The 72,089-nt window shown below is 41.0% G+C and overlaps 2 protein-coding genes across 2 annotated transcripts; one reads left to right on the top strand and one right to left on the bottom strand.

Moving 5' to 3' along the window:
- The first annotated feature begins 36,944 nt into the window (after positions 1-36,944).
- On the top strand, positions 36,945-38,423 carry HTR1F (5-hydroxytryptamine receptor 1F). Its single transcript, XM_062511479.1, has one exon. The coding sequence runs from the start codon at positions 36,945-36,947 to the stop codon at positions 38,046-38,048; it is 1,104 nt and encodes a 367-aa protein (XP_062367463.1). The 3' UTR covers positions 38,049-38,423.
- A 23,446-nt stretch (positions 38,424-61,869) lies between these two features.
- LOC134055264 (cell surface glycoprotein CD200 receptor 1-B-like) lies at positions 61,870-67,525 on the bottom strand. The gene is made up of 6 exons (XM_062511464.1): positions 67,455-67,525; positions 66,377-66,685; positions 65,234-65,482; positions 64,100-64,195; positions 63,285-63,322; positions 61,870-61,986 (listed from the first exon to the last, which is right to left on the bottom strand). Exons 1-6 carry the CDS (start codon positions 67,513-67,515, stop codon positions 61,870-61,872), a joined length of 870 nt encoding a protein of 289 aa, XP_062367448.1. The 5' UTR covers positions 67,516-67,525.
- Between the last annotated feature and the right edge of the window lie 4,564 nt (positions 67,526-72,089).

The following is a 72,089-nucleotide window of genomic DNA, read 5'->3' as shown; positions in this document are numbered from 1 at the left end:
TACAGGCATTTGTCATTTTAGGTGTGGGATGGTTTTTCAATATATTCAGCAACACTTTAAAATATTTGCCTAAATTAGACTTTTTACCTTCTGTTGTGCAAATCTAGATTCTTTTCATCCATGCAGGGACATTCCAGCTAAAAGGAGGCTGTTATCAACACTAACAGAAATATTTTACAGGAAATAGAAATCCCTATGAAAACGAACAGGATGCAGAAGGAAGGTGTTATATTCTGTAGCATGTACACTAATAGGGATGCCAGTTTTACCAGATGTTTATTATTAACTAAGGAACAGCCAGACTACTACAAATACTGTACTGCTCCCTGTGCTGTACAGAAATGTGCACATTCACAACTAAAATACTCTGTCCATCCATTCCTTTTGAGCACAAGACTTAATTAGCAGTACAGGTAACAGAACTGATGGGATACCTCCCCAAAAAAAGGTTTATAGACTCATGTTAAAGTTTATCTTGTACTTGGAAGGCAGTAGTCTGCAACCCAGATAATGTTGTTATTTTCATGTCTTGCTCCAACTGCTTCTAACAATGCTCAGGACACATTTTGAAGAAATACTAATCTAGAATATTATGTATGCATCACTTTTCCCTGCTCAAAGCAGCTGGAATAACTTCAGTATCTCTAAAATATTTCCAGGTTAGTTGTTACAAGTGACTTCATAGCTCAGACATGGCAACTGCTGGTAGAGAGGGGGAATGATTCCAAAAGTAATTTTGGAAGTGAAGGAATTGAAGATTCTGTTGTATATTTGTTAACCATGCTCATTAGCTAAGTCAGAATTTGGTAAAATTAATTAGATTTGAATTTAGTTGAATCACCTACCAAACAAAGTTAAGTGCTTCCTTAACTTTTTGCATAGTTTACTTTTTTTTTTTTCCCCTCAGTGCGTTGCCATTAACCCTTGGTGTGGAACCAGCCTGTCTATACTTAATTTATTTGAAACTTTCCATGACTTGTAGAAATGAGAAAAGATGCTACTTAAAGACACTAGGCAACAAACGTGACTTTTAAAACTATATACTCATTTTTTTCTCTAGAATAGTCCTTCTTTTTTTTTTTTTTAATTTTAATCTTCCCTGAAGGCCTATGGTATTAATATCTCCTGAGTGGCAAGTCTTCTTCTAGAGCAACTGTTCAGACACAGATAATTGCCTTTTTCTGCTAAAATGTGTCATTGATTGTGGCCCAACTCTGACACCTCAGTCGTAAATCAAGAACATCTGTGGGCAAGCTGGAGGAACAGCCCATTTAAAAAGAGACAGCCATTTATTGTCCATAGTGAATTCCAAACCACTAAATTGAGTTAGGAATAATCACCTGTACAAAGCAGGGCTGTGAGGGACTCTGCAGGGAAGGATTTAAGGGATCACAAACAACGCCATGCTATTGGAGAAGGGGAAAAAAAATCACGAAATATTACAGTGTAATACATAAAACATCACTCCAGACAGGTGTGTTCTTTTTTGACCACTTTAGGGGGATCAGGGTCATACTGGAAAGCACACAGGAAAGAACAAGGAAAAAAGAATTCAAATAAGTAGAAAATATGGACTAAGAGGAAATATTAAAAAAATCAAGTTCTTTAGTCTAAACAAGGGAAGCACATTTGGAAGCCTAAAGGCTGGTGCAGTGAGGGAGAGACAAAAACAGCCTTCATGCCCACCCAGAGCCCAGCATGCCTGCAATGAGGAAGGTTTAGCTCCAAATTTTTCCTGTGTTGGAAGATGGTGCCTAGGAATTGTTTATTTCTTTTGCTGGAGTGCCTTAAACAAGGGAAACGTAAACATTTGTCAGATGTGACAGTAACACTGGCATGGTGAAACACTCAAGATTACTGCTCAAAACCAGTTTTCCAGCAGATTATATTTCTGCCTTGTATATATACTATTTTCACAAAGTGAGTTTTGCCTTCACAGATTAAAATTGGGACTGGCATAACTGGGTGTTTGGCTAGTGTAAATAAAAGTCTTCAAGGGGTAATGACTCCTTGAACTTTATTTTTGTCAACAGCACAGAGACTCTGGCAAAACATCAAAACCCAAACTTGCAGTCCTAGGAAGTCTTTCATTGCTCATTTCTGGCAAACTCCACAACTACTCAGACTTTCATATGAGCTTTTATTCTAGCTTTTATTTCAAAAATACTTACCAAGCATAGCTACACCCCTATTTGTTTTACATACTTCATGTCTTCCTTTTGATCCCCTCTCTGACACTTCACATTCAACACACTGGGGACAAAAAGTTCTCTGCAGTTTACCAAAGCTTAGGTACCTACATGTCAGAAGAATGCTCATGCTGGAAGCAGGGGATGTTTTACAATCAGGGCTGGTTATTGGGTTTCAGAGAACATAACTGCACACTTGGGAGGCAGTAACTTCTTAATTACAGTGTTCTGGGGAGTGGGAGGAATCAAAGCAGTGGCATGTCTGAAAGGGACTTGACACAAGTAGCCAAAGTGGCCTAATCCCATCAGAGGAGAAAGCACTAGATCTGTGCTCCAGCAAGCACCCAGCCTTCTTCAGGCACTCTATAATTAAGTACTTAAAATTGCTCCCCTCAGTGCACTTCTCTGCTTCTGCTCTTCTATCAGCTTCATCCCTGAAATCCCCAGCCTGGTTAACCAGCCCTGATTTCTGCTTCCTGCCCCCTGCACTCTCCAGTTTCAGTGGCTGGGGGTGGGACTGTGGCTAAGGCACTGGGCTGGGGGTCAGCTCTCAGCTCCTGCATGACCCATATCACACACACTCTGAGTTTTGGGTGTCTGTCATGAGGCATGCCAGCTGAATGCCCACGGCAATTCTGAATGCATGAAATTATCCTAGAAATTATCACTTTTTTAAAAGTTAGGACCTGGACTTTGGAAAGAATTCATGCTTGAGAACGGTATTGGAGCACATGCTAGTTTTATTTATTTCAAAGTATCATCTGAGTTTAAAAAGAACTAAACCACATTGCTGGATCAGGACATGTGACTGACTAAAAAAAGGGAATATCCACACCACTTCTAAAGTGTGTCATTTAAAAAGGAATGCAATTATTCATTCTTCAACCAGCAGCCACCCTGCAGCTCGTGGCAGTTAGGAACAAGCACTTTCTCTAGGCATGCCTTTTCCATGCATCCATTTCATGCACTTTCCTGCTTATTGTCCAGCCCTAGTGCCAAACAAAATCAGGATCTTGGAGTTGAAAGAGAAGACACTATTAAAATCAAAGGTGGCTTCCCTTACAAAGCAGTGTGAAACAGGCACTTACTTTAGCTGAGGAGCAGAGTGGTGCCCAGCCCTGCAACCACCACCAATCCAGAGACCATTCTGAACTGTTTCAGGTCATTTTTCCTGCAAACTCCACGCTTCACAGTGGGAAATAATGTAAGAAAAATTCAGGGTTGTTATCTGTACGTTCTCTTCCTGGGAATACAGCAAACCATCAAATCCATGAAAACTAGGTACCATTAACCCTACCAGGGATGTCCTCTGATGTGGGTAAACTCATCCACAGCTAAAACAGGGTGGAAGACAATGAAATTGCAAGCACTTAACATCTCTTCATATAAAATGGGTAAATTTTTAATGCTACGACCAAGAAAGGAAAAAATGAGTGAAGGAATCTTTTTGTAAAAAATCATAACCTGCAGAAAACTAAGCATTTTCAGACATTTTTACCAATCTTAAACTTTGGCACCAGAACGACATACTCCACAGGACTGGTGCCTCATTAATAAAGACTCTGCGCTGCAATCCATGAAGGAAGAAATGGGGGAGGAGAACTGTGCTAATTTAGCTCCGAGCTCCACAGAAGAGAATGTCACACTCACTCCCCCTCAGCAGTGGGCTTTTCATATGGCTACATCCAGGATGGCTGGTGGCTGAAAAGAGAAATTGCTACTGCTGAGAGAGAGAGTAAGTCAGTCACTCATCAGCCCAGTGCCTTTTTCTGCTGTCCTTAACAAAAGTAAGTCTTGCCCTGTTAAAATACTGTCCCTCTTACCTAGTCCAGGTCTGGGTTGAGATAGAACAGTATGAGGCATGTTGATTTCATGTTGTACATTTTTGCAGGAGACATCTATCAAAGTGAAAGTCTATCAAAGTGTTTCTCAAAAACAGATTTTGTTTATTAGCCCTTTATCCTTTAGTGAACAAAGGGAGGCAAATATGTGTTTTGCTGTGAATCCTGTTGGCAATATCAGCCAGATACATATTATATGTACTTATCCCATGTGACTTCCTCTACTGTAAGCTACAGCCTAAGATTATTCCTTTTCTATTTTCCCATCACACAAAACAAAATGGTTGTTTTCATCTTGGGGTCTATAAACCTTTATATGAACAGCTTCTAAGAGATCCACTCAAAATAATTAGGCAAGAAACAAACGCACCACACTACTACTGTTTGACGTCAGTTATCACACGTGGACCTCCATTTCTACTGAAAGGTTTTTAGTAATCTGCAACTTGGCTGACAAAAAAAAAATAGTATAAAACCACTGCAGACGCTAAATACACCTAAATAATACCTGCATGGTCAATAGCAGAAGGCAGATAACCCTTGAGAGAGACTACAAAAATTAAAAGAATATGCACAGAAACATATACATGGGGGTCTTATTGTCTAAAACAAAGTGTCTAAAATAAAATAAAAGAGACAGCTGATGAAAATACAAGAAAAATGGGGAGTATCAGATGTTAATGGGAAGAGTAAAAGGAAATCCCACCATGGGTTAACTGGTCACAAGTTGCCCTGTTTACAAATAATGGAGCCTTGACAGAAGAGAATAGGTAGCAAGGCAAGCCATCATTTTATGCCAAACAATTATTAATGCACCGACAGGCTGAACATTAAGTTAAGGCTCCATAATGAGGCTAACAGTCTGTGGAGATGGTTCAGTCATAATACTGTTCTTGGCTTAATGGGTGCCATAACCATTAAAGATGAAACACAATATTTGGAAGGCAGAATAGATATAAAGCAGAAGAAAATCATAGCAAACAACAAAAAAAGCTCCTGTTCCATTCAGGCTTGCATCCTGCACAGCAGGATGAAAAGAAAACACAGTACTAGTTTCTCTGTATCTCCCACTGTTCTCACTTCTGGAAACTAAAGCTGAAGACACTCAAAAGCCAACCATAGCTTCAGGAATAAGTCTTCCATGGTTCCCTCTATAGTTAATGGATAGAGAAATCTTCCCCCAAAAGAATAAATCAGAGCAGAAACTTGCCTGTGACTTTTTGTATCCTGTAGGATAATAGATTAGAAGTTTCTGACATGACAAAAGACAGAGCTTCAACACAAAGGGAGCTGGCCATCAATCTGAGGACTGAGCAAACAAACACCATGAAGTTCAACATAACCAAGTGCAAAGCTGTGCACTCAGAGAAGAAAATGCTCAGGCACCTGCAAGGGCAGGAAACCAAATGGGCTGACTAAGATCTGCCAGAAGGGTCCTGAGATTACTGTGGATGCCAGATTAATATAAACCAACACTGCACTTGTGTCACAAACAAAGCAAATGACCTCATTAAAATAAGCATGTCCCGCAGGTCAAGAGGTTATTATCCCAGTCCAGTCAGCACTCATCAGGCCAGACTTGCAGTACTTCAGTTGCTTCTGGGAAGAAGGGTGAGATCAAGATGGATGTGGAGAAAATGAAGACAGTCCAGTCTATGAGATGGTCAGGGCTCAGGGCACATGGCTTGTGAGAGAATGTGAAGAACAGGGGTTGTTCCATCCTCAAAGAAGGGGTGATCCGTCAGACTAAAGAAAGGATGATCTAGTGCAAATACTATTAGGGAGGTTAAAGACCACAAGGCCAAACTGGTTTGAGGCAAGATAAAAAAGGATGACAATATTCACAAACACTGTCTTGATAGGTTCAGGTTGGACAGTAGGAAAAACTTCCTCACTGGTAGGACAGGGCAGTGCTGTTGTCCACAGAGTTTGTAACGTCTCAGTTATTGGGGATTTTCAAAACTCCTAAATACAAAGCCATGGCTGACCTGGTCTCTAACGTCAGCAAATCCCCAGCTACTGGTGGAGGCTGGAGGAGGCAATTTCCATCTCCCCCATCCAACCAAGACCTCTGTGATTCTGTGACTCCCCACAGGGTCCTCACTATTAATGGGTTTTGGAAGAGAAGTGTCCCCACACAGAATCAAGCTGTGTGAATGAACCTCTCTGAATCTGCAGGAGCAAGCCAAGCTTCAGATCTCTTCGGCCTTTCTATGGATTGTGTAAATTAGAAAGAAAAGCTTGCTGCTGTCTTTCCTGTTTCACCAAATTAACATTACAGACAGTGCTTCAAAGTGAGAATCTGTAGGATCAGCCTCACACCTTGCAACAGGAAAAAGAAAGCCTTTGAAAACATTATGGGACAGAATACAGGTATTCATCAGCTACATTTGGATTCTCTAGATAATAAGCAAGTTAATGGCAGCAGTAAATCTCAAGTTGGTTATTGCAGGCTGGGGAACAAACTAAGGATGGGGGATGGTTAGCAAAATAGACCCAGACATCACGTGACTGGTAACTGTAGGTCTCAAGTTTTTTGGCGATATTTTTCCAATTATTTTCAATTGTGGAGTACTGAATTTAAAAGAGATTGGACTTCAACCAGCGCTGCATGTCCACTATGGGAGGTGGAAACTGCATATTTAGTAGGAAAGAAATCTGAATATGTGCCCAGAACTAAAAAAACAAAAAAAAACAAAAAAAAAATACACACACACACAAAAAGGGGGTGGGGGGTGGGGGGTGGAGGGGAATTGTTTGAGGTTTTTTTGAACACATTCTAAGGTTTATTTTGCAGAATCCTCACAGAACTCTCCCATATTTCTGGTTGGGTTTTTTCTATTTCTGCATTGCTTGGATAACACCAGATCCAGGAATGTTGCAACACAGCAAGAGAAGGTATTTCAGGCTATTTGACTCATCTTAAAGCATGAACTATAATATTTGACATCCCAAAGAGAGCTTGTTCCTCAGAAAGTTTTGGAAGTTCACGCAACTTACCCAGTATTCATTTCATAAGCATCCGAAATTGCCAAGGCTCACCTTGGCACAAGGCTTTGTGACTAACACAGCACTGCCCACCCATGTCATGTCTAGATTCTGACTGAAGCATGGTGCAAACCACAGATTAAGTATTACATATCCATCTCTTTGCTTCTATGTCTCTCTCTTAGGACTAGTGTGGTATGAAAATTTTATCAGAAAAAATGCAGTAGCTTCAGAGGCAAAGACGAGAATGAGCTGTAAAAGCCATTCCCTACAAGCACGGGTAAAGCTCATTGTTAGCATCTCCAAAATTATCAGCCCTCATTTTTGAGATTCAGAACCTCCTTCTCCCCCAGAATTCACCCAGTTCTCCTAGGGTGTTCCTCACTAGAAGTGCTCTTGTTTTTAAGCACTGCGGGGTAGAATAGCTTTTCTGATCTCAGGAGATCACAGCAGGCTAACTCCTGCTCTGGGTTTCTGATCTGTACAGCTGTAGGGGATAAATGAAGTGGCAATTGGTTGCTTACTTGGATGTGCCAGTATGGGCAGTAATATGGGGATAAAATTGTTCTGTACTCACCAAATTAGAAATGAGTAGCTGAACGTACTTGAATTTATGCCAATATTCTCAGTGAGGTAGGGCAGAAACTGAGCAGTGACTTATGAGATCTGCCATCATCACCCAAGAGCTTGTTTTATAAATAATAGTTGATTGGCAGCAACTCAAAGAGTAAAAGACAGAAAGATTAATCCCCGGTTAAAGGATTTAGCAGCGTTGCTCCTTGTGGAAGAAAGGATAAATTACAAGTGACACGGTGCCTCTGCAGCACGCTGTTCTTGTTGTGCACACTTTGGAGAGGAAAGGGTTCTGGGGTGAGAAAGGCAACTCACACATTTTTACTGGGACAGGCTGGGAGAGGGAAGTGAGGGGGCTGTTCAGCCATAGGCACTGCACTGCACAGAAGCAGCAGCACACTAACCCAGAAGGGCTTTCTGCTGAGCCAACGTCAGCATTTCTCACACTGTCAGTGCAGACAAGTACTGTGAACAGTGAACAAATGCCCACAAAACACATACACTGGAGTTCTGGCTTACACACAGTAACATATAGGACAACACACACCTTTCTAAATAATTTCATGAGGTTCATCCAGAGCTGTAGCAAAATCCTGGTCTTTTATGGGGATACCACTGTAAGGAGAAAGAACCAAAAGGCCTGTGAAGAGAAGTTTCTAGGGACTGTGAAGTAAGTGCTTCAAAAGAAAGAAAGAAATCAGATTTCTCCATGTCTCTTTACCTAGTACACAGGAAAGTTGTACTTAAGTAATGCACTGAAAGATCAGGAAAAATACCTTGACTATTCTTCTGAGCCCTACAGCTGTCAGAGACGAAAACACTAATTTTGCCTTCACTAAATAAATCAGCACCTTAAATAATTCAATCAATTAACAAGACAAGCCTATAGCTAAAGATATCACCATCAACAACAGGTAGTAAAAATCAGGAGAATTCTCTTTTCTTCCCTCTGAAGGGCTCTGCTGTAAATGTCAGGTGGGAGGCATTATTGTATTATATGCAAATAGCTTTTCTCACTTAGAAAACGTGCTGATACAGACAATCAAATTCTAGCTACGACCAACCCACTTCTACACAGAGGGAAAGTCTCCCACAACAGGATCCCTCCAGCTACAAATTTTTATATCCTGTGATGAACAACAATGCTTTATATCCAGAGATCCCACACTTGATCTATCAGCATAAATACTGGTGTTATTTCTGAAAGGCCCAGCTGGCCTCTATGAAATTACATGGCTGCATTTCTGCTTAGCAGTGATGAACTACCAAGGGCATTGCAAAGACCTAAGTCTTAATAAAGTTCTGCAGTCTGCCTGTACTGATTTACTGAGCACGCAGGATCCCCAAGCAGCAGATGGGTGGTGTTTGATGAAAATTTTGCAGAAATCTGGCCCCTGCACAAGAGCAGAAGCTCAGCAATAGTTTAGCAAAGCATGCATAGCACGAAACCAATGCAGGATAAATAAACCACTGAGCTATCAGGCCCAAGAGCCCAAACTAACAATCTTAAAATTGCAAAAAAGTTCCATTTTCTTTTTGTCATACCCTAAGGCAGAATTCAGCATTCACCTCACCCACCTTCCAACAAAACTCAGGTCAGGTCTCTTTTCCCTTCTTGTGCCTTCTCTACCTGTGAAATTAGGATGAGCCATAGACAATCTGGGCTCCAGATCTTGCAGCAGAATGATGAAGCCCTACCTGGTACTAGAAACATTTTGCATGCTGGAAGACTTGTATCTGCCAGCCTGTCACGATCTCTTTTCTACCAAAACTATAATAAAGAATAGTTACGACACCAAAGGAGAAAAAAAGACAATTCTCTAAGTTATATGCCTGCTTATTTCAGTTTTGTTGCCTTTCAGGCTTTGTCACAACTTTGCCATTACTCTCAATTTTCTAGAATTGCCATAAAAAAAGTCAAAAGTTTCTGCTTTAAAAGAATATTTCAAGGTTAAATCAATATTCTAGAGTGAGACACTGCACCCTGTAGTGATGCCTGCGATCACCACTGACTCATTTTAAGGAGATGGTAAACTGGGGCTGAGAGCCATCAGCTGCAGTGGTCAAATGGCCTTTTACTCAGGGAGCTGCACTTGAAAGCAAAAAGGTACAGAAGGGCTGCACATCTACCTGTCCCTTTCCTCTTCCAATTCATTGAAATGTAGCTCCCTTGGGGCTTGTCCTTTGCAAGGCAGATTGTAAATCCATGCAGCAAGTAGCTACCCTGTGCCTTTAATGGTAAAGGACAAATAATCACTCATTATCACAAGTATGAATTTCATGAATACCATTAAAACCATTTATCTGCGGACTAACAGATGAATAGATATTTCAAGCAACCTCCTGTCCTGTTACTTTCTGATATTTAAAAGTAAAGAATCTCTAACTCAATTCTGCTAGTCTCCCACTCAGTATTCCCTCAAGACCGGGGCAATCCTCATAGGAACTTTTAGCCAGGGCAAAAGTATTCTTTGAAGAGAATAGATAATCCAAAAAGAGATGGAGATTTCCTCTATGCAAACACAAAGGGAAGGAGTAACTTCACAAACTGTGAAGTTATTTTGTGAAAGCAGTTTGTTTAATTTGTATTGAACATGAAATTAAATGCTCCAAGCAGCACTGAAAACAGTAATTATCTTCACATAATATCTGTGACATTTTTCACCACAGCATGCATGGTGTTGGGTCTTGAGCAAAATAAAAAGCAGCCAAGGGACTGGCTGAGAGGGAAAGGGGAGTTGTTTGATTTGGTTGGGTTTATTGGAGTGGTTTTTTCTAATACACAAAAATTTCAAACCCCATCACCCATCAGGAATTAATCTTTCTTGATACATTCTGGTTTGACTCAAGCAATTTAATTCAGAATGCTGATGCCCTTTGCTGTAACCAGGCTGGTAGCAGAGCCTTCCAAACCCATCACCAAGACATTAGAGTGATACTGCATGTGCTTCCCACCTGAGGTTTTGGAGACACCACTCACTCCAGCTGGAATATCAGTCTCTGTAAATTCAGACCTAGACACATCCACTTCAGGGACTGTGCCCTGCACTCTGCACAATCTGTGGCGTTCCCAGAAGAGGAATTTCTTACTGGAGGCATAGGTTGTCAGAGAACAAAACAACATTCAATGAGTTGGGAATAAGAAATCTTACAACATTATGCAAGTATTGTTTAGGATATTTTCAGTTCCAGTGACTTAGAGGCAGAGATATAAAGGTAACTGATTTACTTTAAAAAGTTTTAAAATCTACCAGACTTTCCAGAACACAGAAATTGAGCAATTTTTACTGCACTTTATCCTTCATTTCCAAAGGTTTTACAAGCCAAAAGACTTTCTCCTCTCCAAGAGAAGACTGTGACACAAAAAAGCACACAAAGCTGTGTGTTTTACAAGACTCAATAGATTACCCTGCCATGTTTTCCAGGAGATACCAGTGGTTTCAGTGTATCAGGCTGTCCTAGGCTGACAGAAGGACATACATCTGCTGTAGATTTACTGTCTCTCCCTCCAGGGAGAGGAGAAATCACCATTAAAAGAAAAGGTTCAAGCACAGAAAGGGGGAAATCTGTCCAAGCAGGTTCAAGTTCCAATATTCAGACAGTATGGGAAGGGAGGGATCCCTCTGGAGCTCCATCTCATAGCACAGGCAGTGGATTGCAGGAAGAACATGCTTGCAGCACCTCTGCAGCAAAATCCTTGTTATTTCCAGTGGTTTTGTTCCCAAGGGCAGTGACATCCTCATGCTGTGATGCACTTTCAACAGAGGTTGCATTTGTTTTGTCCAGGGGTGATTAGTACTACTGCCAGATCCACACACATAGTGGCAGAAGTTTCCTCCCTTTCAACAGAATGGAAGAAAATACATGTTTTTAAAGAGAAAAAAGTCACAGTGTGGGTAAAATCTGTCTCCTGCTGTGAAAGCAGAGAAGTAGAAAGAAGGTTCAGGATCACTGACAATAGATTGCCATTCATCAAAGCATAAATGTTTACAAACTGAAATTAATACTTTCGAAATGCTAGCAGCATCATGTAAATTAAGCTGCAGCTCTAAGAGCCCTCAAATTTGAAGCCTCACAGTAGGCTATTGCAGGATAGACAATATGGTTATTTCAAGCAATTGAATCCTGCCAAGATTAACGATATTCAACAAATCAGAGATGGAAAAGCAAGAACGGGATCAGTACTGATGTTGACAAAATAGTTTTGCAAATTCTTATACAATGATGAATAAGAGAACTGCTCCAAGTACAAAGCTGTCTGCAAGTCTAATGCTGAACAAGTACACGATGCTCTTAGCAGACAGCACATATTTGTTTACAGTAGCTGCAGGAAACAGAGTACTAAACCTCAACATGACTTCAGGCTTCTGGCAGTCAGTAGTGCCAAATTAAGTTTGTCCTATAAAGAACAAGAACTTGGCAAGTTCCCCAAAACACAAAGTGCTGAGCAATCATGTCCCTTCAGAAGGAATGACCACAGCCCTCATTCAGAGATCTATCTGCACCTTGAATTCCCTTGGATCCCAGTCGTTTTGGAACTCCATGTTCCCCAGGTTCCCAGTACAGGATCTGTAACCCACAGGGTGATGTACATTTCTGCTCATCAGTTCTAGCACAGGGAATCATTGACCATTCTCCCTGGGACTTGAGCAAGCTCTCCTTGAACCTCTGCTGCACAGCAAGAATTAATAACAAACAGAGCAAAGCCAGAGTGAATCAAAACCCAGCCAGCAGGACCTGGGGGAGGCAATGAGTCTGAGATAAAGGTTGTGATGCTCAACTGCTGGATCCACAGAGGCCTTGGAGCAAGACAAGTGCCAGATCACTGTGCCCTGAGGGTGGATTGGGTGCTGTCTTGCTGCTAAGCTCTTTCTTCCCCATCATAGTAGCTGTGATTTTTTTGGCAATTTGAAGTGTTGGACAGATACCATGGAAAGGAAGAGGGAACACTAAATCTCTGACCTAGACACTCTCATAGACTTATTCTTCCCATTAATTAATAAATTAGCCTGCAGCTATCCTACCCTCAATTTTTAAGATGTGTTGAGCCAGTGAGGTTCCTTTAGATTGGAAGGACAGTGCAGGAGAAGCAAGGTAACAATCCTCCAACTGCAGCTTTTAGTAAGAACTCTGTCTGTAGGTTACATAACACATTCACCTGAACAGATAAATTTTACAGGTAATTACTACAGGCATGTCTTTTTGCACACCCAAATTTAACTATCAGAAAAGCAAAGCCCCAAGTCTCTTTAAAAAAGTTAAGAGAGTCTCAGTTTTTAAATTACTATAAGGCTGTTTAAGGATGCTGTTCCAGTCCAGAAAGCACTGGGGAAAAGAAAATTAGTTGGCCCTATCTTCATTTGTATCAGAGTCTAGTCTTCCATAAAGGGATTTGCTCACACAAAATAATTTAATTTTCATATCTTTCTCATCTCAGAATAAAAGAAACAAATTCTTACAAGCCTCATGCCTGACCACAATAATTTTGTAAATAGCATGAGGTACTAAATGTACCCGTGAATTGCCTGTTTCATCTGCAAAATTCTTTCAGAGCCTTTGTTTTCTTACACATTGTTTTCATTGGCTGTTTGACACAGGCCATTCTTCCTCCCCTGAGGCAGCTCAGCTTTGACTGCTCTGATGAGTAACTTCTGCCCAAAGGAGTTTGCTTTCAACTGAGGCTGACAGAACAAAATAACCCAAAAAAGTAGACCAGAAGCTCATACTACATGCTCAGTCTGCTCCCCCCAGCTGCTGTTACCTCCTGCAGTATCTGAGCACACAACTAGGATAAGGATTATTGGCTGCAAAAACAACTAAGAATCCTCTTCCTTGCTAACTGACCTTTCATGATACACTTACTAGTTGTATTCATAATGGTTTTTGATATCCTAAACTATTTACAGCTGAAAACTGTTTCTTACTGAGCACTTTATTCTTACGGAGCATATTGCTTCAAACTGCCAAAATTGTCTTCTGAAACAAATGAATTTGTGTAGCTTTATAGTCTGATAGTAAATCAAGATAGTTGCAAGTTCTGGTCTATCAAAACAATCTTAAAAGATGCAAGTTAATTTCTTTCTGAAAAACATAATGCTGTTCCATGTTTACAGCAAAACCAAACTGCAGTTACATTCACTTTGCAGACCATGTGTAACAGCTGATGCCCTGCCCAGTCATATTCCCCTAAGTAAAAGCAAATCTTACAGCATCTGATCTATAAGGAAACACAAGGGTTTATTTCCCCTTATATTACTCTGAGATATTTAAATGCATGGAAAGCTGTTGGTGACAGCTGTCAATGGATTCCTGGAACTGGCACCCATTGTATCGAGCAGAGAAAGCATTTCTATGGCAACTGTCTCATCACATTTCAAAAAACGGACAAACAAGAAGCATTCATCACCATCTACATTTCCTATTTTCTTAGTAGCACCTTGTCTTCCCATTCTCCCAACTCTTTAGGGCCAAGATAGAAAGAACACTTTTCAGTCAAGCTCTATAGACATTTCTGCCTGCATGGCCATTTGGTCTTTAAAGCTCTGAGCAGATGCTTCCCAGAGATCTGTGGTGTTATTCCTGCCTCTCCTACTGACCCACAGCAAAGCACAGACAGCTATAACTTCAAGTATCCCCAGTGTCCTAGGACATAAGACTGCAAAGGATGTCCAGTTTATCTCTGCCAGAGGTAAACACAGCTAGTGCACCCTGGGCTGGCTTCTACCACCACCTGCATGGAGGGAGGAAGGCTGTGGTTCATCTTGTTTTTGTTTTTTTTTTTTTTTCCCCCAGAGGCTTCCAGAAAGGCATCTCTCATGTTTGCTCTGCTCTGCTAAACACTCATCCGTAATGCAGCTCATGTAACACTGAAGAAATTGCTGTGTCAGAAGTGCAGTCTGACAAGCAGGAGGGGCTGGGGAGGAAATACAGTACAGCAGCCTCCCCAGGGAGACTGGCCTTTGTGCTGCATATTTGCACCTGTGCTTGCTGAGACTGCAGTGAACTGAATGCAAGGCAAAGCTGCTCAAATTTTATAGTTTCTGAGGAAGAAATGTAATGGTTATTTTTAATAAGTACTTCCCTGAAATAGGAAGAGACCTAGAATTCTATCTTCTTTTTTTATCTCTGTTTCATCCCAAAATGGCCAGTTTAGTATCCCCAGAGGGAGAGAAGTATTTAAAGCATTATGTGCATATACTCCATTCCCCTTTGAAAAGGACTATAAACAGCTACATCTCGTTCTGCAGCTCAAACTGGCTATCATGGAAAAGACAGGCAAACAGCATGATTCAACCATTCTTACTTTCAAGGTCTTTTTTGAAAGATGTTCAAACTTCTACCATTTTCAAGACTGAAACCTGTCAGTCACAGCCCCCACATTTCTTTATGCTCTGTTCAAAGCGCGAGATATGTGATTTCTTCTGTTAAGGAACTTCTGCAAATTTTTTCAAAGAATGAGCAAGTTCTGTCTTATTTCACTCTTTTGTCCCAGTTCTGAATAGTATCAGTGTGCTCAGATTTAGAAACAATGCACAGACCTGCTCTAAACATAGACATGCATGGGATGGAATTTGGGTTTCCAAACTTGCTGTGTACTACATGAACTCTTTTAACAGCTTTGCATACTGTAATTGTACTTGACTTACTTGGCTTACTATTGAAAATGTCATTTAAAAATATTTGTTTTAAACATTTCCATTAGATACCTAATGGGTTGCCTAAACCATTAGTCCAGCAAATTAAAAAAAAAAATCATCAAGCCAGTAAAAAATGCTTCCTTAGCAAATTTCTCTCCTCATTTGTCTTTAAGGATCACTTACTTCGTATGTACACACAGAAAATCTTTCAAATAATCTCGCTTTCCCAAATCATTTAGCATTAGCTGTATGCAAGATTATATTCATTATATCAATGAAATTGTTCATCCTTTAGTAATTCCCACAAAAATTAAAGCAATAAGTGTTGTAATTGTAGCTTTAAAAATAGCCATATATTTATCACTTTAAAAAAGGCATTACTAAGAAAATGCGTAACATATTCATTGTTGTGCTGTTACAGCTTCATGCTGCAGTTTTGTGCTAATCAGCTTTCTTGTACAAATGAGGCTTATAGGATTTGAAATAGAGAGAATAAGATAATTAGAGAATTTGTATTCTATTAATGAACCAAAACCATTATTGCAGAACTAACATGATTATTGCAGAAACTGTTGCTCATCTACACTGCACTGTAGTATCCCAGATGGAAGTTCAGAGGACTGGACTAAGGAAAAGAATGTCTGGAGAGGGCCTTCATTAATTCTCAAAATCAGCAGGGAATTCACAGAAAGTTCAAGAGAAAAGATTTTATACATATATACATTCCTATATTTATATACATATATATGTGTATATATGTGTATATATATACACATACACACACATATGTATATATATACATATATATTTATATAAAGTAAGGGAAATTAACATCAATATTCCAGTGTTGGTTGAGAGAACTCACTTAATTGTTGGCTCCTGAGAGCAGGCAATTCTGGGAGCGTTTTGGAGGAACTAACCAGTTTGAGGAAAGCTAAGCAGAGGCTGCTGCTCAGGTACAGCAAGGTGGGCAGTGCTACTGTGAAATGTGAAACTTCCTCTGTTTCTGGGTGCACAGGTCTTAGAAATCCCTGAAAGCCATCCTTTCTAAACACAAAATAACTGTACAGCAACTCCCAAAGTTCTCTTACTCCATAACAGAAAGCTGCCATAGCAATGCAGGACCTTGAGGATATATAGAACAGCAATTTGAGGACTCTTATCAGATAGAAACATTAATTGCATTACTTGATAATGAAGAAAAGTCTTCTGCTTACAAATATTATCACAAGTCCTATGACTCAGGAAATATTTATCTCTCCTACTAAACGAATGCTTCCTACTAGCCTAGTACTTATAACCTTTAAATCCCAAACTCTAGGTCAAACAAATGAGCAGAAAATTGCAGTAAATTGTCAGGCAGCACAATTGAATAAACATGACAACAAGTATTCTGATGATGAGGGGGTAAAAATTTGATAAGCCTTTCAGAACAGATGTTTCTTCAACAACCCCATTATGCTGGTGAAACAGTTAACGTAATTTTGAACCTGGCAAGAAATTTTAACAACTCCATTGGACATTTCCTGCAGAGAAGTTTATTAAATACTTCTTTCTGAACTGAGGAATAAACTTATACAAGACATTGCTCGACTAAGCAAATTTTGCATTGTTTTAAGAAAATTATTAACTGATCTGAAACTACCAGGAAGCAGTCTGGTACTGCCAGTCTAGCAGCCTATATTACCAAAAGTAACTTTCTGTAATTGTTCAATTACAAAAAATGCTAGGAACAAACATGACTTCAAACACAGATTAAGTATCAAAGTCCCCTGAAGCCCATTGCAAGCACCAGCATATTGGATCAGCTGGGTCGTAAAGAGAGTACAAGACACTGTGTACCAGCTTCCCACAGAGGCATCACTCACAGCTGCCAGTTTAAAATAATGGCCTGAAGGAGCTTTTCCAAGTTTTTAATGGATCACTTAGGAGCAAGGATGTGATAGTTATTGGAAATTACTCCCAATGTTATTTGTGTGGGAAAGGTGAGGTTACCAAAACCCACATGCAGAGGATGGCTCTGAGCCTGCCCTGTAAGACTTCCCCAAAATGCTGGTGGGGGCAGCAGGGCAGAGGGAACAAGCACCTCACCTGGCCAGGGCAGGCTGAAATCCATGAGCTGGGAACACCAAGCCATGGTGTCCAAGAGGACCACAGAACAGCTGCTGGGAGGTTGCACTCCCCTCTATCCCCAACAGCTTTTGCTTCATCAAGGACCTAGTGCATGCCCTAGACTCTCAGAAGTCCCACAAGCAATGAAGGAGGCATGAAAGGGTGATCTTATTCAGGATTGCCAGCCCTGGGAATCAGGGGTCCCATCTTTGGATCCAGTTATCCCTTTCAAGCTGTGCTCTTTCCTCACAAATCCCTACAACAACTTCTGCTACCACCTCCCCTCCCACACACCAGAGCTACTCAGAAGGATCCTGTTTTTGGAGGGGGTTTTGTTGGGATTTTTTCGTGTGTATAAAAATCCCTATATATCTGTGTGTTTCTAGACATTTTTCAATGTTATGCACACAGAGCATTTGCACACAGACACATTCTTCAAAACTACTAAGCAAATGCTTCACAGTTAAAGTTTTCTGCCTTCAAATGCCAAGGTCTCCCCAGTGATCCCAAATACTCACACATCTGCTGCAATTTCCTTTGAGAGACATTTCTTTCATCCTGGAGGAAATTTATTAAAACGCTGACTTTTCATTTAGGACACTTTCTAATTAAGTACCAATCTTTAAAGCTTCAGCCTTCTAAGACTTATTGTTCTTTGCACAAGATGAGAAGGCAGTCACAATTCATTGTCTTTATAGAGACACATATTAGTTCAAAAAAAAAAATATATATTTAGCAGCTTGCAGTTCCATGTCCTTGAAGTTAGAAGTGCTTTTATAGTTTAATATAGAGAAATAGCCAACTTTTGCTGTTCTAGGCATAGGCCCTCAACACATCCATCGCTATGTCCATGGCACATTTTAAAAATATGTAAAGTGGCACCACATACAATTTTCCAGCTAGAAGAGAGGGAAAAGTAGAATTTTAATAACAGAAGTAATACAGAAAAGCACCTATCTTCTAAGAGCAATACAAACAGGCTGAAATGAGATGAAGCCTAAGTTCTCTTGCTTTTCCTCAGAGCTGCCTTTTACAAGGGTGTAAAGACAGCTGGTGAACCCCAATGGGATAAATTCCCCAGTAGAGATCATCTCAATGTTGACATTACTACAAACATCCTAAAAAATACTGCTTGCATGCCCTGCTCTGTTGATTGTCTTCACTGATGAAGCACTGCAGCTGTGAAATTTTCCTGCCATGTCTACAACCTTCTCTGGCCAGTGTATAACACCACAATGCACATGAAAAGTGTTCTGCTTGGAAATCTTATCTGTCGACTTTCTACTATTGATCTCTTGGGTAGGGTTCATCTCCTTTAGTTCTAGAGGGCCACACTGCACACTTCTATATCTGAGTCAGTATTCCCAGGCCCCCTTTACAATCAGTGGGGAGAAATAAACACCTCCAGGCATAATTCACCTGACTCAACTGAGACAGCTACTTCAGGCTGAAATAACTCTGCCCTAGAGATGACTGCTTTCCCTGTGTAGGGTGACAATTAAGGATTAGATGTCTGCATTTAGTCATTTAAATCCCACCATTTGTGATTTAAAATGTTACTTTTCCCCCAGTGCAAAGCATGACACACAGGTAATGAAATCTCACACGGTCATAAGTGGAGCCTGTACACAATAACCTGTGGGAGAGTTTTCCCTCTAAAGAGCTGATTTTCTTTTGAGAGTACAGACTCAACCTTTCCCAGCAGAAGAAAATCATCAGTTTGCTCTAATTAATGTGGCTGAACATGTGTACTAAAATGGACTTCCGCCATTTTTCACCCTTCTGCTCAACGATTTAACAGAATACTTCATGCTCTTAGGTGCCTATTTCAATCCAAAACACTCTCTGAATAGCACTTGTAGCTAATTGATTTGTCGTAATTTCCTTCCAGCTTGCTCTCTAATGCTCCAGCATGGTACTTTTTAAATTTTGAACACAGCAGAAAGCCCTCCTGGGAGAAAAGCTTCTCAGAGCTTTCCCCATGGGGTTTTCAAGCCGCAGTTCACAGATGAAGGAGCAATGGGAAGATAAACACCACTTCCAGCCATGCTAGAGGTGCATGAGGCAGCTGTCACTCCCACATACCTGAGTGATTGCTTTTCATCCTTTTGACCAGCACTGACAAGGAGACATGGTGCTCCCTGAAGCCTGTACCTTTGGAATTTATAATAGGGGTGGCTGCTGGGACCATTCATCCCCAGCTTATAAATGGCAGTTTCCCAGAGGGAACAGAGAGGTCACTTGGGAGCTGTCTGATTTTCCCAGTCCCCAAGTCCAGTGTCATCAATGCAAAGACAGACACAGACAGGTTTTATTTTGTCCATACACTCAATCAAGGTACCACAGTGTCAGAATAAACATCAGGTGTGGATCTTTCTCTGATACCAGGAGCTTAGATCTAGGGAAACCTTTCTCCAAGAGAAAAATAAAAAAATAAAAACCAAGCTATTACTTTTAATCCTTCATGTATCTTCTGCTAAGAAACACAAGATCACTCAGTGTAAAGCATGGGGGGAAACTCGGCCTAAGAGAGGAAGCTGACAATGTAAAATGTGCTTGGAGACAGTCTACCAACTACACAGATTACTCCAACTTTCCTTCCTGAACTTTATGTGCTTGCTTTGCTTCTTGACGTGCCAAGTACACTAAGGATAATGCCAGTTCCCTTTGTAACAAGGATAATCTACTCTAGGAACAACACTGGTGATGCCTCATCTGGAGCTAGGTCATCTGCCATCATTGGCAGAAAGGTGTTTTTTCTGGTCCCACTGCTTCCAAACAATACCTCTTGCCAAAAGCTGTGGGATTAAATATGTGCCACAGTTTAACTTCAGCCATGTGACATGGAAAAAGGGATCAACTTTCAAGTTAAGTACCAAGTTAATTTTAAAAGGAGGAGACTGTTGCCCCTTGAAGCACAGTTGTTATTATTATACCAGAGTTATTTTCAGCCACACTCTTTTTTCTGGGGGTGAAAAAATGTTTTCTTACTAGAGAGTATAAGACTTGGAAAGAATTTTTTAGAAAAACTGTCTTTCATTGATGCATCCTTGAGCTACACCTTTTTATATAAGAGATCTTCCACCTGTAGCTCTGCCTTGGCTAGAAGTAAACCCAAGAGCCTCCTTCTGTCTTGTTACCCTGAAGCACACTGAGGAGTACTTAGACAAAGAATATTGGCTTTACTTGGACAGAAGTTTACAGCTGCTGGCCAGCTAAATTGTCTTTAAGTTATTTATACTCAGCTCTCTTGTTCATGAGCAACTAAGGAAATTACTGCAACCTTATGAAAGTCATGGTGAACACGTTGATTTGCCATGCCTGAATCCCTGCTTTAGATGTTTAAGATGCTTGGATGGCTTCTCCTGGAAGGAAGCACCTTTTGGCAGGGGGACTGTGATGAATCAATTAACAGGATCAATCAGCATTTGATTTCAGCTCACCCTGTGCATCCATCAAGGCTCCCAAGGACTGGTGCAAAGTGCTTGCACCCTCAAAAACTCTCCTACACTACCGCATCTGGGTGAAACCATAATTGCTTCAAGGTAAAAAACCTTATGCAAAAAATGCTGCTGAAACCAGTGTGTCATTCTTAACTGTAAGCTCCTTGTCTTAGACACCTTTTCAGCATCCTAGACACACATTACATTTCCAAATTGCTCTCCAGGCTTAATAAATCACCCTGTGAAGTTCAAGCAAGAGCTCACAAAGTCCTCTGTAACCTCTCAGTTCACCTAGGCTGGATTTCTAGCTGATTGATCAGAAGCAGCAGACCCAAAAAGCAAATCTCCTCCCCAGGAGATGCATCAGGAAGGATTTGCTGCCAGGTTCTCCTGCTGCAGAACTAATGGACAGTGCTCGTGGCTTAGAATACTTGCAGACTGTGCAGAGACTGGCAGGGAAAATGCAACAAACTCACTGCTGCCAAGGGGTATGGATTGGGAAAGGCAACCAAATGGGAGCATTTGGTCAAATTGCACAGAAAGATACTCTAAAATCTCTATGAAACAGGGGACTGAGCTCAGATTTACTTCAAGATATTTTTGCCACTAGAGCAGAAGGAAAGTACTTATTCGACCTCTCCTGGGGCATTGAGTCTTCAATATTTTACATTTCTTTGCAGCTATAGCAAAAAGGTAAAAAATCTTGTCTTTAACTTCTCTAGGGTCTGTATTTCTAGTAGATGAGGAAGAAAATGGGGGGCCAGGAAATATTCACCTTCTCTCCCTACTCGTAGACACTCTACTGCTAATACTATCAAACATCTAAATGATTAATAAAATAAAGAAACTCAAAAATCTATTAAAGCGCCATAAGTTGTTGGCAATGCAGATGTCCAAAGCCAAAAAAACGTGTAATTAAATTTATATGTATGTGAATTTTCCATTGCCACTCATTATTAGTGTCATAATTCTATGTGCTGAAGGAAAGGTTACATGTCCTTAATAGAGAAGATTTATTTCATTAACTCCTTATATACAAGTAGGAAAATTGCTGTAGTGCCTAAAGGAGCAGGTGCACCATTAAGCCTAAGTATTAAAAAACAATTAAACAAATACAGTCCCTTTTTCTTATGTGTCCCCTCTATACTGTTTACAATATAGGAGAATAGGAAAATACTATTTAACTACATTTAATTCCTTTAAATCACTTCAGTTTTAGATACTTAACTATTACATTTCCTAAGGTTGAGGCTCATTTGATTTAAATATCTAGGCAAAATGAAATGTTCTTTAAAGGTATGCAGGAAGTCAGCTAGATGTTGAAAGGGTTTCTCAAGAAATTGATGCATGAGGTTTTTTATCCAGTTTCATGGAGAATACATCTTTACGAGCTTTTGGTCATAAACAGAGCTTTAGGAAAAGTAAGCAGCTGAATCTATGACTTTTGGCTAAAGTCAAAAAACATAGGCAGTATGGTTGTTGCCTTTTCAAAAACTCTTCTATATATGACTATAGCATTAGCACTAAAAGCTTCTTGATAGCCAATATAATGTAATTTCTAACCACACAAAACCAGATCCAGAATGAGGCATGTGGATTCCTACCAACTGAATTGTTAGTTCTCTAGAATCTGTATCATGCATGTAAGAATAAAATTCTACTGGTTGAACAGGACACAGGATTTGAGCACGACTTTAACATTCTGATCAAATGGCAGCAGTATTTTAAATGAAAGCAAAGGCTTGAAATTGCAAGAACTGCTCAGACTGACATTTTTACTGTAATCAGAAGAAAGTTCCTGTGCTCGTCAGTCTCTTGTTTTGATAGATAAATGATCCAAATAGTGCTCTCCCAGCAGTCCCAAGCAGCATTTATGACATTCTTAAAGGCAGTTACATTTCAGACTACCTGCTCTGAGACCACACAGATAAATACTTAATAGCACAGCTTATGAAAACTTTCCAAAGTCAATTGCCTTTCCTCTGACACACCTTTTGCTGGTTTTACATAACTGCTTTTAAAGTGCAAATGCAGTAACCATCATGCATGGTGAGCTGAGAATATAAAAAGACCTATTCCCACATAGAAGCCACTGCAATCTATAACACCACTTTTATTAGCAACCTGCAATGCAGCCAACACATGGAGATGAAGCCTGAAGAAGTAACTGCTGTTATTATTATTATTGTTCTTATGAGTCTCTCATACAGTGGCAGTCAAAAATCCAAATACTTCCTTCAGTTCCAGACTGGAAAATAACTTTGTCATGCCACAGAGTCAATTAAATGAAGAGCCCCCTGCCACCAATTTCCTAAACGGATGTCTCAGCAATTATTCTGTGGACTTCTGTTAGCACAATGCCATCACTGACGCAGCCCAGCTTCCTTCTCAGGCATACCCACCCTCACAAAAACTCAAGAAAGCACACTCCCAGCAGTTGAAAAAAAGGTCAAAAGCTCCTCTTCCCTACTCTTAAATGTGAGCAAAAGAAGAGCCATGATGACACCAACTTCTTGTAATTCAAAGACAGCTCAATATCCTGCTTCTGGGTATTCTGTAACAACTATCATGGCAATAAGATTTTTTAGTCATATTAGTCTGAAAAAATACATTATTAGGTAACAATAAAACAGTTCTTATCTTAAAACCTATTAAGGCTTACAGACCCTAAGCATTGATCTAGCAATTGTTCAGCCCAGACAAAGAAAAATGTATGTGAGACACTCAGTGGCACAGGGCAAGGAGCCCTGGCTGGAATGCATCTATTTTTCCAGCTGTAAAGGAATTGCTGGGGAAAAGGGACTGATAAACAATTGCCTTTGCGTTCAAAGCATCTGATGAACAAACCCCCTTACCATTGTGTTTCATTATGCAAATAGGAGGAGATGAGAGAAGAAGAAGGGAGGACCTGCTGTGTCCCTGAACACAGCACTGCTGAAGCAGCTCCCTGAGGCTTGAGCCATTCACTCTCACAGACCCAAACTTCTCACCATTGCTTGTCTTTGAAAAGGATACTTCGAGCAATGTGCAAGCATTTCACCATGCTGACACCTGCAAATACTGAGCATTATTATTTTTGAGTGGTTCTGCAGCATAACTTTCTGGGGTTCACTACTGGCACTCCACACCACAGCATCTGAGCAACCTTGGATGAAATTTAACAGATGTGATTAAAGTATTCTGCACTCAGACTGAAGGAGAAACAACTGGAAGCTGTAACAGATTATTTGAGCTGGATACTTTCTAGCCTAAATGCATTTTACATCTTAATTCAATCTTTCCATTCCAGTACCATCTGCAGAGCTGACAGTTTTCAATGTATTTATGAAGCACAAGCGCTAGATTGTCCATTTCACACTGAAGTCATTTACTCACCAAGTTCTCCTAGTACATCATGAAGTACGATTTCCTAGCAGTCACAATGGAACAGCAGGGATCTCACCACCCCGCTTGGCACCAGCTGCTGGACACTGCAGGGCATGTGGGATCCTGGGCATGCAGGGTGGATGCCAAGGCGGCGTGGATGTGCCCTGGTACAGAAGAGAGAAATCAGTTCAGGGAGGCTGGAAGGGACCAGCTTGATTTGTACTGTCCTGCTCCAGCATCCAACCCAGACCTTTCCAAAACAGTTTTGGCACCAATACCAACTTCTCCCAGCTGAATAACAACCTCTAGCATTTAAAGAGATACACGTTTCACAGGCCTGAAGAGGCACTTTTTGACACAGTTCTCTAAATCAGGCAGAGGCAAACCAAAAAGGGAAGCCAAGCTCTCTGAGTTGGGCAGATGCAGCTGCTTTTATCAAGGATTACTCACATGGACACCAGCTCCACCATTCCTGCTGCAACATCTACACAAAGAACATTATTCCTTCTTGCCACCCAAATTCAGCACTGCTCACTCTAGGAAAACTAATTATCTGTTAATCATCACAGAAGTCAGAAGCCAACATAAAAGCAGCAGTTGTATATATATATATTAAAAAAAACCAAAACCACAACAACAGACCATGTCAGGTATCCATTTATCTAAATTAAAATCTTTATCCGTTTCAACATAATAAGGAGCATAAACCTACTGATCCCATTAAATACAGCTGGAAAACATCTTACAGCAATGCTTTTCATCATAACAAAAGGTTAATCTAATGAGCCTGTGCCATATTTCATGGTTATAAGACATAGTCAAATTTTATTTTTGGGGGTTGGTTTGTTGTGGTAATTTTTTGTTATTTTCTGTTTGGTTGGTTTTTTCTTGGGCTTGGGGGGGGGGGTTGCTTCACTCTTCAGTGCTCCTCTGCATCTACTTTCCACAAAATATCTTATCTCCAACTGAGATAAGAGAAACTTTAATGGTATTTAAAGGTCTGCAGCATTTTTTCAACTACTAGCTGAGAATAATAGGGAAGCAAGGACTTCAGTGCATTGCATTTTTACCTCCTACAACACTACCTCAAATCACAGATTTTTCTGAAAGCTCCTTTGCTGTTTTTAATAGGGTTTTTTTCCAAACTAAAATCTGAATTTGTACTTTGAATACTTGACGAACGATTGGTTATGTCTTTGCAGTTTTCTTCCATACAGTGTTGCCTATTATCTAGTGAATAGAGGATATTGACAGTAAATACTGTGGTCAAACAAAATCATACTGCAGTAATCAAAAGAAAATGTGTAAGTGTATAATACAATGTTATTTCCCACAGCTGATTCTAAGATTTTAGGATAACGTTTGCTGCATGGCCTAAATTAGTGCCTAATGATTTTTTTTTTTTTTCATTAGGAGGTATTATCAGAAACAAAGAAAGGACAAAGATAGGACAAAGAAACTCAAACTCTTTGCAGGTGAAAAATACTGGGACTGCTTGCCTGGGTCTAAAACAATCCATTAGAATTATCAGAAAGGATAATAATCTTGCAGCAGAGGTCAGGAACTGCATCTTATGGTGTTAGAACTTTTCAACCTCAATCCCAGAGCTAAGCAAGTACAAACAGATGGAGCTTCCATGTAAAAATACATATAATTTCTTCAGATGCTGGCAACCACATCCATTTTTCCTGTTCCAACAGCTGGTGATTTGACTATTTCTCTTCAGTCTTACTTGAAGCCTTAGATATTCAGGTCAACTGTTTAGAGAAAGCATCCTCCTGATTTATGCATCTATAACCACCTGTGTCTTTTTGAGAAAGACTCTAACCCTTGGGAATAGAGGGGGAATAATTGGTATATATGAACTAGTCAAATCTAAAATATCGTGAATAAAGAAACAAAGAGGAAAAAGACTCACAGAATGTAGTGTCAGCATTTATTGGCTGAAAATGGGAAAACTTGAAATGAGGAAAAAAACCCCAAGGTATTATACAGAAGTGGGCACTTGCCTGAATCCGTTCATTGCTCCTTTCCAGAAGAGTTAACATTATAACATTCTTCAGCTTCAAAGAGCAAAGAAGCATTTTGAACACTAAGGAAATGTAGTTTTCAATGATGACTTCTTAAAATAGAAAACACAGAAATGATGGGGAAAAATATGATGCAATTTAAACACGTGTACCTACACAAGGGCAAACAACGTGAGAACCTGTACTACAGTTCTCATTGCTTGTCCACGGTACATTGATGTTAAAATGTTTAAAGCCTTTTTCCATAAATTTCAGTAGCTTCAGAGGTTAAAATTGAAAAAGCATTTTTGAGCAAACAGCTTTGAAGTTCCAATTTGGTCTTTCCCAATCTCCTAGTAGAAAAGCAGTTTTTCATGCTATAGTCCACAGGGAAATCCTCCAGCTTCCCAGTGTGACAGCTGGGCTGTAAGCAATCCAGGGAAAGAAATTCAGCATTTCCAGCAATGCTAAGCACGATGTTGTTTCTCCCATATATAACAAACAAGCCAGATAATGCAGAAACAAGTGCTCACCTTTGATTTTTCCAGTCTTCTTCCAGTCTCTGAAGATCAGCACTTTAACCATTTGCCTCTGTCCTTTACTCTTGTTTTTTATCATGTTATTATGTGAAAGTACATCTTACAGTCTTGATCTCTCTCAGAAACGACAGGGGCCACAGAAAGCCTGCAGTTGCTGAGAATCCACTGGAGGTTTTCTGAACTCTCCTGCAGCAGTTCAGAGCACCAATGTGCCTTCTGTGGATTTGGGCAATTAGACAGAGTCTGCTTAATGCTTCTTTTCACAACCAAACTAATATTTCATGTTATCCTGTGCAAGTATGGTCAAACAGCTTTTTTTGAACAGCTATCATGAAATATATTGAAATACACTGCAAGCTTGCACCAAGTTTTCAAAGAAACATTATCATGTAAAAACACAAATTTCATTTCTCAGCATACAACTTAACAGGAAATCAGCTGCTAGAATTAGTTCCTCTTTATGTTACGATTACAATCTAAATCTAAAAATTAGATTGCACAACCCTCTTTTGAATTTGCATAGGTTTTTCTTATTCACAACAAAGAGCTGAAGTGCTGCCTACAAGAATCCCTAGGACAAATTTTTACCTAAACCTCTATACAGTGCTGAAGGCTTTCATAATGACGAAGTTATGTTTTAAAAGATCTTGGAAAGCCAATATTGATAGATGCTCAAAGGAAAAAAAAAAATTAACAACAGGAAAACCAAGAACTTTGAAATGCTTCCTTAGTCTATCAAGATTCTTTAGCTTCTTTATCATTGAGAAATTTTGGGGATCAACTGGAGCTGGGTGATCTTCTTAGACAATGATCATCTGTACTGAATTCCTGGGACAACTATAAGGTTGGGTTTCATAATTAATTCTGAATCATCTGTTTAAATTTTAAGGAGCAATTCACAGTCATCTGTGCTGTGTGTCAAGTGTCACAACTACATCTGAATTATGCAAAGGAAAAAAGTTGTGTGTGACAGTCTCTTATTTTCCTGTCAGAAATGAGAATGTGGTCACAAAGTATTAGAGAGCTTAAGAGCTGATTTAGTAATCACAACATCTACAACAAGAGACCTGGCAGATCCAGGAAGCTCACTAAGATAAATCCTTCTTCCAGTGTTTGGACACTTTTTACACTGTCCTGCTGTTACAAGCTTTCCGGAAAGAGTTGTACCCCTAAAAATACATCCAAGGCTGAACATTTCCAGGAATTATTCAGGAAGCTTAGTTGGCAGCTGACTGTAGAGACAGTCATTCTCTGCCAAAATAGGATCTTGGGAGATTTTGCTGGGCTCCCAGTCCTGACCACGCACAAGTCATTTCCCGACCAGCTGCCAGTCAGGGCTGGCAGCAGCTGCTCCAGTTTGCCTTCCTCTAATCCTCACTGCTGCAGACACACACTGAGCCAAGGAAACCTGCCAGAAATCTCAGAAATCCCACACACTGACTTCCACTGCACCGTGCGGATGTGCCACTTGATGCATCTTAGCTCTTCAAGGAATTTGCTGTATTTGTATCATTTCAATGCAATTCAGCACCAGTGTGGGATACAGACACACACAAATACTAAGCACGGGTTACTTCACCAGCCATCCTTCCCAGCCATTCCACTTCCTCAAGTGCTCCTCACAGCTTTTGCACATGATCTACTTACTCTCCCCTGTCTCCATAGCTCTCCTCACCACACACTTCATTTCATGCAGGCTATCCTGGGACTTGTTCTGCCTTACACTGGTGCTTTTAAGGAGAAGAATATCGAAGTGCCACAAGAAACTGAAGTAAAGAGAAAGGCATGCTCAAGTGCTGCAGAGCAGTTGGAAACTGTGAAAAAAAGGAAAGCTAAAGCCCAATCTGCACTAGGGAAGTTTTGCCAGCGTAGCTGCATCCCAGATCTCAAGACACAGATGGTTTAAAAAACCCTGGAATTAATGGAGTTTCTGCCATTAGCATTTATGCCAATTCACTGAGTGAACATAATTCTTCGGGCTAAAATACTCAGTTGTGTCAATGCTAGGATTTGAATCCCTAAAAAAATTAGTAAAACCAAACAAACAAAAAAAAAAACCAAAACAAAACAAAAAAAAACTCCACACGATTGGAAAAGCACACAAAAGCAGCAAGTGAGGACTGCCTGGTTATCCTGTGGTGCTCATGGAAAGTCTGATCAGTTACCTGCCCACTTTAATTCTCTGCCTCCATGCAGGAGAAAGCAGGTCCAAGAATAGTCCTCTTGTCTTGTATCACCAGCATTGTGGCACCCCATGCAGACTTTAGCAAAAACCACATCCTGGTTTGTATAGATCTAAGTTTGAAGGAAGAGAATCTGAATTTTAGAAAGACAGCCCCCAACCTAAGTGTCACCAAGGCAAGTGGAAGTCATCCAGACAAGGCAGCCTGGCATTCTCTGGCAGAAAAGCATTGTCTGAAAGAAAACCCAAACATTTTTCCACAATAGAATCCTGTGCCATGGATGCATCACTTTGAGAAAGTTTTCCACAAATTCTTCCTGCTTTTCTGGCAGCTTTCCTCTAGGTCTTTCCTATGGAGACTGGGAAAAAGAACAAAACAAAACAAAACAAAAAATAAAAAATCTGAGTTCTACTTCCTCTAAAAGGTTGATGCTCTTAATATCCTTCCCTATTCCAAGATCATCAGCTTTAAGGACTGTTTTGTTTGTTTTGTTTGAAGTACTTCTTCACCAGGGCTACATGCACATCATTCAAGGGAAATAGCCTGACTTGACTCAGTCCTGATAAAGGAAATGTTAGAGAAGTGCTGTTTAGGGCAAACCCAATGCAGAGTTTACATCTGATAGGATTATCCCATGCCATATGGATAATAAGATCAAGGGGGAAAGACCTTCAGTCTCCAAGATGATAAGGTGAGGACTAGAACAAAGACAAATGACACAGTGAGAAGAAGCACAGAGAAATATACTGGGAAATAATGCAGTAAGACAAATACTATCTAAAACAGCATCAGTCTCCAAAAACTAGTCGGAGATGAGATTAAAGATTAAGTGAATTTTGCCATCTCTCCTAACTGTAAGTGATCAGCCACAGACTTGAGCTGTTCTTGTGTCACACAGAATCCTGCTGCAGAGGAGGAACACAGGGATGTGTCGCCTTCACTCCTCTTCCAACAAACTCTTTTGAGACCAATTCTTCCTCAAAGCTGTCCTGATGATCACACAGCAGAAAAATAATTCCCTAACTGTTGGACCAGGGTATAGTCTGAAAATTATGTTTTCTTACATTGTAGATTGAAATAGAGATCTTTTCCAGGCATACCTTTGAAAATATTGATTATTTTGTTACTGAACCTACTTCTTGTAGAAGAGTTTGCAAAAGAGGGAGGTCTGACAGTGAAGGAGGTTTGGGACTTGCAGCTGCGCACACAAGTGTTTCCAGAGGGCTGTCAAAAAACACATGGCTTCAGAGCATAAGGATGAGTGGGAAGTGGGAGAAACATGGCTGCATTTTATGACTGTTCAAGCAAACTAAAACTGCCTGTTAACCTTCTTGCTCCAGCACTGCTATGTGATTCCTACAGGTTTCAAGCCCTTACCTGAAAAGGCAGTTTTTTGGAACACAAGCAAAGCCATTCTGCATTTTCAATCCCCTGTACAAATTTAGGTGTTAACAATGAAAAGAGCCGCTCCTGTCTAGTAAAAAACTAGTTGTACAAATTAGATAAAAAATGGGTGATTAGTCACTTCTTTGATTCACTACCAATCAACAAAAAAAAAAAATTTAAAAAAAATTAAAAAAACCAAAAAGCACAAACAGGAACCTTTGCTTTTCTTCACCATGACTAAACTAAAAATGTTAAATTTTCTCTTAATACAGAAAATTTTTTGATTGAATGGAACATTTCGGGCATGTTTGATCCAAACTAAACAAAGGATGAATGCCAAAGGGTAGGGATGGGAAATGAGTAGCCCACTAATGTTACGGAGGGTTCAAGTTCAGATCCCAACTCCAAGTCCAAGGAGATATGTGCCTCTAAGGAAAGGGTGGTGGCCACATGGTTGCATGGGATTTTGTCTTTATAGAACATTTGCCATCATGAATGTGCCATCCTGCTCACTGTGGAGCTCACACTGTGGGATGGGGTCCTCAAACACTATTTCTCACACACATTTATTTATTTAAACACCTCTGAGCATCAGCAGCAGAAAAGATGACAGGAAACAGCTTCTATGGGCTGTCCAGGACGTGATCCTCTGGGGCTCTTCCACAACATATACAATACAACAGACAACTAGCCAGGCCATTATCCTGAGACATCTGGAGTAGGGATTCAGACCAGTCTCAAATAAGAGAGGAAACCAAATCCCTTCATCTAGCAAAGTATAGAAACAAATCACTGTCATCTCTTCTGGAGAACGATGAATAGGGGAATGAAATTTTCTCTTTCTCCAGCCAAAAATGATCAAATCATAACAGGTTCACTCTGTGACCACCCAAGCACTGAAGCTGGATTTGGGAGTCATGCGTTATATAAGCAAGTCCATCATCCTGTGTTCTTGCTGTTCCTCTTTCCCTCCCCCCCACACCCTTCAGTTAGATTAAAACAGATGGCAGAGGAACATGAAATAAAGAGCAAACACAGGCAACAGAAAGCCAAACCCTTAACTTCAACGTTAGAAGCAGCAAGGAATGCATAATTACCCTCTGAACATCACATTCTTCCACATAAGCAGATGCAGTGGTTGCTATAGATATGATGACAACAGGCAGGGGAGGGATCCTCCAGGCAGGCTTGACAGGCAGTCTGGGACTACACTACAGTCCTGGAGACACAAGCAGAGAATTTGGCAAAGGAATCACAGTAGGAAACATGAAGGTGAGTTAATTACATACACCAGGGACATGAGGACAGAACTATTCCAGTGCTTCCCTTTTAGCAGAGAGCACTGTTTTCATTCCAGTCCTGCTGGAGATGGTGCGTGCATCCCTCCTGTCAGCACACAGTGGCAGAGGGCAAATTCCCCTTCCCTGGTAGCTCGAGGAAGACTTCAGACTTTGCATTTCAGCTGCTTCAGTGGAAGCACTACATACCTCTGTTGGTTTTGCTCCACAAGCAATAACATGACAGAGCAGACATTTGGGGTAGTAATTTTCAGGGCTAAGTCTATCAGACTTTGTCATTTTAGCCATTTGGGATTATTTCTGCTGGTTGAACTGAATTTAAAGAGACATCCAGAAAACTTAAAGCAAGCACAATCTTTGTTGTGCCTGACACAAAGCATACTGCAGCACATCATTTTGCCAACAGAAGGACTTCTTAGACTGTCACACAGCTAAGAAAAGCACCGAATCATGGTTCCAGGCACAGAAAAGGATTTTCCTTTGTCATTCTGTAAGAAATCAGAGTGCCTGTGCTCAGACATGGAGGTACCTATCCTCCAGGACTTAGATTTGTTTCCTTCCTGTGCTGTATTGGTATTCAGGGCATGCTGCAAAGCCTATTTATTTGCACATGCTTCTCCCGAGGCATGCTTGGGAGACAGAATTCCACATTATCTTCAGTTGATATTAGTTCAATTGATTTATCTGTAATTTTGCAGTTACTTGTCGTCTGTGTTTCTAGGTCTGTTGTGTCCTTTTAAAAGTGAAAATTGTAAATAACTCCAGACTGTGGAGACTCATGCAGCAAAAACGTAAACAGCTTTTAAGATATTCCTCCAGTTGCCAATACATTTCAGGTCCAGACTGTGCTCACTCCCATGGACTGGACAGCATCACCCAAACAGGGAATCTTAAGCATTTCTTTAGCAGGCATATACAAATATTTGCTGACAGATTAAGAACAGGAAATAACTATAGCTCTGAGTTAAGTTGCAGATATGGGGGGGGAAAGAAAAAATAAGGTCTTAAGCATGCAGAAATGCAGACTGGGTAAGGAGACTTGGCAACCTTGCAGTTTCTGCTTCGCGCTTCAATCTGCTGACAGACATCTACTTCACATTCCAGGAAAGGCAGATTTGCTGCAGCAGCCTTGAGCTTGTAAGGAACTTCCCTTACAAACCTTCCCTACCTTGTCCCAGGGATGCACTGTGGCTTTAGGAGCCTTAGCAAGAGTTATTGGCAGGAAAGAATTTAAGGACACCAAGAATCAAGTGAAAGTGTCCCTCTACCCTTCCTCCTCTGTTAGGACACCGGGATTCAAGCTCAAAGTACACGTTCCCCATCAGATCCAAGTACAAGCTCATCTTTCTTAAATGGATTTTTTAATCCAAAGCAGCAATATTTCCTTCTACTCACACTTAATATGATGGATGAAGCTAATTGTCATTAGTACAATACTAAGACAGTATCTAAACACACAGTCACATTAGGAAAGATTTGTACAAGTTTATAAAGCCTCCTAAAAATTTTTTAGATCCAATTGGCTTGCAGGTCAGAGCGGCCAACAGAGCAAGGGAATCCTGCTGGCAAGTGAAGTGTTTCATTTCAAAGCCAGCTGAAGCCTGGTGGCACCTGGAAAAGCAGGAGCTTCCTCTGCCCCAGCACAAAGGCTGCTATTGCTGCCTGTAGCAGTTTAAATGCCCTAAATTCAATCCCTGGCTTATTTTGCTGTCTGATTACTGTTCCTGTTTTTTAATGAAGACACATTTTGTTAATGAACCCACATGGGAAAAAACCAAACACCTTCTCCCACCCCTCCCAGTGCTCTCAGAAAACCTTTATTTGAAAGCAGTACTTAAACCCTAATCAGCAAGTTTTCTCCCTGCCAATACTTAAAGCAATATTGAAAAAAAAAATAGTCTTAAAATCAAGAGCTATACATTTCTAGCAGCTCAGTCTACATTCAGAACCCAAAAACAGACTGAGAATTCCTTTCCCAAAAGTATTCCCAGTCATGTTTCTCCAACATGGGGCATTTTAAATTATTTTCCTGGTTTTCAAAGGCAGAATAGCACAATTTTTCAAACCTGGAATGGCAGGTTAAAGCTGCTGAACAGGAGCAATTACATTGTTATTTTGGAAATCCTAGTCACAAGTGCAGCGTTAAAGGCTTAATAACATACACACACACTCAGGAAAAGCTGAAACACCAACAACATCCATTTTCCTTGAGTGGCCATTAGACAAATTCAGTGCTTACTTCAGTTATAAGGCTGCACAGTCATTTTCACCCATGCCTTCTAAACATGATCAGTAAGATAATATATGTGTGTGTTTACAGACAAGGAAGTATTTACATTCAGGTCACCTTAATATGCCAGATCTGGAAGGGAAGGAAAAAAATATTTGTAGAAGTGGCTAATTCCTCCAAAATAATAATATTCCTGTGTCCAAGATAAGAGGTGTGCTATCTTAGGTGAACAGCAGCTTCCTTTATTTACAGAGCTCTTGTTCAACAATCATAAATAATAATAAATAATAAAGTACAAGACACCATTTTCACCAGTCTTAAATTCAGGGCAATGTAATGCAATCAAAATTTCAAGTCTTTCCAGAGTTTTCCAACAACAGCTGATCATTGAAAAGGTAATAATAAAAGAAAACACTTCTATCTTCAGCAAGAGCAGCTGCCATGGAATTTGAGTTATCAGTGATAAGCTGATAGATTGTGCAAGACAGGCACTGAGTTGCCAGCTCCACAAAAGTAGCCTTACAAACATCTGGACTGTAGTAATCCTTCTGAAAATAGTTGCATGCTTAAAATACTCACTTCTAAACCCATTCCACAAAGATAAATCATGTTACTAAAAGAAAGCAATAAAAATAAACAAAGGTTCCAGGGAATTCCTCTTGTTTTACAATGAATTAGAGGAAGCGCTGTAATTAATTTGCTTTAAAAATTGACAAGGAAAGGCTGAAAAGCAGAGGGGCAGAGGCCAGCTCTCCTGCATCCTAATCCAGTGCACAGGATCACACTTCATACTCCTAAAAGTGAGTTGGTTACTTGCTGAGGACAGAAGCCAGCCATAGCAACTAACTGAAATGAGTACCTCTTAAGAAAACATCTAGAATTAGGTCACTCTGGCCATTATCAAAATAGAAAGAAACAGCAGTCCTTAAATACTGCTAATGCTTCAACTCCACATATTTATAAAACATTTTAGTTAATGATCACCCAGTAAAGCTGCACAAATTCCCACCAGTTAGAAAATGATCCCCAACCCACTCAACCAGAAAAGCCACCAAATTTTGTGACTGGCAGTCCTAAGCAGCACAGCCTCTGCATGGCTCTGCCTCTCCACAGAGAGGCATCATCACTGCACAGAAACGTGCAAGCCAGAATATTTCTGCCACTGTGCTTCTCAGAAAAAGCCTCCCAATCACAGCAGCACTAAGGAAACTGCTTCTTCCTACACACCACTTTTACCAATCTACCCAGACTATCTTCTTTACTTCATGGTCTCAAACTGAAGAATCTTTCAAAAACGATTAATCAGCTTTCATTAGCTCTAAATTGCTTTTTCCTTGCTTGCAATTAAGAACTAATATCCAAAGAGTTAGAAATTTATAAGGTTATTAACCATAATGAGTAACTGTTTTAAAGTATGATCAACTGCTGAATATCAACAGATAGCTTAGATTTTCCCAATAAACATTTTTCCCCTATGTATTTGCACAAGCTTGAAAAGGAAGATTTATTCAGCAGACATTGACCATTCACCAGGTAATAGCATATGTGTCTGTTCTTTCTCTACAAGACAGCTAGTTATAGCCAAAAACATCTGCAGAATAGAAATTAGTGTGGATTCAGAAGGTTTTAAGATGACACTGACATGATGAAAGATCTACTTTTACCCTTGTGAAGTATCATTGAAGTTCAGAGACAGGAACACAGAAAGCACACACAGGTTGTGATCAGCTCATGTACAGGACAATAATATGCTCAGCATGTGTAAATCTCACGATAGGAAATACATTTCCTTTCCTTGTGCCTCCATTCAATTAAATGTTGGTCAACCAGTGCTAAAAACATTTTTGAGTGTTCAGTAGCATATTAAGCACTGCCAGGGTTAAAATATCAAACCAAGTGAGTGAGTTGAGTCCAAGGTTATAAATAGTAAATGAGATTCTTTTTCAGCCACTCCAGCATAATATCAAAAAGCTTTAGTTATGTTAATTAAACCAAATTTCTGAAAGAAAAATTATTCCCTAATTTCACTTATTTCCCTACATGGTATCCAGTGTAACACAAGTACAACTCACTCACTACACTCAAAAATCTGTCAGAGATAACCCCACTTAGGTGTTCATCAAGTAGATCTTGCACAAGAAATTGCAGGTTGATACTCACTGGAGGATGACACCTGATCCCCTTTAGAGTAGAGCTTGTCACTCACAGTAAAAGCTGGAAACTCCAGCTGCATTCTGCAGGGTACTCAGAAATTCTTCCTGATAAGAACGTATTGCCAGAACACAACCAAGTACTTATTTAATCAGTATTTCCCTGCATTTTTCTTCCTGCAGGGCCATAGGAGAAGTTCAACTATTTCCATTGAGAAAGTCACCAGCAGAGCAAGTAGCATACAAGTTTTCTGCAGTTTTCTTTGGAATATACCACAGAACAGGAACTTGAGGAAAAGTAGAGATGTTCTCAGGACTCTAATATATGTATAATGCTTCAATTAGACAACAAGTGAAGCATTTGAAGCTTTAAAACATATCGAGCTGTTTTCATTTTAGAGATGTGTAAGAGGAAGACGTAAAATGACACTTCCATCACACAGTGTTTTTCTTCTCCTGTTTGTATGCTGTCTATACAAACCAGCACACACCCTAGGATATATGGCAACATTTCATATCTCTGTTTTCTCTTCAAAACTATGTCCCAGTTAAGAAATCCCATGTTTACCTAATACATGAGGAATTAGTCACTTATCAATGAGGGGAACTTAGTTTATGTGGGGGAAAATAAGTCTTATGCCTGCTGGATTAATGTTTTCAACAGTCATTACATTGCTTAGTGGAGCAGACAGCATGAGCCTAAAAGTAGTATTAGTGCTTACTTTAGGATGAGGTTGTTCACATTTAGCCAGTTTCAGGACTCCTCTCAAAAGCATTCCAGAAAATGTGCTTTTAGCTGGAGGGGAAGTAAGTATTTTTAGCCACTCAAGGAACCAGGCTGGAGTTTGGAGCCTGAATAATTTCTAATTAAGTCTGAACTTTTTGTAAGCCTAGAGCCCGCTGTCTTTTAAGATGACAAAAACCAAGGGTGCATTACCTGAATGTTTTTACTTTTCAAACAGGTAATTGCTACGGGTAAAGATCGTCTTTAAAAGGGAACATGGATTTAATAAACTCAACTGAACAAAACAGTACATCAGAAGAACCTTTCAAATGGGCGACATCCAAGATTCTCATTTCCATTACCCTGTCTGTGCTTGCTCTAATGACAACGGCCATCAATTCTCTCGTGATGACTGCAATAATTGTGACAAGAAAGCTCCACCACCCTGCCAACTATCTCATCTGCTCTCTTGCAGTGACTGACTTCCTTGTGGCAGTCCTGGTGATGCCTTTCAGCATTGTCTACATTGTGAAGGAGACCTGGATCATGGGCCAGGTGGTGTGTGACATTTGGTTGAGCGTGGACATCACGTGCTGCACATGTTCCATCTTGCACCTCTCCGCCATTGCTTTGGACCGGTACAGAGCAATCACAGATGCCGTGGAATATGCCCGGAAAAGGACACCTAAGCATGCTGGCATCATGATAGCAGTTGTATGGATCATATCCATTTTTATCTCCATGCCACCTTTGTTTTGGAGGCACCAGACAACCAGCAGGGAGGACGAATGCATCATCAAACATGACCACATTGTCTCCACCATTTACTCCACGTTTGGCGCCTTCTACATCCCGCTGGCCTTGATTCTGATCCTTTACTACAAGATCTACAAAGCAGCAAAGACATTTCACAGGAGAAGCATCAGCCGGATCGTGAGGGAGGAGGGAGTGAACGGACAAGTCCTTTTGGACACAGGTGAAAGAAGCACCAAATCAGCTTCAATGCCCAGCACAACAGAGAAGACCTCAGATGCTCTGGTCAGCTCCGATAAAATCAACATCACCCTACGAAGCCCCAGGTCTGAATCCAAGCATGAGAAATCCTGGAAAAAACAGAGAATCTCCAGCACGAGAGAGCGAAAGGCAGCAACAACACTGGGTTTGATCTTGGGGGCATTTGTGATCTGCTGGCTCCCGTTTTTTGTAAAAGAAGTAGTTGTTAATACCTGTGAAGCATGTCACATCTCAGAAGACATGTCTAATTTCCTAGCGTGGCTGGGATATATAAACTCCCTTATTAACCCTTTAATCTACACAATCTTTAATGAAGATTTCAAGAAAGCCTTCCAGAAGCTTGTACGGTGTGGGCAATACCTTTAAGAGCGTTTGTTCATATAAGGAGAACATAGTCATTGTTTTTTAACCTGCATAAATTTATATAACTCAGATGGTATTTGTTGTATTTGAGCAAAGCACCAGGACTCTGCATTTACATTATAATGACTTTTTTTTTTTTTGTACAGGTAATATTGGGAGCATTAATTGCCCAAGTTTTAAAGAGATGGATCATCTGGGATTGGTTTTGCTCTAGAAAAAGAGGTAGCATACTGTGGCTCTGATCCAGTTGGGATTTGCACAGCTGCCTAGCTTGAAGCATAAGGTATTACCTTATATATGAAGGAAATATGCATTTGAGGTAGACAAAGAAACAAAACTTTTTTTTAAATAACCCTCAGTCATAAATGAAATGTTAAGTAAAACAACATACACATTTTAAACCCTGCTGATGTAGGATAGAAAATACACCATGGAATGGCAACATGATTTTAACAGTCTGGCACAGGCCTGCAGCACAGAGCCAAGCCATTCACAGCAAAGGGCAGTAGCTTTAAATACGTCTACCATCATCCCGTATCACTCAGCTGAGTGAGCTGCAGCATTGCCTTGTCCCATAGATGCATTTCCCTGTTTTACACAGCACCCCAGCAGCAGGCAAGGGGCTCTCATGGGTTACCAGTTTCATAGCAAGCCAGTGTTGGGAGCCCTCTGCCACTGCACACCCACAGCAGATATAAACATATCCCCAAGGGAAACAGCCAAACATCTGGGGCACCTCCAGTGAGCTGGGTACGTGGAGTGCCCAGTGCTCTGAGGCACCACTTCCATGGGGAAGGGAAGGCTCATAAAGAGCAGCTGGTTCTCCTTGTGGAAGTATCAGAAGGGAGAGAAGCTTGAGACAAGGAGACACTACTTTCTCCATGTCCTCACACCTGGCCAGGCACACAGCCTGTGACCTGCAGCACCAAACCAGCCTGAGCACCAAACCGGGCTGAGCACTGCTGATGGAGGGTGGCTTAGTGAGGTTTGAAGAACTGGGGCTGACAGCTCCAGTTCAGCATGTTCAGTCCTCCATCCTCTGAAGCCTGATGCACCCAAGGCTTTTCTCAACTGCCCCAAGAGCCAGGGCTGTGCTCCCTTTCCAAGCAAGTGAGAAAGCACCACAGTGCTGGCAGTGTGAGTCTCTGGAAAAGGCTATGCAGCACCTTCTGCAACATGGAAAGAGGGAGAGACCTGAGTATGCACTGCACACCTGGCCAGGGGATCCTGTGGGATGCTCACTGAGAAGCTCACCTCTAAACCCCTCCCTCCCACAGAGCATCCATCCATATCCCCATTCCCAGCAGAGTTAAAAAGGCATTACAGGAACTCCAGCCCATCCTAACTTATTTAGTCAAAGATGACCTCTATGAACAAATCCCTTCCATGGCCTAAAAGATGGCAGCTTGGCCAATCCTGACTGACATGCTCTAGATGCCAAGCCATGAAATTGTTAAGACCCGCACCAAAGCTCAGGTTTTGCATTTTTCAGGACAAACAGATTCAAGCTGTGTCACTAAGAGCCCAGCTTCAAATTCTTTGTCAGACATTCAGTGCTGCCTCACAGGAACAGGGAATACAAGCCCCACTGTCAGCAGCAGCAATCTCCTGCAAAGGTGCTCCAGTTTGGCACCTGGACCACCAGCCTAGGGACAGCACAAAGGAACTGAGACATGATAGCACCACGGTCACCTTTAGCTGGGGAAAGGTGTCACTGGCCTTTGCAGTTGTTCTTCCAAGAGACTTTCAGTGGTTTGCAATAGACAAAAAAAAAAAAAAAGAAAAAAAAAACACTGGAAAAGAATCATCACTGTAATTTCTCTCTCCCCCTCTCCATTACAAACTCTGAAGTTTTTAATAATTTTGTATCTTCCCCACTGGCTACCAGCTGAAACAAACAGCTGTGGAAGGGTTTTCCTGCAAGATGATGAGGTTTGGAACTTGAGATACTGAACTAATTTGTTTCTGTCACTTGCAACTTACTGTATTCTGCTTTCACATCAAGGTCCAAATGAAATGCTGTTCAGAATTACCAGAAACAGTGCATTTGCTTTGCCGTGGATTTTAACACAGGCGGGAATCTAATGGAAAGCTCACTTGTCACACCATGGAGCTCCAGCACAGCAGTGGCACAGCTAAATTTTGAAGATACTGGGATGCGACAGAGTGGAATTGGCTCATGCTCAGTGCAAGCCAGCACACTTTATTACCATTGCAGTCAGAGCACAGCCTCTGCAGCCCCCATGACCTCAGCACTGGCTGCATTATGCTGAGAGAAAAAATTGCTCTCAGCATCAGCTGTGTTCTGCTGTCTCCAGAAACAGCCATGAAATTTAGCTTTCCAAAAGGATTAGCAGATTAGCAGGAGGTAGCACAGAAAACCCCCTAAATCATCCACTCTTGAAGACCTCTATTTCCCACATTTCCCGAGTCATAACCCTGGGTGTCTCAGGGGAATCCATTTCAATACCCCTGCCTCTCCCTTTATGGCTGCTGGAGTACAGACTATATTGTTTATTCTCTTAGTCCTAAAGTGTTTGACAATATCTTGTGAAATCAAATTGAAAGGAAAAATAGGGGCTGCTTTTCAGGAGAAAAGATACTTAAAATACTCATTTAAATAATAATGGGTGAATCTCAAAGGAGGAACCACATGTAGATAAACAGAAAATATCTGTCATTTATGGACTGCTAACAGTATTATACTCTGGAACTAATTAAGCTGCTAAACATTTCTCAAGATCCAGGGGTTGTTTCTTTTTGTATCGTTTTCAGTGAGCTGTATCTGCTCACCTTTCAACGCAGGGATGGGAGAGGCAACTACAAGAAATCTGATCGAGCAAGTGGGCAGTTATTCCATTAAAAGCACTTGTGGCTTGTGGACCATCATTTCTTGGTGTGTGACTGCGACTCATCACTCGTTCCCTTTACAGAACCCAGTGTGCCAAACACTTCCCCACACAGCACCACACAGTATAATTTCATCTCCAGCATTTACCCATGCATGTGATGTGTACAGGAAAAAAAAAAACAACAAGAATTCCCCTTTCAAAATGGATAGAAGTTAAGATGTCTGCAGGATTATGCTTTCCCTCTCCTTGAAGCACACAGGCTTCCACTGGACCTTAGCACCAGGTTCAAGGAGCACAATGGAGCAAGATTTTATGCACTGGAGCTTTTTTGCATGTAGATCTGTGCCCTGTGAGAGTTCAGTCTCAGCAAAGGGAAAAAAAATTTTCTCACCTCTGTAAGAAGTTTCTCACCTCTGTAAGAAGGCTCTGTGTGTATTTCAGAGAAAGGGTTTGTATGTTCTCCAGAGCTTGCACAAAGTTTCCTGGGTCCCTGTCCCTGCTGCAGCTGCCCACTCCCCCACCCCCATTGCTGTTTACTGCCCATGCATCAGTTTAGATTTCTTCCAAAACCCAGACAACTGGGTTTGGAGCAGCTGACCCACTCCCACTTCAGCTTTTGCAAAGAATGGTTCCTGAAGCAGCTGTGAACATGATATCTAGCTCAGGTAGGTAGTTTTTACTAACAACAAGCAGTTAGATACACCTCATTATGCTGTACTTTTTTTTTTTTTTTTGCCTTTCCTCCCTGCCAGATGCTTTACTGGTGTCCTTTCCTCCTGAGGATGGCATATCCCTTACAAAGAGCTTGGGGTTTCAGAAACGCATTTGTTTTAGTGATGCAGTCACACTTGTTAACACATGACTGTACCACCCAGAAACACCCACCTCATCCAAAAGTGGTTTTGGCAGTCGCTGTCTTCAGCTGGTGCCTGATTGTTCTCGGTGCTGGGGAGGTGCACTGGAATAGCTCTGTGCTAAATTATTTTCTCCAGTAGTTACAAACTCAGTACATTATTTCTAGGCAAGTACACATTACTACTCGACCTTTGCATGTCAGATTCCCCTCGCAGAAGAGAAAGAGAAAATCGCTGCTGCAAAAATAAAATTAAAAAAAAAAAAAAAGAGAACAAAAAAGAGCTTTTTGGAACTCTGCAAACCAAAGAGTAAATCCTGCAAGAAAGTGAGAGGAAACCCTTGCAGCAACTCTGTAAATATTAAGAAGAATCCTAATACTTGTGTCAGTCCTACTACAGGGAAAGTACTACCAATAGCAGAGCTGCTAAAAAATACCAACAAGGTGTTGATATCTCTCCCCTGTGAAATCCTGAAATTAATTAAACCAAGTTGCTTTTTTTCGTATTTTTCATTGTCTTCTGGAGAACCAGGATCAAATTTCTTATTTCGCTCCTCAACCAGGAAAGCTAAACCTCTAAAAGAAACAGAAATAGCTTTTTGATTTAGTGTTTCTAGCCATCATAAAGTAACTAAAAAAAAAAAAAAAAAAACTCTGATGATGCTGATCTTGGTTAAGAGGAAAGATTACAGAGAACAGAACAAACAGTAGTCAGCAGCAAGGGCTGTGAACAGCCAAGGTTACCAGCCAAATTCAAAACAGACTTTCTGGTGCCCACACATAATGGAAACCAGCAACTGAAAGCAACTTTATATCCTCACTTTCTATCCTAATCTACTAAAGTACCAGTTTCGTAAATTTCAGTTGTTTACTTCACATTCAAGTGAGTTACTTCTTAAGTAAGAACTCTGCAACTCAGGAAAATTTCAGAAGGGAATATTTTCAGGCAGGGAAAAAGTACTGTAGTTCATTAGTCAAAGCACATTAGTACAATTTTGGATTTAAAATCCTGGTTGGGGCAGTGTGAAATCAAAGATGCTGCTTAGCAAATGCTCTTGCTTTTTATCCACTAATAGCTCAAACTAATTGTATCTACTCTTGTTTATAATATAATACTATTATATATTATAGTCCTAAAATTATTTAAAATATAGTTTTGAAAGTATTCATTGCTATGCACCAGATGGGCAGCACTAATAAAAATTAGCCTCTCTTTCCACTTTAAAGCAAGATTCCTCCTATACATGGGTGATATTTTCCCCTCACTAAATTAAGACTTTTCCTTTCTTCCTGTGCACACATTTATCTGAAACTCAGAGCTGCATTTCATGGTTTGGGTTTAAAGATGAAAAACATGTTTAACACCACAAAAAGTGCTAACTGCTAAGGTAATGCTAGAAGAGAGATAAATCTTCTCACTTTAAGTTTAGATCATGACTGGTGGTAAACATTTAATGCACTAGCTGGTTCTGTGCCGGCAGTACTCCAAGATGCAAAAGCTGTGGTTAATTTGTATGACAGCAAGCGTCTGCTAAGCAACTTACTCTTGGCTAAGCTTGCTTTCCCATCTTTCACAGTACTAAGCTGCATGAGACAGTCCACAACCACAAAATAAGGAATCAGACAGTTTGCATTCCAGCTGTTTCTAGTCTGGTAGTCTCTGGAAGATAGTTATCCCACAAACACACACTACTAACCAACAGCAGCAAAGTTGTGCCTGCATCCACAGAAAGAAAAGAAAAAAAAAAATCTTTCATGTTCATCTTCTACATTTGAGGCAGCCTGAACTGACTTATGGCCAGGTGGGCTCAGCACAGAGCAGCACTGCTTCCCAGCCAGACACAAAAAGAGAACCCTTCAAGGAGAAAGCCAGCGATTAGCAAAACAGTGTTGAATTACCTCAACACCTCTGGTCAATACAGGGCTTGCATTCTCTGTCATCAAAAAGTTCACCTCTGAAGCTTGAGGTGATCCATCAGCTTAGATATATGCAAAAATACTGGAATTTAAGGTAACAAAAATTCAAGCTGTGTTTTCAAATTGGGGATTTGTCTCCCACATCTACTTTAACAGCCAGTAAACTGTGGTTATTTTGAACCCAGAAACAACTTCCCAAGCACAATACATCTGTAACAGCTAGGCAGGATTTCATTTTTCACACACATAAATATGTGTTACTACTGGACTGTTTCAAACCTCTTTAATCAATGGTGTCCTGCGTTTTGACAAGTATTTCTTTAATCTGGTTTTCCAAGTGTGGAAGAAATACTTATTAATTAATTATGTCAGGTAGGTCTTATCTCATTTTTATAGTTAAAAAAACAAATGCTTAGGGAAGAAGGCAGCCAGCACCTCGTCCTGAGGTCCTGGAGTGGAAGACAGGAGGGGAGAGGAAAGGAGGGGAAGGGAGAACAGGAAACCCTTTGTTAACTGCACAAGGAATCATATGCTACTATCTGAGGGATGAAAATGAGAGCTATGGAGTAAAGCAAGTCAGGAAAGGGGAAGGAGGAGGAGAACAAGGAGAGAAAAAGACAGAGCAGTTTTCTCCTTATAGGGCCTGGCAGCCTTGAAATAAACTTGCTTGAACTCATCCCAGCTCAGATCCAGCTAACAGAAGTGCCAGTTCACTTTGGAGCTGCCTGGCACCTCCCGGAGCTGAGACAGGGAGAGGAGGTGGTTTTGCCACCTCCATCCCACTCAGGGTCAGTGCAGCACTGCACAGCCCGGCACACATGATCCTTCTCCAAGACTGCTGTGACAACTCTGGTCAGCACCAGCCATGCTCAGCCAGTGGGCCTCGGGAACTGCAAGTACTGACATCTTGAGAGGTACAAACAGCAGAGAAAAAAAAAAGTGAGAAAGGGTATTGTAAAATCTAATCTACATTCCAATGCTCTCCTGCCTTCTCAAAAGCCACCTCAAGTACCTGGAGAGCTGAAGCGACACTTTGTCCCTTGCTTTCAACGTGTCAGGGACAGATGCTCGGGTTGCTTTATATTTCAGAAGTACAACTAACACAGTCGAACCACTGCCACGTTTCCCGCTCTTCTTAGTTAAAACACCCCAGTGTATGCCAATCCTCCCCAGTCCCTGCCAGCCTAGCCCTTGCCAGTCTCCAGCTCACTGAACATGGTGCTAAAGCACTCCATAATCATTTACTCCAGCCCTCCTCTTTCACTTGACTGGAGAAGAATAAAAAAAAGGCAACTGAAACACCCTCCAAGCTCTAGGCCTGCAAACAGGGCATAAAATAGAAATAGAAGGAAGAAGTCTAGATTTAAGAAAAAACAGATCAAGTGACACTCCTCTGAACCAGCCTTTCTATTCACCCCACTTCACACTCTCTTCTCACCCACAAGACTGCACACAGGGAGGGAAAGGAAAAAAGTTATTTCCGTAGCACGTTTGACTTGTTTTGTATAGCTGGGCTAAAGTGCTCTCATTTAAAGATCCTTCAGGGGAACGAGGAAGGCTGTGAAATTACAAGCTGCTTTGCAGTCTCTCACGCTCAGCTGTACAAAGAAGACCAAAGAGGAGCCCGGGGTTACTGACCCAGTTGCAAACAGGGAAACGCAGCACAGATGGAAGGGGAGAGGGAGGGAGGAGCGGGCTCTCCCTGAGGGCCGGCTTCTCCCGAGACAGGACGGCTTTGCCTCCGCTCCCGGACACTTCGTGAGGGGGCAACGCCATCCCCCCCTTCCGCGGGCAAGAAACCACGAGTACACAAAACCAGTGGGGTGGGAACGGGAGGCGATCCGGGGCAGTTTTCGTCGTGCCCGGCCCCAGAGGTCGGCTGCAGGGCCGGGGATGTGCCGGGACTCGGAGCCTTTTCCCGGGCGGGCGGGTCCCTCTAGCGGCACCGGAGCCCGGCAGCGGCCCCGGCCGAGCTGCCGGAGCCGGGGACAGCCCGGCGGGTCACAGCCGTCCCCACACACCCTCCTGCTGGGCAGGCGAGCCCCGCTGCCCGCGGCACCCCTGGCGTGGGGACAAACGTGCCGGCCAGCGAGGAAATATCAGCGTGGGATTTCCCCCCTCTGCCAGCAAGATTCTCGGAACCCCCGTGTCTACCTGCACCCCGCGTTCGGTAGGGCTTATCAGAGAATCATAAAATGCCCCGAGTTGTAAAGGAACCACGAGGACCACCGAGTCCAACCCTTGGCCCTGCACACCGCAACAAGCACATCGTGTGCTTTGTCTAAGCGCTTCTGGAACTCTGGCAGGTTTGGATCTGCAACCAGTTCCCTGCGGAGCGTGTTCCAGTGCACAGGCACCCTCTGGGTGAAGAGCCTTTGCTTGATATTCGGGCCACCTTCTCCTCCTGGACACAGCTCCATGGCATTCCCTCAGGGCTGGGTGTCAGGGGCAAGAGAGCTGTGCCAGCGCCTCTGCTTCCCCTTCATGAGGGTGTTAAAGACCGCGGTGAATCTCCCCTCAGTCTCCTCCAACCTCAGCCACTCCTCATAAAAGACTTCTCCAGTCCCTTCACCATCCTCATGGCCTCCTTTGGACGCTCTCTAATGGCTTCGCGTCTTTTTTATATCATGACACACAAAAACGCTCTCAGGACTCAAGGTAAGGCCACAGCAGTGCAGAGCAGGACAATCACCTCCCTTGGACTGCATCCTGTGTCTGCTCAGCAGAGACTCGTTGCACCACACACACAAAAGGAAGAAAAATTTCAGCGAAAGGTTGATTTGTAAAAGGAGTCATTACTGGGACAAGAACCGGAGAGGAGCCACTGAGCACAGAGCCGGGTTGGTGAACAAGGGAGCTGCAGTATAGCTTTCCTCTGCGTTAATACTCCTGTAGCACGAGGCTCCTGGGACGACCAGGTGCCAGAAGCAATGGAAGTTTCCGAGAAAGAGAGCCTGACATTGGCTCCCTCTCATGGCTGCTGCTTACTGAGGTAGTAAGTAACATTTTGTGATCTGAATGAAACTCCAGGGCATTCCAATTAAAGTTGGCAAGTCTGGGGAGTTCAGCAGTGCGTGTACAACTTCCCAGGCAAAGGTCAGAAAAGCCTTTCATTTGAAATGGTGTGCAGAAACACCTATGCAGTTAAAAAATGTATATAGGGGAGAAAAATTACAGCTCACCAGAGATCAGGTGTGCTGGCTTAGCACTAAAGACAACCCACGGAAGGGATTTTTTTCTGAGAAGAGCAGCTAGGCTTCCTCTATGTCTGACAAAAAACAGTGATTGGTTTTGAGATATGACAACTGGTTAAACCACTGAAAGAGATGGACACACCTCTGTGAAATTCACACTTTGAAATGAACCAAGCCCGGGAAAGCCCTCTTCTGTTTCCAGCCTCTCAGAAGGTAACTAGCCTGGCAGGATTTAATTCTAAGTACTAATGAACAATACCACTTACCACTACAGAAATCGCCACTTGCCACCTAAAGTAATGACATTAATTATAATAACTATTTTTGAATTGGACTTGTTTGTGGTTACTGGACTAGAAGTTTTGTTCACACTTGCTCTTTACCACTTTTTGATATTGTAGAGTACTGTGTAAAGTGGCCAAAACCCTTATTTCCAAAATCTGCAGCCTCTCTTATACTGCACAAGTACAAAGCAAAACACAGGGCAATAGAGAACTATGCTCTGGAATTGTAACGTGGTCAATTACTGGAATTTCATTCTAGGAAAGAAGAATCATGCTGAAGTGTGAATAACTGAACTCTTACTGTCTTCATACATTTTCTGTGAAATTCTATCAACAGCATGTCTGAATCTGGTGGAATACTGGGCAGCAGTACATCAGTGCATACTCTGGGTACTGAGAGGAGCTTTAAAGTCTCAGCTGGGACCACCAAATGTACACGAAGAAACACATACAGGCCACACAAATATTTGTACATGAACATAGAGCTAAAGTGCCACAAAATCCTTTTCAGAGGATTGAAAATTCAGAAATTATCAAAATAAGGGATTCATGGCGGCAGATTTTTTTCTGAGCATGATGAGAACTCATTAGCTGAAAGGGTTCTTTCTAATTCCCTTAGCATTTTTCATGTTAAGAAGTTATCTCTCTTGCATTGCCTAACCATTAATTTATACTCAAGTGTTTCAGCTGTTTTCTGTCAGCTGCCCAATTCCATTTCTGTTTCTGGAAAAGTGAATCTGGAACTGTAGATGTAATTCACTCTCAGCTTGAATTTTCTTTTTCTTCTTTTTTAAAATATAGGTAGCACAAAAGCCGCAGAAGTACTTGAGCTGCTTTGCAAGGCAAAAAGAAAAATTATGACAGATTTTCTGACTCCTGTGCTTCTGTCAATATATTTTTTTCTGTCCTATATGCTTTCTTCACTGTCATACAGACACAAAACAAACAAAACAGAGAAAAATATAAACCACAATACCCACACAAACAACTTCACCAGACCTGGAAATTTCTTTCCAAGTTTTGTTGAATTCAAAGGGGGAGGAAGAAAAAAAAAAAAGAAAATTAAAAAAAAACCCAAAAAAAAAAAAACCCAAGGATCAAAATAAATCAATCCAAATCTTTCATCACAGCTGTGATGCCAGATACAGTGATTTATGCTGCATTTCCAAGGCAATACACAGTGGCAGTATGATCCCACCTCATTTCCTTCTCCTGTGGAATATATTGCTATAGAGGTGGCAATTACAGATATTCAGACACCTTCAAGACAAGCTAGTTTTAAATAGCAGAGAATTCATATTTTCAGATTGTTTGGAGAGATGTTCAAACAGTAACCCTGCATTCAGCATGGTCATAAAGTGGTACAAACCACATCCTCCTATTCAATTGCCCAGAAACATCTGGGTAGAATTTCTTGCCAGAAAATGCTCTTTACAATATTCAACATTTGGTTGATGCAAAAATATTACAGGGACTCTTTCTAGATGAAGTAGTTCACCATACAATAAGCAAGTGTGGAGTAAACTCCTTCCCTGATTCCCCTATTTCAATTTATTTCTTTCTGCCACTACATGACTTATCCAGACAAATGTTCTGGTATGGCAGGTCTCCTTGCTCAAATGCATCTCCTGGAGTTTCATTGCTGCAGCAGGGAAGCTCCAACATTGTCATCAACATCACAGGAGATCACAGCTATAAAGTGAGTGATTGTCCCTGCATTGCACAAGTTACCTGTCAAAGACCTCAAGATAGAATGAAGCAAGTTGATCTGAAACAAATAAGGATAGGAGCTTCTCCAGGCCCTGGTAAGGAAAACGAAGACTGACGTTGAGCCAGTCTGCTGAGTGTGGCTTGGAGCACAACCAGAATGAGTGATATCCACAATCCAGCATCCAGGGAGAAAAGCCTCCCAAGAGGTGTCTCTGTGTTCAGCTGAGCTGGTGTGCCAGCAGCACCTGCAGAAGGACACTGTGGGGACATGCTCTCTCACAGTGGCACACTGGCTCACAGGGCTGAGGTCACTGCAGTCAGGGAAAGGCCAGCCCAAACACACAGCCAAGAACGATGACAGGCCCGTGTCCCTTTAGTCCTTCCACTGAAATAAAAACACTGCTTGCTATACAGTCTGCTGTCATTAAGGTATGGTCACTTTGAGCCTTTTGAGGGCCTTTTTCATACAAGCAAGTCCCCTGCTGACCAATTAGTCCAGCTTGCCCTTTGCTTGGCATCATGCTGTGGAAACAACGCAGACCATGAATATACTCCAGATGACTCTGGCCTTTGTTGACAGGAATAGAATGAGGAGTATAACTGCCCTCAGAAGTGCATTTTCTGATCTTGCTGTCTATACATATAAAGCACAGCTTAGTAACCCAAAATATAAATTCAAAATAATCCTTTTTTAATGCAGCAAAAGACTCACACATGCTACCATTTCCTCTCTGGTCTTAAGAGCCATATTTCTATTTCCTTCCTTCAGTCTACATCCCCCACATTGTGGTAATTTCCTTGCTCTAACCCCATCACCATGATCTCCTTATTTCAGTGCTACCCACTTCTTCTCACTTCTCTGAGAGGCTGCACAGACCACAAGGCAGCCAGAGTCTGATACATAGCTTCTGCATGCAGAATTACTGCCCACAAATTCATGGGTTTTTCCATTTGCACATTTCCAAGTGTGTCTAAAAAGCAAAGTCAAGCACCTGGACTTCTTGTCAAGTACAGAAATACAGATATTACCTTGTTCCAAAAAGGCTGAGGAGTTCTTCCCAAGCACATGGGGATTAAAAAAAAAAAAAAGACAAGAAATTAACAATAAACCAGACATTCATATCAACCAGCAGTTTGTCCTGTCAGGTGGCTGTTTTATCTAGATGTTACAGGATTCCTTCCAGGCTACTTCTGCCTGAAGATCATCAAATCCAAAGGTATCAGCCAGCACAGTTTGTAGACAGCCTTGATAGTTATGGGAAATCAATGTGATGTACCATTTCCTTGCTGATCTACTCATCTCCTTTTCAAAGCTGTAAACAAACCCAAGATGTAGCAATCTAGGCACAAAACTTAAGTAGGAAAAGAGGAACTTAATGATAAGTACCTTATTTTCTATTTTAATAACAACGACAACAACAACAAAAAAAAATATCCACCAAAAATCAGAAAAAGAAGAAGCCATTTCATTCTACATTTCCATTTCATGGGTGGCTGTGTTTTCTGCAGTGTTTTTCAACATCAGAGATGAACAGTTGCTAAGATATTTGTAAAAGTGAGACCGGGGTTGGAGTTGGCAGCAGAGATCAGATCTCTAACCCAGTAAGGTGTAGTATTGGTGTCCTCACTTCCCATGTTCACAGAGGGCACAACAAATTGATAGAAATATTTAAACAATCCAGCTTTTAGTCAGGAACCTCAGAGTGACTTTGAGGGGTTTTTTTCCCCCCTCTTTGTATTTAACACAATCCCTTTGCTTTACTGTCTGAGCTCTTAATTGTGTTTTATAGTAATTAAAATAATGCATCTCCAGGAGAAATAAGAAATTTTCCTTTGTTCTGTGTTCTCAGAGATAAAAATTCTCTACCAGAGAGAGAGAGAAACAGAGAAACTATTTCCCAAGATCACAAAAGAAAACAGCTGCAAAGAATTAAACCCAAGTTTCCTTACCTACTATGACATTATTTGATTCTCTCCTTAGGCTTCATTATGTTACTTTTAAAAGTCTGTAAAATGTTAAAGTCAGGAAATAAGTAAGGGAGCTCCTTTGACATAAAAGTCCAGGGTCTAGAGCAGAGATTTTTTCAATAGATAAATGTATTATTTTTGGCTAGTCTCTTTATTGTTAACCTTTATTTTTTGAAGTCATTGGGACTTCAGAAAATAGTACAACTGAGATTTGCTTAATTTGCCATTAACAGCTGTGGTGTCAGATCCACTGGATTTTCAATCATTTTAAAATCCAGGAACACAGAATAAGCCAAACATCAAAACTGGGAATCAAACAAGTGGGATTTTAAGCTAAAACAAAACAAAAACCATCAGAGACTCTGTGAGTAATCAGTGAAAACAAGCAAGGCTGTAGTCAGCTGGTGTTTTCAGAGGTGGTGAAAAGCAAAAAATCATTTCACATAAGGAAATTCTGCATGAAGCTAGTAGGCAAAATGTCTAGGAGGTTTCTGTGGAAGGCCACAATCAAACTTTCACTCTGTCCATTCAACATCACACTGAGATGGCTCCTCAGGCTGCCACTTGGTACCCTGAGGAAGGGCATGACCTTCCAAACATCAAGCAGATGTCAAGCTGCTACTATATCCAGCAGTTTTCTGATCCAGATGCAGCCACCACAGCCAACACCGTTTCATTTCCATCTCTGCCCAAACAGCTGCTGAATCTTCTGATGTGAGGCCATCACATACCAAATTAGTGATGAGACTGATAATTACAATTTCCTAACACTTTGCAATAAAATACTTTGTTTGTATCGCTTCTCAAGGCTTTCCACTGCTCAGACTGACCCCCTTCTGCCTCAAACTGGTGCCTCATATCCCAGGAGTGTCTGGGCTAACACACAGTCCTGGCCCAGCCCACCTTGCCAGGTACCAAAAGCAAACTTAGACCAAAAGGCTCTGTTCATTGCAAAAAAAAAAAAAAAACCAAATGTTTCTCTGTAGCAGTTCCTACCCCCACACACCCTTTTCCTACCTTAAAGAGCACGGGCTGTGCATGACTCCAAACACCAACCCCACAAGACCCTCTGGTTCTCCCAAAGCACAGGGATGCAATGAGAGCTTTGGGGCTCTCAAAGCAATTAAAGGTATTTTGCAAGACCAGCTGTGCAATTGCACAGCTGTTGGCAATTCCCTCAGTTTCTTGATCCTTACGACAGGCTGTTTTACAGGACAATCATCTTTCCTCATCCTTGCAGGGTTTCCCCATCTTCCTAATGTCCATTTCAATAGAATTTACCCTTATTTTCAGAGCTGGCTGGGCTGATGTTTCCTTTGGTTTAAAGTGAAATCCCCAACATCTCTACATCTTTAACATAAAGAGATTCCCAGCTTCATTTAAAATGAAACCTTGAGCTTTTTGGTCTGTTCTTCACCACTTAGCTCCCCCTAGTTATGCATGATTTTCCCTTTTTAAATTAACTAAGATCACATCCCCACATTCCAGGTCGCATAAACTAAATCAACCTCACTTGCTCGCCCAAAGGTTTTTTTCTACAATTATCTCCTCTAAGTTGTTAATGTTAGTCTCAAAAACAAAATTTTAAGTCTTATCAGCCCCTGGTTCATTGACTGCAGGGTTAAATAGATCTTCTGTTGTCACTCCTGTGGCATATGATTGCTAATGGTTTTCAGTCTGGATGACTAAGAAAATTTCCTGTGACACAAATCTCTGGAGTATTTTCACTCTCTAAAAGTGTTCAGTAATTCTTTATTTACACCCAAATTCAACTCCCCAGTCTATCCCAGGAGGGCTTCCTTTGACATCTTTTCCTGGAATAATTCTGATGGAAACTAATTACGTTATCCACATTGCCACTTTTTTTTTTTTCTTCACATCTTTAAAATATGCTTCTACTCCTCCAACACTTTTAAAATCATTATTCTATCATTTCTGTACAGCCTATTTCCAGCATGATTGTTCCTGTCATGTAATGATCACTGCTGCTCTTCCACCTCAATGTAACTGAGGTAGTTGATGATGATATTCAGTTTCCTGCTCTAACAGCACCTGCAATAAACACTTGCTTGGTGTGAACACCATATCTCTTGTCTCCTGACAACAGTTCTAGGCATATAAAAGTAAATACTTTGATATTGCCCGCTTAACTACAGTTGGCAGCAGTTTTACTTCCTTTTACCCTTCTCCTTGTATTATAGGAATAGCTGTAAGGACTTCACTACTTTTCCAAACAATTTTATTCATTTCCTTATTTAGATTTCTTTTCACAAGTCTTGCTAGGTGTGATCTCAGGAAGCTGTATCTTCAGCAGTATCCACCCTCAGATGAATCCACCTAAGCACACTCCTTGCACTGACTGCAGTGATCTGGAGGAACTTTTCTGTCCTTCCTTTCAAAGTATTTTACCAATTTTCATCTAAACCAAGTCTTTCTTGAATATCAGTTTCACACAGTTATTTTTTAATACCCTTTGGGCACTCACAGCTTTTTTTAACAGGGAAAAATCCACTGTTGATCCTTCCTATGACCTTCAGAATCTTTTTCAGCCTCAATACCCTGTCCTAGTCCTTCCTCAGGGATGTGGGTCATGAATCTCCCACTTCACAGTGAAAACCTGACCAATTTTTCCTTAGCCAGGGTTGTTTACACTTCTGGGTGTGCCCTTTTGGGGTCAGGTGGGAATCTTTGAGGTCCTCTCCCTACTATCCTTCCTGACTCTTGTCTCTCTTTTCGAGTGAGGTGCTTTGCTCCCCTTCTTCACCACTGCTGTTTCTTTTGCTACTTGTTCATTGTTTTCTTCAGCTTCACCACAGTAATGCCTCCTCCTCTCTGCATTTAACTACCAAGAAGTGGGTTTCAACCACCAGCATAAATATTTTTTCACAGAACATAATTAAATTTGTGGAACTCTTTGCTGCATCTTATGGATTAAAAACATTTAAAAAGTTAAAATTCTGAATTTTTTATGGAAGGTATGTTTATCAGCAGCTGTTAAGAGATTATTCAAACGCAACCTCCATCTCACAAAGTCCTAAACCCTTGACTGTAAGAAGTTGAGAAATGTTTTCAAAACATCAGATAGCTGTAGTTTTCTATGGTCTTTTCTCCTCTGGCTATTCTGGACCACCCTGTAAAATATTATGCTAAGTTAAAACAGTCTCAAGCCATCTCCAGAATGTTCCTCTGTGTTGCTGGAAAAGAGATGTGTTCCACAATGCCTGGGCTTGTTTCACAGCCAGCTCCTCATTCAAAATCATGGAATCACAGAATAGTTTGGTTGGACGGGGACCCCCAATTTCACCTGGCTCCAGCCCCCACCTGCCATGGGCAGCGCGTAAGACACCACAGAGGTATTCAAGTACTGATACAGACCTATTTCCATCAAACTTTGCCAGGCTGAGCTCTCCACTGATGGCATTGGAAGGGCAGAAGAATTGCCTGCCCATCAGGCAGTGTCTGTATCTAAAATGTTTGCTGAGAGTGAACTCCAGATATGGGACTGGCCATGGCATTGCATTTAGTAGATGTATTCCAAGATTTTGACTTTTTACACATTTTTTGTCACACACACCCTCCTTTTTCTTTTTTTTACAGATATGGTAACTCTCCATTTGCACTTATGCGCAATGACTTTTCAAATGCAAGCTCTTGTGCTATAACAGCAGAAACTCTATGCCAGTTTTTATATATATATATATATTATATATGTAACTACTGAATAAGAGAAATGGGACTAATGCATTTGCAAATCATTGTGCAGATTGATCTTAAATCATTCTTTGTGGTATTTCAGCATTTGTGAAGAAAACATGAGGCTTAGGCAGCAATAATGCTGCATGAAGTCATGTCTGCTATGTTCTTTTGCCAACCAATCCACTTTTAGCAGTTCAAGAATCAGTCCCCAATGCTTTTTGCTACACTGAAAATCACAGGACCACATTCAATAGTTGGCCCCATCTTTTGCATGCACATGCTTTGTGTGATCAAGAAAGATCTTCAGTACATGAGCACTGCAAACTGGTATTTTTCAGTGCCTTCTTGCAGCTGATGCTGAGTTTATTTCTTGCATACAAAACAGATTTTACAAAAATCACACTGCAGGAGAAGCTTGTTTAACAAAAGCTAAGTTTATCTCATCAGCTGCGTAGCTCAGCAGGAGTGATTTGACAGAGCACAGCACGGGTTGGGGGATTTTATTTTGGACTAGCTCTGGTGTGATCCTGTGAGCTGAACACCCATGAGCAGCTGGAGAGCTTTAGGTGAACCCCTGGGGTGCTGCAGAAAAGATGCACCATTTGCTGTGTGCTCTAAGGCTGCTGGACAATACCAACCCTGCGCAGAGAGCACGGGACCACTGGGAGTTTCTTTCCAAAAGCACATTCCTGACCCAGGCTAACACTGTGTGAATGCATCTGCCAACAGAAGACTGCAGAAAACAACAGCTACAGGAGAGTCCCAAGGATAGAACATGGACACCAGCTCTCGTCTGATCCAGCCTCTCCATACCAGAGCTCAAATCTCTTTTTTGCTCATTTGACAGGCCCTATTTGAAATGTGTTTTTCTAAGAATGTGCTATAGAATGATGATGACAGCTGCAAGCTGAGAACTAAAGAATGTATTGTGTTTAGCCAAACAGTTCCTCTGTGCCTTAGCATCCTCTGTGTTTCTTATTCTCTCCTCTATACCTTACTCCAAGCTGTCTCCTACACCAAAATTAGCTCCAGTTAAGGCACTAATATCATCAGTTCAAAACTGCTGCAGCTGGTCAGATGTGGGCAGTACTGACCAACAGGTATTACATTTTCTCCTGTCTTACCAGACTGATACCAGGACAAGAGACAGGCTTAAAATACTCACAGGAGAGGGAAAAAAATTTCCATTCCTGAGATGCACTTTACAGTCACTGTCAAGATGGGATTTCCATTTGTGTATCAGAAATTCAGATTCTTTCTAAAAGAGGGAAATTATATGCAAACAATATTCTAACAGAAGACAAAGACTGGGATTTTGAGTGCACAGAAGAAAGATTTATTTCAGGTTATGGTTTCCACAGCAACTTTTCATTTTATCTCTTGTGTCTATCTGTCTTATAAGATCTTTCACAACATTTATATATAATGAGAGGTTTTGTTGATGGGAAATTATTAAGAAATTAATTTCTCAAGGAAAAAATCTTGCAACTTTTCCTGTGTATATTCACAGCTTCACATACACAGAGCAATGTACTTATGGATCAAGATGTTTTCAAATAAGTATACATTTTTATTTTTGCTATCTATAGCAGCATGAAATTGGCAGCCACTGTTGATTACACAAGAAAGGCAATGATGAAGAATGTGATATTAAGTGCAGCTGCTAGATATTCAGACCTGGAGGCAGATACCTGAAGGTGTCAGAGCTTTGCAGGCACTCATGTGCCTGATGAAGGAGGCAGCCCTAACAATACACTGACTGGCGGTGTTGGATTCCAGTCTTCCTGAGTTGCACAAAAAGACAAGCAGCCAGACTAGAGCTTTTCAGTAGCTGGCTCACTCATCCGTTTATTCCACACAACACTCCTCTCACACAAGATGGAGTGAGTTACAGGACATTCATGTACTTAGCACGTTGTTCTGCCACATGTGGCTGCGTGTTTTGCATAGAAGAAGGGGTTGTTACTCTTCAGAAATTATAAATCTAAAGCAAACTATTTCAGGGGGTTGTCCATGGTTTCTTTTTCAGACTTGCACATGGAAATCTAAAATACAAGCACAGCTAGATACGAACATTATGATGTGACAATATAAACACTGTTGGACTGTGGCAGAAGTGAGACAAAAATCAATCCCAAAAGCACTTAGCCTTGTTTGCTCAGCAGTACTTATTGACAGCTGAAAGAATAGAATGAGTGGAAATGAAATTTTCAGAGCTCAGTACACAGTGATGAGATTAAAGTCAGAAGACCTAGAGAGAGACCATCGGCATAAAAACGCCTTAATAATGTAGAATCCAATGTTTACAGCATCCTCTTTCCTATTATAGCTCTGCTGGTGACTAAGCCTTGCCTGGTGCATTGACCTTGGCTGGCTACCACCTGACAGTGCCCAGCCAGACACACTCTCACTCCCCCTCCTCAGCACAACAGGGGGAGAAAATATGATGGAAAAGTTCATGGGTCAAGATAAGAACAGGGACATCACTGGTTAGTGTCATGGGCAAAGCAGACTTGACTTGGGGAAGTTAATTTCATTTATTAGCAATTAATAACAGAGTGGGATAATGAGAAATAAAAAACAAAATTGAAACCACCTTTGCTCTCACTCCCTCTTTGTCACAGATTTATCTCATATTCTCCAGCCCCAGCAATGCAGTGGGGTGGGGAATGGGGTTTGGGGGTCAGTTCAGACCTCTTCACCTCCACCACTCCTTCTTCACACAGTTCCCTCTGTTCCAGCAAGTTGCTTACCACGGGATAGAGTCCTTCAGGAACTGCTCCAATGTGGGTCCTTTCCATGGGATGCAGTCCTTCAGGAACAGACTGCTCCAGTGTGGTTTCTGCCAGAAAACCCACTCTTGCACAAATCCCCCTCCAGGGTCACAGCTCCTGCCAGAACTGTACTCCTGGATGGGATCCTCATAAGCTGCAGGTGGAAATCTGCTCCTCCGTGGACCCCCATGGGCTGCTGGGCACAGCTATGGTCTCACCACAGGCTGCAGGGGAATCTCAGCTTTGGCACCTGGAGCACCTCCTGCCCTCCTTCTCCACTGACCTTGGTGTCTGCAGGGCTGTTCCTCCCACATTTTTCTCACTCCTCTTCCTCACGGGTGCTGCAGAGTGTATTAAATATTTGGAAAAGTTCCTTCACTGAGAAGCTGGTCAGGTATTGTAACAGGCTGCCTGGGGAAGTGGTGAAATCACCATCCCTGGATGTGTTCAAAAACACGTAAATATGTCACAGAGGAACACAGTTTAGTTGTGACCACAGCGGTGCTGGGTTAATGGTTGGACGTGATGATCTCAGAAGTTATTTCCAACCTTAACAATTCTATGATTTTTTAAGACATATGTCAACCAAGAACAAATAAAATGCTTCATGTTGTGCATTTAGATTTGGTAAGTGAGCTTAGATTCACAGAAGTCTAAGAATAGAAGTTAGTTCTCATCAAGAGTGATTAATTTCCTATTATGCACTGGGGGAAAAAATTAAAAAGTGAAGGAGACCTGGAGTAAGTATGTCTCTATGGAGAAGTTCAGTGAAAAGCACTAAAAAATTCCGTAACAAGTCACTATTTGAAATCTCTTGTTAAACACATACAAAAGGCAACAAAAGAATGAAGAACAAAATTGTATTTGATGCCAAAAAAGAGAAAGAAATAAACTTGACAATAAAATACTTAGAGAACATAAAAATCAATAAACTGAGAAAATTAGTGCATGAAAAGATTGGGGAGGAAAGAGAAAAGTGGGTACCTGCTTAAAGAAGCACCATTAAGAGCAAAAGTACAAATTACGGCATGACAGAGAACTGATAGGAAATGTAGAATAAGTCCCATTTGGTTAATTCCTGAGTTCTTCACTGCCTCCAGCACATGACAGGTGTATACAGATTGTGGACACAAAATCAAGGAGCTGACAAGTTATCATTAACAGCAAAGACCACAAAGTCAAAAGACAAGGTCACAAAGACATCATAGGTGTTACAGTTGCTAGAGGAGAACCAAGGAAAGCATTATTTTCTCATCAGAGAAGAAAAGTTGTGATAAATTGATGCCAGGAAGGTTAGATAAAACTTATAGCTGCAACTTCAAACTTAGGAGCACTGAGCTCTTCACTGAACTGGCAAATACCCTTTGGACATCTGCTCCATTTCCAGAGTCTGTAGGAAAATTGTTTACCTTAATTTCAGTCCTGGTGCTGAAATTTGTGATTTTAAGCAAATATTGTTCATAATCTGAAGTCACATTCCACTTTATGAGGCTCTAAACATAATGCTTTATCACCATTTTTTTCCATATTCAGTGCAGAGAAAGAGGCATCACAACACCTGCTATTTCCAGAAGACAAATTGTTCATAGATTATTCAGAAAGCAGACATCATCATTATTACAAAGAGTGTCCTATAAACAATGTGAGTGAAAATCCACACAATAAACAGGAGCATTTTAATCTATAATCACATCTGGTGATAAAAAGCTCAAGTGACATTCAGTCAACTGTGCATTTGACCAATAGTCAATCTGAAACAGCAGTGTCATGCTCCCAGGCCTTTTAATTTTTTTTCTTGTGACAATGTGCAAATAGTTCACTCCAATTCCCATCACCTTTTAGTAGCTCTCTCACAATGATTATTCAACAAACAGTCAGCATTTTGCTACCCATTTTGGCAGTCTAACATACCTGACTTGATTAAATTTTCTTTCAGTGCAAATAAAAAGAATATAGGGTCACCAAAAGTGTACTTATAATTAGGGGAGGGGGGGCAAGGTAATCATATACATATATATACATATATACATATCATATACATATATGATACATATTTATATCATATATGATATACTAAAAAAAAAAAATCAAGTTGCTTATTTTTAGACCAAAAAGACACCAAACACACAATTTGAGTTATTCTTTGGGTTACACCAATCTGCCTATTCCATACAAAATCAGCATGGCAGAAAATATTTAAGTGATTTATTTCTCATTCTCAAATGCCAAACAGATCAGCTCATCAGCCCAAGAAGCAGGGTACACACAGTTCTGGTCATGGCAGGCAGAGAGAAGCCACCAAAGCCCACGCCAGGAGCTCCACATATGACAAAACCCTGCCCTCCACCAGTCACAGCCAACAGGGGAAGTACCTATAGAAGCTTTACTGACGTCCCAGCCTTTCTTAACAACCACCCCCACAGCCACATTATCATCTTTAGCTTGATAACTTTTACTAATCATACACAACAGCCTGAAAAGTACAAAGGCCAATTTTATTCCAGGATGGTCCATGTCATTGCCAGAGCACCTTGTTTCAGCACTAAGTCTGCTCAGAATTTCTACATTAATGGAAGTGCTGACATATTGCAGGTGACTGGACCAATTCCACCAAACACAAATTAAAGGTGAAAATAAAAGGTATGAGCATGATAACCATAGTTTTCAGCCAGGACAAATTATCACAGATAGCTTCAGAGACCTTTCCTCCCCCCGAAACCATATCTCCCTGTCTAGGTTCCATCTTTCCTGTCTCCATTAGATCTCACCCTTCAACATTTCACTTGTTGCAAAAGAATTAAGAAAAGGTCTTCCATTATACCCTAATAATCACAGCACACATGCACTGTGATTCCCAGAAGCAGACTGCTCCACAGCCTCTCTTTTAACAGCCCTGCCATCCTTCAGTCTGGCTGCCATGATCCCACTTCTGAAAAAGGCACAGATTGCTGTAGCTGTCCATAAAAGCAATCCATGCTCACTTACCACACTAAGGAATACCAGGCCAGGAACCCAAGTTTAGACCTGACTGGGCAGTTCCTTAAGCAACAAGAGATCTTCCCTCTGCTTCAGGAGCTTCAAGTCACAAGTGACCCCTCAACAGCACCTTGGACTAAGGCACTGCTGCAGATTTCACCAGAGCTACAAAACACTTTTTCTATCTAGCATCGTTTCAAACCTATTTGCACTACTTCCAAGCTGTCACACATTTCTCCCAGAGGTTTTACACATGGAAAGTGCTTCTCCCTCCCCACAGAAGACATGATGATGCTGCACACAGCTCTGAGAGTGACCCATCACTGACATTCAATCCCACAGGAAAGGCTTTGCTTATCCACCAAGCCTGGAACCAGCCTGGCCTCTCTAGGCCCTTTTCCTTAAGGCAGAGAGTCATTCTTTGTGCCTTTCTGACTAAAATGAAGGGCTGGACTGATGTCAGCAGACATCCATGTCTATTTAGAAATGATAAAGTGCAAATAAAAGGCACTGGGAGATGCCCATGCCTAAGAACACTTATGGAACAGAGATGACCCTGCAGAAACAAACAGGAAAAATCTCTTCAGAATACACATTTCAGTGTAGTTAGTGCTGCATTAGTGTTTCAAAGGTCTGACAGGCCTGACCAATGAAAACTGAAATTAACAACCAGTCTGTGGAGGCTTCTCTAGCTTGGGGTCATGAAGATGAGAAGAAATAAATGGTGTGGTTAGGGTTGTAGTTTTTTCCTTACTTTAAAACAAGCACACCTCCTGTACTTTATACAACTTATCACTTCTCTTCTCAGTAAAGCTATGCTGTGATCTTAGCTTCTCAGAAACCGGTCAACCAAATTTACCCAAATAACATTTACACAGAAATCCTTCAGATAAATGTTTGAAAATTTCAACTTTTACTTGAAAGAGTGTCCAAAAATTGTCCATTGATGTTTCTCATTTCCATATCCAGTATAATATCAAATTGGTTTTATTTTCCATAAATTATCAATGCAAACAGATTAATTGAAAAAGGAATGTGTTAAAAATTCAAAAATAAACAAAGATGTAAAATACTAAATCATCATCTGTCATGTGCAACCATCTACCCAGAAAACAAAACAAAACAACAAAAAAACCCCTAAAACTCTGATTTTCGCATTTCTGCTAGATGTATTGCTTTGACCTTCTGTGTTTTGAGGACCCCATGTCACTTTGCAGTTTCCAACACAGAACTTTAAAGAGAATCCAGTTGCCAAAATGGAAAGAAAAGTGCTATATTTTCACCACCAGTCTTTTACTCTGACACAGAAATATGTCCATTTTTTTTTTGAGGAAAGGCAGCACATACATCAGAGTCACTTTCAAACAAAATTAAGGTATTTGCCTAGTTCAATCTTTAAAAGTTCCAACTTTTTCTAGAGCTGTAATAGTATTTAGAGAAAGACGTTTAAAACTTACTAAACGAGACTTTCTGCCCCACCACTCTCATGTCAGGAAAGACAAAGGCTTTTGTGGGCAAGGTCTGAGGCTTAAGAGTTGAAATGCAAGTTCAAGTAGCTGAGTATCATTAGTAGCTGAGCTGGCTCCTTGTGCCTACACTGTTATAAGCACATATAAACAGATCTAGGGCTGTAATTCTCATACATTGTCTCTGGAAAGTCAGGAGGCTTGACTATTTCTCTTCTCGCACCTGAAGTTGGGAACCTGGAGGTTTTAGTCTGCAACAGGAAGAAAAACATGTATCATTGTATTACATCGTAAAATTTTGTGGGACCATCCCTCCTATAGAGCCCAAAGGGAAAGCAAAAGCAGAAGAAACCCAGTAGGTAACATTACTGTTGCAAAAGCAATGTGATTTCTCTGAGCAGAAGGGTAGAGCACAAAAGGTGAAACATGAACTGGCAGACAGATGCAAGAGCAGCCTTCACAAAGCCTCAACAGGACGGCCCTTGAAATGATTTTCTTAATATGATAGAAAAAAAATTTGAAATGCTGGTATCTACAGCAAAATAGGTGAAAATGAACAATTCTAGCTTCACTGAAAACAAAACACCAAAACGAACAAAAACAAAACAGTCTGACCACAGACAATCCAGTTTAGGCAGCTAAAATCATTGGAAGCCTTTGATCTCTTCAACTCCCCCTCTCATCAATGAAATTGTCCTGAATGCCACACAAGAGCAGATCAGGAAATGTAGCTTTCTAACTTCAGAGCACTCCGACTTGTTTGCAACAAACAAGGCACACAGTCATTAATTAAATCATGAGTAGAAACCAAAACAGGAAATAAAACATGTATCATTGTATTACATTGTAGAATTTTGTGGGACCATCCTTCCTATAGAGCCCAAAGGGAAAGCAAAAGCAGAAGAAACCCAGCAGAAAAGCAGCAGAAAAACCTTAATGCACATGGTCTTTCCATGTGCATTAAGTGAGGCAGAAGCCCTGAGGAAAAGCAGCACATTTTCATTTTATTAAGCGTGTATCACAACACACTGGAATTAGAGAGTAAGTAAAAGTTCTGGTGGCAGATTTATCACTGCTGTTTCCTGACTTCCAGTACAGTGAAACAAAGTGGACCTTTTTCCCTCTTTGTAAAAGGCATGTCTGGTTCCATCCAATCTTTAATCAGGCAGGCTTCTGCCATTAAGAATACACATTCTTAAATAAAATATCTGAGTAAAGACTACTATTCTGTGAAACAGAAATATGAAAATACTAAGTTCTGGGAGAGTCAAAATTCAGCATTGTAAATGTAACTTATAGACAGGAAATGCACTACTCCACTCTATATCCTGTGCTTAAACAATTGTTCAAATACTGTGATTATACACAAAGATAGGGCCATCTGAACAACAGACATTCCACAGATGATGTGTTCCTCATCCTCCCCTCCAAGCACTCAGAGAGGTAAATGGGAGGCTTGTCAGAGTGGACACATTGCAAAGAAATTAGAAATTTTAGTGAAGAATACACCAAAATCTGCAAAGCACACACATGCACAAAGCCCACTTACTGTTGTGCTCTGCTGTGCCCGTTTACGTAAACAGCAAGCTGAAAATAGGATTTCAGGAAGTTAGAGTGGTTTGATGGTGCAGGGTACACACCTGTTATATCTGGGGTACTCCTCTAGCTGCCCCCAGCTCTTGAAAGACTTTCCTCAAAATACAGTTACCCTCACATGTTAAGTTCTTGGTTTTTTGCACCCTGCTCTTAAACGCATTTTAGTTTTATTTTTCCCTTCATTGAAACTTTTGGTCATGCTAGGTGTACTGATTTCTGCTGGGGTAGAGTCTGTTTTCTTCTTAGTAGCTGTGTCTTGCATTTAGTATAAGAAATGGAACAAATCAGCTATCTAATATGCCCAATACACAATTATCAGAAAGATATCAATGTATGTACATTTGGGCTATTCTTACACTTGCTCAAAGGAAAACTTATCACTGCTCATGAAAACAGAGATCGTTTGTGTTTAGTTTATGAACTGTCATTCTTAAGCATGGAATTTTGTGCCAGTAAATGCAAAACAAACAAAATAATTGCAAAAACTCAAAGCCCGCTCTCTTCTCAGAAAGAACACTTTTCATCCTGAATGAATCTCTGGCATGTCTGCAATGCATTAATACCACAATACCTATGGCTCTTTCCAAACTCCAGATTTATTTTAAATTGCCACCCCATATTTCATTACAACTTCTCCAAAAGAACAGTGCATATATGAACAGTTTCCTCAACCCTTTCCTCAGTCTCAGCAATAAAGTGCATGTCCTTGTACCTGCACATAGTCAGCTATGGGATTGTAATGTATTTCAGGTTCATCAAAGGACTCACCTCTGTACCGGAAAATCAAATATAAAGTCACACCAGTGACAGCACAGACACCTGCAGCTGCTCCTATCAGGATGTAGGGAAGCCTATGGGAAGTGTCTGAGTGATGAGAAAAGAGAACATGTTACAGAGCTAGATGTCAGTATCCATGAATTTGTGACATAACTGCCTACCTTAACTGGAGGAAAAAGCTAATCCTCTGCTTCCAAACAGAGAGAAACAGACGAGTTGTCTGGATACCAACAAGCAATAAGAAGCTGCCTTACACCCCCAGTCATTTGTGTGTACAAACACATTTTCATTTTCAACTCATCTGCCTTTACACTCCCCTTTTCAAGTACTATTAGCTCTGAACAACAAAGCTGAGCAGCCATTCCTGCAAAATGTATTTTTAATGACTGGTCTACACTGATTCCTGTTCTTCATGCCTTTACTGAGATATTTTGGGGACATGAGCACTTATTTAGCTGTTCTTACAAATCCTACTGCAATAGACTTCCAACAGGTCCAGCACAGCCAGAGGAGAAGCTGAATTTAAATCTTTACTGCCCTTGGAACATTTGCAAGTCACAGACAGACATGTTCCAAGCAAATTTTCTCCAGACCATCACTACTGTGGAAAAGCTGGACAAAATATTGTGGGGAAGGTGCTTTTAGATTCTTTCTTGTTTCTCATATCCTACTCTGATCTGACTGGCAAGAAATTACTTTCTCTCAAGTCTTTTTTGCCTGTGATAGAAATTGGTGAATGATCTCTCCCTGTCTTCCCCTTGACCCATGAGCTGTCCACTGTCTTTTTCTCCATGTCTTGTTGAAGAGGGAGGAGCAATAGAGCAGCTTGGAGGGCACCTGGCAGCCAGCCAAGGTGAACCCACTGAAAGCAGAACAAGGAATTCTTGTAAAACAGAATAGGAATTGAAAGAAAAACACGCTGAAAGAAAAACATGTTTCTCCATACAGTTCCACAAAGCACTTAGTTTCAAAATTATTAATTTCTCTCTCAACATGCACTAGGACTTCACCTTATAACCCCACTAACTTAGTCCCAAGGCCCTGGCATTTAGTGGGAACAGCTGCACAGAACAGCAGAGGAGCCCAAAGCATGATGTAAAGCAATCACAAAATAACATTATTTACATCTCAGGTCCATGACCAGAGTCTGGTTCATGGCTGGGTGAGTCACCAGGCAGGTGACAGAGGGAAGTGAGCTGTTGATCCAGCCAAAATAGCTCACTCTGGTGACTGTTCCATTGGGGTGATGGAATTCTTCCTCAGAGATGTGATTGCTTGCAGGGATCCAGGAGATGTCAGCAGGTGGCTTTCCTGCAGATGCCTGACAGACAGCCACCCTGCTCTTGTCGTGGGTCAGAGTCACCATAGGAGGGACTGCAGAAGAAATATTTTAAAGCCACAACCATTATTTCTATTCATATTTTATATTTCCACTTCATTTTTAGCATAAAATCACCAACTGAGAAACTGACAAACAGGTGGTATTTTTTAGATTGCATGACCAATTAGTGAGATTTTAAAGTCATTTGAAGTATTAGCACAACTTTAAGGAAAAACAATACATCAAAAAGTCCAAGGTGAACACCTCAAAAATTAGCTGGCTGCATCTAAAGTACTGCTTCCTCCTGTTTTCCAAAAGGTAATGACAGATTCACAGGAGATGGGATGACAGAGAGGGCTGGATTAAATAAAGATTTGCAACTTGACTGAAGAAAAGACAGGTTGCTGAAACTTCAGGTACAATTCTTAGGAGTTTGAATATGTAGAATCAAAAATCTGATAGCAGGGAAATAGAAGAGGAATTGGACAAAACTGTTCTGCTTGAAGTCCAACAACTCATATTCTGCATTTGGCAAGGGAAAGGCTTGCACACCACCTATGTCTTTATCAGAAAGGCAAGATACTACAGGGAACAACAACAAAAAAGTCAAAACCAAAAAAAACAAACTAATAAAAGAACCCAACCAAAAAAACCCAAAAACTCAAGTGACAAAAATTAGTAATAGTAATCATAGAATTGAAAATTCATTTCTTATAATTTTCAGTTATACCGAGGTGATTTAATTAATATAGCCAAAACACAATCTTCCTGTCATTTTTTGTTTGGTTGTTTGGTTTTTTTTTAATTTATGGAAACCTAGATATAGTTTATCTGACTATATGAAAAAGGTGATTTGATGCATTCATTATGCTTCCTAATACTCTTTGATTCCTGCCTATGTTACAAATAGACTAATTTAATTTTTTACTTTAGTGATGCGGTCTTACCTATCACTGTCAGAGAAGAGAAAAGAAGAAAATTCCCTTCACTGCTGACAACTTCACAGGTGTAATTTCCCTCATCCCTGAGGTTCACAGGGTAAATACGAAGTGCAGGGTCACTGACAGGTAAATATTTCCACGTGATCCTCTCACTGCAGTTCTGCCTGCTTGTCTTATTTTTATCCCATCTGTAGGACAGCACACAGCAAGTGCTGCAACTCCTCTTCCATGTCACCAGTGTAAGATACACCTTGGGGGTGTTGGGACAGCTCAGCACAGCTTCATGGCCAGCCTCTACACTCACCCTGGCATGAGCTGCATAAGATGAAAAAAAGACATTCAAAAGATGCTACAGCTGTTGTAAAAGCACAGGAAACTCTTGGCCTCATCACCCTTAAGAATATAGTTCCTTACTGTACTGGTAGTCTTGAGGCATATTAGAATATATTGAATATAGTTGAATATTAGGATTCAGCTTCCAGATCCACCTTCCTGAAGTTTGGGAGAGCAGTGGAGATGGTGACTTTCTGCTGTGGACAGTGATGCTGATGAGGTGCAATTCCTCCACCTTTATTTTAGGCAACACATTTCTATCACTTGAATATAGGCTTTGAAAAACTGACGGGGCAGGAAAAAATTCACTCTTAAAAGAAAAGAAACTACTTTTAAAACATTTATTTTGTTCCTAAATTAGGTGCCTTGCCTCAAAGTGCCACGAAAACCCAGCATAGCTGTGGAACACACACCTGTGGCACACTTAAAATGAACATCACTTGGTGCAGTAGTTTACTAAGAAACATACATGAAACCCTCTTATTCCAGAAATCACAGCTCTCCTGCCATTGTCCCGCTGAACACATGTATCTTTAGATGACCAGTTTTGGATTCCTATCAGATTTATCATTCTGTGCCACTCAGCAAGGCACTCAATTATTTTTCCAGCTGAGGTGGCATTACTCTTTCCATTCCCCTAAACAATAGGCAATATTTGCTCTGGCGTATTATGAAATTTCAGTGTCCTGGATAGTTGGAAACACAGAGAACCCAACAGTGCTACATGTAGTTTTGGATCTTTCTCTCTTACCTTCAACCAGATTGATTGGCAAGAAAAGGAGCACAGCCAGAACTGCCCGTTTCTGAGCCATCTTTAGCAGAAGGAATCAGCACTGCAGAAAATGAAGGCGAAGGAAAATCACATGTAGTCACAAATTGTTGTGCTCATCCCTTCAAAGAGGACATGTAGTAAAACCCATTTCCTTTGAAAGCAGGAGTTCTAAACAAGACTCCATGTCAAGTGTCATTCTTATGCTGAAGAAAGTAAGGCAAAAACAGGTTGGAAAAAACAAACAAACAAACAAAAAACACCAAACAAACTAAAAGAAGCTACTCATTACAGTTTTTTAAGTTCCTGGATATCTGGTACCAGTCAGGATCGAGACTTCATCAACTGTTTGGCAAAGAAATTATTCCTAGCCTTTGCCTGCTTTTAATTTCTTGGAGAGTAACTCCCCTTTTGGGGCAGAACAAAACGAGCAACCTTCCTAATGCAAGGGATCAAAACCATATGAGTTTGTTTCTTGCTTTCATAGGCAGGGGGAACTAAAGAGGCATCTAGTAACTCCTGCTATTCTACAACTATGTAAACTTTTAAATGAACCATGTCTAATAAATGCTGCCATTTCTATCTCTTTAATAATTTACTTTTTGAATCAGGCACCCACAGCTAAAAGTGATTGGAAAATTGTGCTCCCATCCCAAGGGAAATACCGACATGATGCTTACATTCCCAAGTCAAAACCCAAGATGCAGCAGATAAGCAAACATCTCTGTGCAATGACTGATTCAGAAATGTCATATTTGTAGTAACAGGACTTTCCTTGTGGGTTGTTTGGACCATGCACTGTTATACCCTTATTCAAACACAACCAAGTTTCCAAGCATGTGCTGGGAGGAGAAGGAAAAGGTTCACTCTGCACCCAGAGACCTGAATCCTCATCTGGTACCAAATGCCATGAAAGCAACAGGATCCAATTATGCAACATTAAAAATATTTCATTTTAAATGCTAAATAAACCACATGAGGATGCTTGGTATAGAGGAGAGAAGCCACAACACTGTCACATGTGGCACAGGAAGAACAAACACTGCCACAGTCACGAGCCAAATGCAAGAGCTGGTTTTTCCCTTAACACAGTGTGATACAAGTGCACATTCAAGTCACTAAATCACAGAACGGTTTGGGTTGGAAGGGACCTTAAAGATATTTCAGTTCCAACTCCCCTCCACTTCCACCAGACCAGGTTGCTCAGAGCTCCATCCAACCTGACCCTGAACACTTCCAGGGATGGGGCATCCACAACTTTTCTGGGCAACCTGTGCCAGTGCCTCGCCACCATCAGTAGAATTGCTTTCCTCAAATAATTGTTTTGCTCACAACTCTAACAAAGAATTGTGATGCAGCTGGATGAAAAGCTTTCATTACAATCTGATAAAAATGCCAATAAACCCACATTGATCTATATTCTGTTACTATTGTTCAACAAACAATGTAATTCTTACATTAAATACATCTTGAATTTCATTTTCATTCACATAAAATCTTTACCATAAAGAAAATATTTTGTTTTGTTTCATTTTATTCAGTGCAGTCAGAAGTTTTGGGAGATTTTTTTTCTTTGCAATTATGCATGCTGTCAATCAAAAAAGTTTGAAACTTTAAAAGCTGAATTTTTTTTAACAAAAAAAAAAATATTTGACCAGACTTATCTACTGAACTTGACCCAATTTGTAAAGAATTTCTCTTTCTCTTTTGAGAGGAAAGTAAAGGAAAAAACAACAAAACTTCCACAATTTCTATCAACAAATTCAGTATTCACCAATCTTGATGGGTCCATAAATATTCATAAGAGAATATTGTCATATTGGAACTTGTTCCAGAGAAGTATCTTTTTTTTTAATGCATACAAATCTCATATATGGGGTTTATTTGCTCAAAAGAACAGACATTAATGATTAAAAATGGGACCTTACAGAAAGAAGAGCGTATATGACTCTGTTTAAATATTAATACATGAAACACAGAATTTAATCTGCAATTTTTAGAATTCACAACCCTTGAACAGTTGTGCCTCTGAGCGAGAAGGAACTCTCAAAATCCAAAAAGGAACAACCAAGTGGAGATGAAGCAAACCCATTTAAAAGCAGCAAAAGAATACTCGATGGCTTACCTTGTGTTATTGCCTTGGATGGAATTCAAGTGCCTCAATAGCTGCATTAAAATACATCAAAATTTTTAGTCAGCCTCGGTGGCAGTGGCTGGCACGATACGTGTGTCACTCTTCCCACCGGGAAACGGCACCGCTGCTGCTCGGATCCATCCCAAGGAGCGCTGAGCTGGGGCAGATTCACTCAGTTATCCAAGAGGAACCTGGGAGGGGAGCAGCAGCAGCTCCCGCTGCTCCGGTGTTCCAGTTCTCCTCCTGGGATGAGCAGGGAGACTTCAGCACGTGCAGCTGCTCCCACGGGGATCCCAGTCCTGATGGCTGATCCCGAGGTATCTCCTGCACACCAGGGAGCTGCAGGGATGTACCTGGAGCTCTCTTCCCTCTCCGTCACCAAGAAGGGCCCAAATAGAACTGCAGTGGGAACTATCTCAGTTTAGGAGGTTGCATCCCAGGTAGTCCCTGTGTTCAGCTGTATGGCCCATCAGTTTCTTTCCCTTGTTGGTTCTGAGATCTTAACATTCAGCTGACTTTTCTCACAGACAGGTAAAGCCTCCACCCCCACGGCCCCACTCCCCCCATGAGTCAAAAAACCCAGCAGTGGAAGCACACTGCCCTGAAGAGGATGTGGCAGTGTTAAATTGAGAGGAACAAACCGCTTTGTCACATGTTGCAACCTTAGCTGCCTGTTGTTACATACCACAACCAGCCACCAGCCCTGAGCTATGCAAAGCGCCAACTTAAAATCAGGCAAATACAGGCAAGTTCAATGCAATTTAAATATATGCTAACTCAGCCTCAAGAAGGAAAAGGTTAGGCATCCATCCACGCATCAGTTGCCACCACAACTTTTAAAAGGATATGCAGTATCCTTGTGGATACTGCACAGAGCCATTCCCATGTTTAACTCAGCAAAATACGGTTTTGTTTTGAAGTGAAAGCATTTTAAAGGGTACACAAGACCCTGCTTTAGAAGTCTGTTCTGTGTAAGACGTGTATCTTTAGGCAAGGAAGGGCTGGGAGGGCTAGCAAAAAGAGGAAGCAGTGGCACACATCCATATAAATTCTCTTGCTTCCTCTCGTAAGGATAAGGTAGCTGCTCTGCAAATCAAGGCTACATTATTTAAAATCCAAACCCACACTTTTGGCAGCGAGAGCAGCAGCAGCAGCATCTTCTATTCAGTATTTGATGTTTCTACATCATCACCAAGTACCCAACCCAAAAGCCTGCAGCTTTTTTGAAGTGAGAGATGGTGGCTATGCTGTACTTTCAACATCCCCAGGTCAGCCACTTCTGCTCCCATTTCTCCCTAGTAATGGTCCTCTGCTTGGAATTCCTCAAGTCCCTCCTCTGAAAATTAAGCAACAAAATATAGCAAGACTTTGAGTGTCCCGGGTGAAAGAAAAAAACATATCAAAAGGGGCAGCAGGTAGATATTCCCTAAGCTGAAACTGAAAAGCTCTGGGGGGAAAGGAGAGGCTGTTCTTTCTCTGTTCTTAGCTGCCTGCAGCTGGCCCCCGACAATGCTGCTGGGTAATGAACCTTTGCTTTGACTTTAGAGCCTCCTGGTATTTTTATTTTTGGAAAGATATTCTGGTCCTGAAAACTCATCCCTGAATTCCTGTACTAGCACAGCAGAGGACTGTTAGCGCAGTCAGGGACCAATGGATCAGAATCTCCACAGTGCATTTTCTTCTCAGACTCCCTGTTTGTCTCACAGTTGCTGGCATCAGTTGAAGCCAAAGATGATTTGAAATTTAGTCCATCCAGTTTTTGAGCTAGTTTCCTTCAGTTCCAAACCACAAAGCTTTCTCTGCAAAATGGGAAATAGAGGGTGGATGGCTTTCTGAAGGGGAGAATCAGCCAAACAGAATGAGCTCTCCAAATAATCACAGGCAAGTTATACAAAATAACCGTGAAATTACGGTGTTTAGGTAAATATACCTAAAGGTAAGTAGGTTTGGAATTTCCTCCACAGCAAGGGAGAGATTTGTGCTATCTATTGAGTTCATTAATATACCAATATTTAGAATAGCACCAACATTACAAATTGTGGATTTTTTTCCCCAGGGGAAGAAAGTCTATCATACATAGTAGCTGTAATTCCTGAAAGCAGTTGGGCATCTCCCCTCTTCTCAGATATATTTACCTTTTTATCACTAGCTCATCTGGAAAACAGCTTAGTACCATGAATTTATTGGACAAGCCAAGGCCTATTCCTCACATCTGTAGCTGCCTTGCAGCCAGTCCCCTGAGAGAGCAATCCAGTGTTGAGAAGGGACAGTAGGAGCAAAGGATGAATGAGAACAACACCACCTTGGTAGTTCACTCTCTTCTTTTCAGAAAGAGAGAAGACATTTGCTTTACATTTTCCATTTTAGGTGGAAAACACCCCAGCTCTTGTACCTAACACCTTGACTTTCCCAGGTATAAACCATCTGTGGGCTCTCACCAATGTCAGCAAACAGATGGGGGAAAGCCCTGCTGATAATGAAGC

The sequence above is a fragment of the Cinclus cinclus genome, chromosome 2 (genome assembly GCF_963662255.1).
Source record: "Cinclus cinclus chromosome 2, bCinCin1.1, whole genome shotgun sequence".
Classification (NCBI taxonomy): Eukaryota; Metazoa; Chordata; class Aves; order Passeriformes; family Cinclidae; genus Cinclus; species Cinclus cinclus.
The sequence above is the reverse complement of the archived record's forward strand: the minus strand, read 5'-3'. Positions and strand labels throughout refer to the sequence as shown.

Bases quoted from the DNA above. Each gene is read 5' to 3' on its own strand.
- LOC134055264 (XM_062511464.1), bottom strand. From the start codon at position 67,515: ATGGCTCAGAAACGGGCAGTTCTGGCTGTGCTCCTTTTCTTGCCAATC. The intron at 63,323-64,099 runs GTGAGTCCTTTG...TCCTATTTTCAG, and splicing joins TTTGATTTTCCGGTACAGAG to CTTGCTGTTTACGTAAACGG. The intron at 61,987-63,284 runs GTAAGTGGGCTT...TTCCTGTTGCAG, and splicing joins GGGCACAGCAGAGCACAACA to ACTAAAACCTCCAGGTTCCC.
- HTR1F (XM_062511479.1), top strand. From the start codon at position 36,945: ATGGATTTAATAAACTCAACTGAACAAAACAGTACATCAGAAGAACCT.